The sequence below is a fragment of the Tursiops truncatus genome, chromosome 1, assembly GCF_011762595.2.
Source record: "Tursiops truncatus isolate mTurTru1 chromosome 1, mTurTru1.mat.Y, whole genome shotgun sequence".
Classification (NCBI taxonomy): Eukaryota; Metazoa; Chordata; class Mammalia; order Artiodactyla; family Delphinidae; genus Tursiops; species Tursiops truncatus.
The window spans coordinates 176,834,098-176,899,908 of record NC_047034.1 but is presented as its reverse complement, the minus strand read 5'-3'; the positions used below and the strand labels follow the sequence as shown (position 1 = coordinate 176,899,908).

The 65,811-nt window shown below is 52.4% G+C and overlaps 1 protein-coding gene across 2 annotated transcripts; it reads left to right on the top strand.

Annotated features, from left to right (window-relative positions):
• Positions 1–19,048: 19,048 nt before the first annotated feature.
• On the top strand, positions 19,049–54,656 carry H6PD (hexose-6-phosphate dehydrogenase/glucose 1-dehydrogenase). 2 transcript variants are annotated; one of them, XM_033843716.2, is made up of 5 exons: positions 19,049–19,384; positions 35,831–36,467; positions 37,631–37,748; positions 49,460–49,729; positions 51,440–54,656. In XM_033843716.2, the coding sequence occupies exons 1-5, from the start codon at positions 19,380–19,382 to the stop codon at positions 52,801–52,803; spliced, it is 2,394 nt and encodes a 797-aa protein (XP_033699607.1). In that variant the 5' UTR covers positions 19,049–19,379; the 3' UTR covers positions 52,804–54,656. The 2 variants fall into 2 exon arrangements, with proteins under 2 accessions (XP_033699607.1, XP_033699605.1); XM_033843714.2 differs by having other exon boundaries at positions 35,355–36,467.
• The last annotated feature ends 11,155 nt before the right edge of the window (positions 54,657–65,811 follow it).

Below are 65,811 nucleotides of genomic sequence, written 5' to 3'. Positions count from 1 at the left end.
CAACATTGAAAATCGACTATACTCTGATATAAAATAAAAATTAAATTAAAAAAAAAGAGAAGTTTGGAAGTCCAGTGGTTAGGACTCTGCACTTTCACTGCCGAGGGCCCAGATTCGATCCCTGGTTGGGGAACTAAGATCCCACAAGCCTTGCGGTGAGGCCAAAAAAAAAAAAAAAAAGGAGTTAAGAACTACGTGTGCGGAATGCTTGGCCTCTAAGTGCTCTATTTGTGTCGACTTAGTTAATTCTGTCAACAACCCTCTGTGGTAAGTACTGTCATCATCAACCCCATTTTACAGTCAAGGAAACTGAGGCACAAAGAGGTTTAGGCCACACAGCTACTGAGGAGCAGGATGGAGGCCATCTGGCTCCAGAACCCGTGCCCTTAACCACACTTCTGCTCAGTCGTGTTGGGGTTGCAGATCCTTCTCTCTCTCTCAACTTGACACCACTGATTTTCTATCCAACCCACATCTCTGCTTTGTTTCGTTTACGGGTATTTACTGGGCATGTTTGAATGTGTGCTCTGTGCTGATCTAAATTCTGGGCATTGTCCTTTGCCGTCCCTACCAGGGATGCCTCTTCAGCCTTTAGACACACGGGAGGGACTCAGGAAAGTAAACCACGCAGATAAGCCCACGAGGTTACCTTAAGAACGGAGGGGACATGTCACTGCACATCTTTGTCCCTCATGATCAACAAGACACCCGTCAGGTCAGTAATTAACATAAAACAAAAACAAGCATCCGGGCTTCCCTGGTGGCGCAGTGGTTGAGAGTCCGCCTGCCGATGCAGGGGACACGGGTTCGTGCCCCGGTCCAGGAAGATCCCACATGCTGCGGAGCGGCTGGGCCCGTGAGCCATGGCCGCTGAGCCTGCGCGTCCGGAGCCTGTGCTCCGCAACGGGAGAGGCCACAGCAGTGAGAGGCCCGCGTACCGAAAAAAACAAAAACAAAAACAAGCAACCATTTTCAAAACAACAAGAAAGAAGAAGCTTGGGAACAACGGTGGTCTTTGGGAGATGCCGACATCGTGGTTCTTGCATCGGATCCTCTTTCCCAGGCTGGTTTAGCAAACCTGGTGAGTCTTTCACTTTCTTCAAGAACAAGTTCTAGGGGACTTCCCTGGTGACTCAATGGTTAAGAATCCACCTGCCAAGGCAGGGGACACGTGTTTGAGCCCTGGTCCGGGAAAATCCCACATGCGGCAGAGCAACTAAGCCCATGCGCCACAACTACTGAGCCCCCGTGCCACAACTACTGAGCACGTGTGCCACAACTACTGAGCCCGCATGCCGCAACTACTGAAGCCCATGCGCCTAGAGCCCGTGCTCCGCAACAAGAGAAGCCACGGCAATGAGAAGCCCGCACCACAACCAAGCGTAGCCCCCGCTCTCTGCAACTAGAGAAAGCCGCACGCAGCAACGAAGACCCAATGCAGCCAAATAAATAAAGTAAATAAATTTTAAAAAAGAAAGAACAAGTTCTAATCCGTGTTAGATTTCTTCTTAGGCCTTGAGAAATAACTTGAGCACTTTGCACACAAACTGCTGGGTGGAAGGCAGATACAGCCCCAGTTTTTTTCATTGGCTGCCGTATGCAGGGTTAATATGCAACAATACCACTGTCTCTTATATTATATGTTCAGTAGCAGTAGTAGAAAACTAGGTTCAACCTAGGGAAAGTGTCCTATCTGGAAGTTGTTCTAAAATATTACTCTAGATCAGGGTCTTTCCCTTTTAAGGACAAGGCAGAACCCTTGAAGGCCCAGGAGAAGTGCTGCCTGGAGATAAGCTCGAGATGGCCATCTGACTCAGGAGATTCCCTGCCTCTTACATCATAGAAAGTCCCTCGACCTTTACATAGCAAAGCATCTGGGTTGGGCCTGGAGAACATCAGTTGAATGCATCACAGTGGCTTTTCTTTACGGATGAGTAAAGCTTTCTGTGATGACTTCCATGTGCTTGGCCTCTTCTCTATCAACACAAAATCACCATCACTAGGGAGGGGTCCAAGAGGGTGGCTTTCATCGTCTTCAACAGAAGATAAAGGCTTTGCCCGCCTTGAATCTCCTACGTTGTTTGACAGCTGCGCTGAGCAGAGTGCTTTCTGCTCCGAGAAATGCCATGTGAGGGCACAAGGATGGCAGAGTCAAATGCATTTTATCATTAGTGAGAACTCTTCCACCCCAAACAATCACACTGCTTCTTCCTCCTACTTCTTCATGGTCAGCTGGGGGACAGCAATCTCCTACCCTCCTGATCTGTCTCGTAGTCTGTTTAAACACAAAAACCATAAATGCTCAAATATTAGATCTGCCAGCTTACATATGCACTTTGTGAGTTTTCTCAGTTGTTCATTTAAAAAGTGTTAATTGAGGGACTGCCCTGGAGGTCCAGTGGTTAAGACTCCGAGCTTCCACTGCAGGGGGCACGGGTTCGATCCCTGGTCGGGGAACTAGGATCCCGCATGCTGTGTGGCAGGGCCAAAAAAAAAAAAAAAAAAAGTGTGGATTGAGCGCCTTCTATGTGCAGAGCAGTGGAGAGCCACACATTCCGTCCACACTGGGCTAGAGGTGAGCTTGCGCTCCATAGATTGCTAATGTATCTTTGCTGAGACACTGGAGGTTCACAGCTTAAGCTGAGATTCTTCCCCAGGATATCTGTGTTAACTGCCAAGGGATGATGGGGGCATCTTCAGGCCCTGGCTGCCTGATGAAAAATATTTTCAGTGCAAGGAAGCCTTCTTGGGGTCCTCGGCCATAAGCATCTTTCACTGTGCCCATGGAAGCTGCGTCTCTTGGCCTGTGCCCAAATGTTCCCTTATCAGAGTCACTCTCTTCTTCAAAACAGCACACCAGGACCACCTCCTCACTCTACTCCTTGCCTTCTGAGCGGGTATATCAGCACCTGACATTGTACACTTATTTGTTTATTCGTTAGCATTTGTGTCCCTACACCGGGGTGCCGCCTGCCCCAAAGCAGAGAGGTTGGCCGTTGCACTCACTGCTGTGTTCGCAGCACCAGGACAGTGCCTAGGAGGCAGTAGAAGCGCCACACGTTTTTGTCAATGAATGACTGAATGAATGAATGAATGAACAAACATATTCCCTTTCACGTTTTTGTCAATGAATGACTGAATGAATGAATGAACAAACGTATTCCCTTTCTTTTTGATCTGTGCCAGTGGAATTCTTCATTTCCAGGCAAACCTACGATCTCCGCCACTTGGGGACTTCTAATTTTCCCCCATAAGTGAAAGCTGGCTTCCCACAAGCCCACATGATGACTCTGCAGATCACATCCCACGGAAAGTCACTGCTGTCCTTCCCCGACACGTGGGCCGGGGGGAAGGGCGGGCCGAGCACGCCGTCCCTCTCCCATAGTGCACCCCTTTGGGGTTGCCCTTCATCTCCGAATAAAATGCAAACACCGTACCAAGGCCCAGGAGGCTGTGAGGCCCAGCCTTGACCCCTGCCTCCAGCCTCCCACCTCCTCTTGGCCGACCTCTCCCTCCTGCTCAGATTCAGCAGTTCCAGCAGCCCCTGGCCTCCTGCTGGTCTTCCTGAACAGCCCCTTCTCACCTTCAGGTGTCAGCCCGGCACCCTTCCTGGAAGAGCCTCTTTTGATGGGCTCCCTGGAGTGGCTCTTGGCTCCCTGCTCTTTCCCAATCAGTCCCCGCAGCCCGGCGTCTGTCACTGTCTGTGATTCTCTGGTTCATCTGTTCTCTCAGGAGAAGGACAGTGTTCATCCCTGGATACCCTGTGCAGGAGGAATACCTGGTATCAATGCCAGCCCCACCCTCCTCCAACATCAACGAGAATGTCTGTTGGATCAAGGGCCACATGACTGCTCCCGGGCAGCCTATGTCCGTGTTGCCACAGCCCTCTCTTTCGACACCTGTATTGACCTGTCGGGGCCACCGTAACAAAGCAGCACAGACTGGGCAGCTTACACGACAGAAATGTGTTCTCTCAGTGCTGGAGGCTGGAACTCCAAGACCCGAGGTTTCAGCAGGGTTGGCTTCTCCGGAGGCCTCTCTCCTCGGTTTGCAGACGGCCGTCTTCTCACCGTGTCCTCACATGTTCTTCCCTCTGTGTGTGTCTGCGTCCTAATCTCTTCTTCGTATAAGGATGCCAGTCAGACTGGATCATGGCCCCCTAAGGACCTCATGTTAAGGTAATCACCTCTTTAGAGACCTCATCTCCAAATACAGTCACACTCTGAGGTACCGGGGGTGGGGTTTCAGCATACGAATCTGGCAGGGGGCACCTCATAACACACCTGCTATCCACTCACCCCCACCATCACTGGCTGCCTTGCGTGAGCTCTCCCACTCTTCTCTGACTTTGGCCTTCGGCCCCCATTCTCCTTCCCACTCCTACTTATCTGAGTGTCCCCATTGCTCACGTTCTGCTTATAGAAGCTTTCTGCTCAGATCCTTGTTTCTCGGTCTTGGCCATCCGGTTGCTCAGCCCACTGCACAGCAATTACCCCGTCTGCTGAGCACTCACTAAGGGCTGGTGCTGCCCCCGCACTTCCCACATTTATACCTCACATAACCCAGGAGGGGGCTCTGATTGCCCCCATATTATGTAGGCAGGAACCAAGCTTGGACAGGTCGAATGACCTGCCCCAGGTCATAGAGTTGAAAGTGGGGGGACCTGGAGTGGAACCCAGACTTTCAGCTTCAGGGAATGTGCTCCAAACACCATGTTTGCTCACAGATTCCCAGGGCACATCATCGGTGGGGTGAGGGGCTAGGACAGGCAGGCTCACTTAGAGAGCAACAGACAGGGCAGTCGATAGATTGGCAACCAATGAAGAGATGGCAACATTAGAAAGAGCAGAATAGGAATAAAAAGCATGGCAACCTGGTCCATTTCCATAAGGGCTAAGAGTCCTCCAATCCTCTAAAGGTCCCCAAGGCATCACCATACACTGATCATAGAGAACAGCAGGAAAAGAGCCTGTGCCGTGAGGACTGGCAGAGTCAGCAAAGACAAATACAGGACTCTCAGTTAAATTTGAATTTCAGATGAACAACAAATTATTTTTTAGTCTAAGTATGGCCCATATATTATTTGGGACATGCTTTTACTCCAAAACTATTTGTTGCTTATCTGAAATTCAAGTTGACTGGACATCCTGTATTTTATCTAGCAACCCTAGGTTCACTACATGTTTGATTTTAAAAAGGAAGAGAATGTGCAATGTATTCTAGAGAGAGTTCCTTCCAAAATGGGTAAAATAAAATGATGAGTGCTTAAGTGATCCTTTGTAACAGATGTAACAGATAAGAACTGTGTAAATGGGGGCTTCCCTGGTAGTCCAGTGGTTAAGAATCTCCCTGCCAATGCAGGGGACACAGGTTCAATCCCTGGTCTGGGAAGATCCTACATGCCTTACGGAGCAAGTAAGTCTGTGCGCCACAACTGTTGAGCCTGCGCTCTAGAGCCCACGAGTCTCAACTACTGAGCCCATGCACTGCAACTACTAAAGCCCGTGTGCTGCAACTACTGAAGCCCATGCACCTAGAGCCTGTGCCCCGCAACAAGAGAAGCCACCTCAATGAGAAGCCCACGCCCCGCAACGAAGAGTAGCCCCTGCTACTCTTCTCTTCAACGAGAAGCCCACGCCCCGCAACGAAGAGTAGCCCCTGCTGCAACTAGAGAAAGCCCGCATGCAGCTACAAAGATCCAGCACGGCCAAAAAAAGTGAAGAACTGTGTAAATGACAGAAGCCATAAGTAGAGACTTAAACAAAATAGAGGTTTATTTCTCTTTCATATAAAAAAATTCCAGAGGTCAAAAGTCCACAGTGTCATCAGGGACCTGGGCTCCTCCTACCTTTTTCTTCTCTCATTCTTAGCCTGTGACTTCCAGACTCACTGTCACCTCATGAGCCAAGAGAGTTGCTGGAGCCCCAGCAATCACATCAGCATTCCAGGCAAGAAGCAAGGAGCAGGTGGAGGAAGAATATGAAAAAAGCACATGCCAGCTGTCTATCCCCCTTTTCATAAATTCTGTAATACTTGATAACTTCTGCTTACAACTCGCTGGCCAGAACTTTATCACGTGGCCCTATTTAGCGGCAAGAGAAGCTTGGAAATGTAGTGTTATAACTGTGTACATTGCCACACTGTAAAAAATCAAGGATTTGTTAGTAGAAGAAGGGGAGAATGGATATTAGGTAGGCAAGTAGACAATAAATCACTATGTCTTCTTTCCTTGCATATTAGAACACCTGGCCTTTCCGCAGGACGACTTTAAGGGCCCACTTTTGAAAAATATAGGCAATTTTAACACACCTGCTGTTTTGTTTTATAGACTTCACTTGTTACGACCCTAAGTCACCAAGGGTTACAGTTTAATATGACAGAAGAGTAATAAAATAAAGCAGCAGATTGATCTTTTTATATCTAAAATCTAATTTAAAAGAATTTTTTAAGAAGAGTAAACTCCTTGAAGAATAAATTTCAGGTCTCTGTGGCTCTCCCCTTAGATCGTAATTCAATTCAGGCTTTGCCCAGATCCTGCTATGTGCCCGACATGGTGTAGAAGCAGGGGATAAAAGGAGGGCTGCGTGGCGCCCACCCACGGGGTGCTTGCTCTCTGGGAGGTGATACATGGGTGTGAAATGGCCTGAGATAGTGCCTGCGTTCCTTCCTGATTAGGTTAGGTGAGGAAAGAGACTGGTTACATTGGGTGGGGAAATCACTCATATTCCTGACAGAACTCATCCAGTGGAGGAGAATTCCGGTCCTATGATGCTCCACGCGGGCTGTAAAGACCTTCATTAGCAGCTGCAGCTCTTCTCAGTGACAGGTTTTGGGGCAATTTTCTGCGTCTCCTGAAATCACTCAGTGATTTGCATAGGTCTCTTGAATTCTGCTGAGAATATTTCACCTTTTAGATTTCGTACGAAGCAAAACTCTTAAAAGGTGGAAAAAAAAAAAAGAAAGAAAGAAATCCTTGCTTTGCCCTCAATCTGGATCATTAAAAGCGTGTGTAATGAGATGTTCTAAAGGGACTCACCGGCTCCGTTTCAGTCATGGGTCCAGTCTTGGGAGGCCACCATTCCCAGCTCCACGGGGACAAACATGCGAAGGAGGGGTCAAGTGACTGCTTTGCATCCATCAGCTCAATGACTACTCTGAGAGAGAAAAAGATGCATCACATTTGAGACGAGGGAAGAATGCTTTTCAGGGGTCATTGTCCCGCGAGTATCGCCCCCACGTGGAGGATCGGGGACTTGCTTCCCCTTACCACCAGCGGGCTGAAGGGATCTTTACGTAAAGAGCTCAAGAGGGCAACACAGGTGCCCCAGGGCCCCGTGCAACTCCCGCCTGAGAAATCGAAAGGTGGAGAAGGGACGCCTGGCTAAAGCACCCCCTGGCAGTGACATTCTTTCCCTGAGAGCCGGTTCAAGGTGGGAGCTTCTGGGGACCAGGTGTGCGCCTGGGAGAGTCTTTGATCTTCCCAATAGATCGCCTGGAGGGGAAAAGAGACCTCAGAGGAAGAGGTCTGATCTCCAGGGACTGGGGATAGAATTACAAATAACAAAAAGCCAGCCAGAGAAGGCATTTTCACAGGAGTCAAAAGAACAGCAGGTGTCAGCTCTTCCCTATTGAAATTTCCAAAGACCCTTCAAAGTGCCTGGTGTGATAAGCTTTGAATATCTGCTGAGCCCAGGTAAACCTCATCTGTCGCTTTCTCGTGTCTTCTTCCTGCAGTTCGAGAGCAGGCAGAGGCCACGGCTAGCAACCGGAGAGCAGCCCAGGTAGAAAAACTGTACCCTAGCCCCTCCCCTCCAGGAGCTGGGGGCAGGGAAAAGCTGTAACTCTGGGGTTCTGACTATTATATGGGACTAGACATTTTAAATCCTGGCTGGAGAGAGAGGCTGAGAAAGTCACGTCTCATCCAAGATTTCAGTTTCAGATTTCATCCAGAGGTGGAGTAAGCGTCCCAGCAGGTTTGAACCAGCAGTGGGGCGAGATGAAGTTTCGTCTTTTGCACCCAATGAGTCCCACTTGTTCAAGGCACCAGCTACATGTGAAAACTTTAAAAACATCTCAGGGTTAATCTCCCAGTTGCAGCAAAGCACAATAAGGCATTAATTAGGGCTCCATTTACACTTCTTGCTTCACCTCTAAGCACCTGTTTATGGGGAGCTGGTTCTTCTAATGGCTGCACTCATTCCTGTTCTATTTGTAATTCGGATTTCTTTAAGTACCTGGGAGCCATGCTCTAATATTAGCCAACTTTCTGGAACTTAATACAGATAAACTCATTCTAGGAGAACGTCATTAGCCTGTTACCCAATTGCATGGGTTCTAAGAATGAAGTATTTCAGAGACCCTGGCACATGTTGGAGTTTCATATGCCTTTTACTTTGTAGTGGGGACTCACGTACTCAACATTCTCCTACACTGGACTGGTGTTGATATCAAGGCAAAGTGTCTGATTTTAGCTAACACATAATTACCTTTTACAATAAAATTGCAGCTGGGCAGTTGAGGAGGCGTTGAGAGGGATACAGAAGTAGAAGCGAGAACTGGGCCCTTGAAGAGGTTTTTGCTGTGTGGACATTGGCTGCTGTCCCAGGTCTGAAAAGTGTCAGTCTTGGGGATAAACTTCTGTGTGTCTAGCACTCCCCATACAAAGGTCAAAGGATGACTGACTTGTTCTAATCCCAGGGCATAGGGGAGACAGGTGGGCAGGGTATCCTGGGCTAAATGATACTGCACAAGCCAGACACCTCTCAGATCCTCATCTACGGGATGCTGCCCCAATGTGACTTTCTTTTTTCTTTTCAGTATTTTCTTTTATTGTGATAAAGCACACACAACATAAAGTTCACCACTTTAATCATTTTAAGTGCACGGTTCAGTGGCATTAAGTATTCACAGTGCCGAGTAACCATCACCACCATCCATTGCCACAACTTTTTTCATCTTCCCAAAGAGAAACTCTGTACCCAGTAAACACCGACTCCCATTTCTCCCCTCCCCCAGCCCCTGGCAACCACCATTCTACTTTCTGTCTCTATGAATGCGTCAGTTTTAGGCATCACAAATAAATGGAACCGTACAACGTTTGTCCTTTTGTGTCTGGCTTCTTTCACTTAGCATAATGTTTTCAAGGTTCATCCATGTTGTAGCATGTATCAGAATTTCGTTCCTTTTCGTGGCTGAATAATATCTCATGGTGTGGACGTACCACATTTTGTTTATCTGTTCATCTGTTCACTGATACTTGGGTTGTTTCCACCTTCTGACTATTGTGAATAATGCTTCTACGAATGTTGGTGAACAAGTATCTGGGTCCCAGCTTTCAGTTCTTTTGGGTATGTAACTAGGAATGGAATTGCTGGATCATAGAGTGATTCTGTGTCTAACTTTCTGAGGAACCTCTAACCTGTTTTCCCTATAAGCAGCTGCACCATTTTACATTCCGACAAGCAGTACATGAGCGTTCCGATTTCTTCACGTCCTCCCCAACACTTGTTATTTTCCCTTTTTCTGTTTGGTTAAGTACAGCCATCCTAGTGGGTGCGAAGTGGCGTCTCATCGTGGTTTGACTCGCGTTTCTCTAATGACTAATGACGTTGAGCATCTTCTTATGTGCTTTTTGGTCATTCCCACATCTTCTTTAGAAAAATGTCTGTTCAAATCCGTTGCCCATTTTTGAATTGGGTTGTTTGGTTTCGTTTGTTGCTGAATTGTGGCGGTTCTTTATATATTCTAAACACTACAAATATTTTCTCCTATTTTGTGGGTTATCTTTTCACTCTCTAGGGTCCTTCGATGCACAATCAAATGGGGCTTTTTGCATACGTTGAAAAAAAAGTTGATTTGACAAAGATCTGCCAGCTGACAGCTATGTCATGTCAATTAATTCATCTATTTAACCCACAAGTGTGTATTAAGGAGACCCTCGTTCTGGGGTTTATGTTCACAAGATATAGTCGCCACTAGACAGCTCCCCTTTGAAGCATTTATAGTCTAGTTAACAAGTCACTTCCTGTAAAACAGAGAGGCTGAAAAACACCCACAGTTGATGTTGGCAACTGACATGCGATCATTTCAAATGTGTGAATTCCAATCGGATGTGACAGGAAGTGCCCCCGCACCAAAGGAGGTTGGTCGGGGAAGCCACACAACTCCGCATCACCTGCCCCAAACCGCACGATCACATTTACCACCAGCAATCAATATTGCCATCCTCACAGTATAGCATCTGGACCGTAGGCCATACGCTGTATGGCATCTAAGCTAGCAAGAACTTGAGAACATTAACTTTAGGTGTTACAGCATTCCCAGCTCAGTTGGTCCCTAACCAGGTCAAGATTATTATTTTCTGGGGAAAGAGCTCCTTTGTAGCTTTGAAACATATAAATACATCAGCAGTCCCACCTTTCATGGAGGCTACATCATCAAAACTACAGGAACAGGGCTTCCCTGGTGGCGCCGTGGTTGAGAGTCCGCCTGCCGCTGCAGGGGACACGGGTTCGTGCCCCGGTCCGGGAAGATCCCACATGCTGTGGAGCGGCTGGGCCCGTGAGCCATGACCACTGAGCCTGCGCGTCCGGAGCCTGTGCTCTGCAACGGGAGAGGCCACAACAGTGAGAGGCCCGCGTACCGCAAAAAAAAAATAATAATAATAAATAAATAAAAATTACAGGAACATTTTTTATTGAGCGCCTAATTTATGTCATGGGTGCTCTGTTTTCTTAATCTTGATCTTAAAATAATAATAATAATAAAAGTTATTTACTGTTATATATCATTGAGTTTAACAGAAGTAGATCTTACAAAACCAAAAAGTTAAAAGGCAGTCATTTATATAATCAAAGGAGTCTGTAGCTTTGAAAGCCTTCATCTTAAATTCTTATGAAGAGGTTTTCTGGCACAGATAAGATGGTTTTATAGAAGCATTAAATCTCTGGACAGGGCTCCCCTGGTGGCTCAGTGGTTGAAAATCTGCCTGCCAACGCAGGGGACACGGGTTCGAGCACCGGTCTGGGAAGATCCCACATGCCACGGAGCAACTAAGCCCGTGTGCCACAGCTACTGAGCCTGCGCGTCTGGAGCCTGTGCTCTGCAACAAGAGAGGCCACGATAGTGAGAGGCCCGCGCACCGCGATGAAGAGTGGCCCCCGAGCGCGCAACTAGAGAAAGCCCTCGCACAGAAACGAAGACCCAACACCGCCAAAATTAAAAATAAATTAATTAAAAAAAACATCTCTGGACAATATCAGCAGAGACCCTCATCACGAGTCCTGGGCCCTGGACAAGTGAAAGCCAATCAGAAATCATGGCTGCTGAAATGGCGATACAAGTGCATGAGGGAAATATTGCATCTGAATTACATGTTGTTTTCCAGCAACATTTTTGTTGCTTAAGGCAAGGTACACTCATATTCCAGGGAGCCTAATGGCACTGACCTAACTTGCCAGCTCTCCCTACTTGAAACCTCGCTCCCCTACGAGAGTTTAAGCTCCTTGAGGGTAGCTGTGTCTCCTGGACCCTCAAAAACTTGCTTGAGAGGGACTTCCCTGGCGGTCCAGTAAGACTCCACACTTCCACTGCAGGGGGCACGGGTTCGATTCCTGGTCAGGGAACTGAGATCCCTCATGCCGTGCAGTGCGGCCAAAATAAATAAATAATAAAGTATTAAAAAAAAAAAAAAAAGACTTGCTTGAGAGTGGGGGGACCAATTACTTAAGCCAAAAGGCCAAGCAGCATCCTTGATTATTCCTCCTCCCCTGTCACCCACGTCTAACGCATCAGCAAATCCCATCAATTTCCTCTCCGGAAGCCTCTCTCCACAGAATACAGATGTCCCTTGTATGTCGACCATGTGTTTCTGATCCTTTGACATCCGGGCCTTGCTGACCCTGGAGGGACTGCCCCTCCCAGGGCTAGCCAATTCCTAGAAATAGTCTGTGATTCACTCTGGCGCAAAAAGTGCCTTTCATATGCAGACAAACCCGTCCGGAGCCCTAAGCTCCGACCTCCTTCTTTATCAGGCTCTCAGACTCAGGCCACTATCTACCTGTCCTACTCACCCGGGACCCGATACAGCCAACTAGGGGACAGCCCCTATGCCCCGGAGCCTGCTGAAACTCTTCAAACTGGCCAATCCTAAGCCTGCTGACCCTGCCTTGCCCATGCTTCCCTTGGAAACCACTATAAAGGCCCTTGTACACATTTTCCCTCACTCCCTCTGCCTCCTGGCTGACCCTGGTGCATCCCCACGTGGCCCTGCGTGGGCGGCAGGGCGTGCCCACTCTTCTTGGGAACTGGAACAAACTACCTTCTCAATGGCAGTCATCTCCTGATCTGTTGGCCTTGCCGTACCTGAATAGTAATAACATCTACATTTTAATACATCCTGGAGTTGTGCCCCTAGCCTGTCTGGACCCTACAATAACCCCCACCCACTCAATGTGCTTCTCCTCCAGGCCTGCAGCCCAGAAGCCCAGGGACTTTCCAAAATGAAAACGGATTGTGTCCTCTTCTTTAAAATTCCCTAGGGGCTTCCACTACAAATTAGAATGAAATCCACATTCCTTTCCGTAGCCTGGAAGGCACCACGTGTCCCAGCTTCTACAACCTGTTCTTAGGTCTCCCCTTGCTCAGTGCTCCAGCCACACTGGCCTCCTTTCAGCTCTGCAGAGATGCCAAACTATTTCCTGCCTTGGGGCCTTTGTACGTGCTGTTCTCTCTGCCCGGAACACTCTTTCCCTAGCTTTTGTGTGATTGGCCCTTTTCCCTCTAGTCTCAGTCAAATATCACCCCTGGAGAGGCCTTCCTTAACTGTACAGTCAGACACCCTGTTCCATTATTCTGTTTTATTTTCTTCATCACACTCGTCACTCTGTAATTATTCTTTTGCTGCTTTATGGTCCATCTCTCTACCCCACACCCCGACATGGAGTAGAACATAAGCTCCTTGAGAACGGGAGCCTTGTTCATGGCTGTGTTCCCTGAGCCTAGACAGCCTGGCATGTCGTACTGGATGAATGAATGAGGGGTACCTTACCTGTGTTTCCAGGACTGGAGAGGGGAGTAGAAGGGGCTGAGGAGTAAGGAGTTGTCCCCTGCTGTGACCCTGCAGCCACTTGGAAGCTGCTGGCTCACCAGAGGCTCCCCAGCTCCTGGCCTCTTATCAGGCTACTGCAGTGTCAGGGCTGAGAGAGACAGACAGTGCCTGCTTCCTGGAGAAGCCAACGGGAAGCCAGCCTCTGTCTCGTGAGGTTCTGCTGACCAGCACATTTTCCCTGCAAGGGTGCCTTCTCCTTCCACAGACCCCAGGTTCATCTGTCCCCTGCTCCAGAAGCTTGGCTGTCCCCAGGCTGCGTCTCCACTTGGCCCAAAGGATATGATGCAGCTTTTGCCGGTGCAGAGATGTCTGGGGTGGCTGCCAGCGCTTTTATCTTTTCATTTCATCTGCCAGCCAAGAGCTTTCCCCTGCTTTTGCCTCTTGAAGCTTAAGGCAAGAAATGTTGACCTTGAGTACAGGTGCTTCTTCATTTGTTACTCAAGGTCCCCTGTCCTGTTTCACATCCAAGCCAGCGGCTCCCCAATCTTCTCTCTTCCTTTCCCTTGACCCACCATGTTCCCTGGCAGCCTCAAAAAAAAATTTGGGATTTCTTTTCCTGAGATCTGGTTCAGGCAGTAGGAGCGCTGCTAGTTTGCCCCTTTACTCAAGGGTACCAAGGCACCTCTTTAGACTGTGGCCAAGTGGCCGCTTGGAGGAAACATTTCCAGAGTCATGCACAGAATGAAGGGGACTCCAACCCCTGAACTTGGGGGCATTCATCTGACAAACATTTTTTGAGGATCTGCTGCTTTCCAGGCATTGGTCTGCTGGGGTCTGTCTTACTGCACCAGGGAGGGACTTTGGTCATGTCAGTGTTGCATAGAAATCCAAGCATATGTGTTTGGGGCACATTATGCGACAGTTCAACAAAGCATTCTGGGACAACTGGATAGTCACATGCAAAAGAATAAAGTTGGGGGACTTCCCTGGTGGCACAGTGGTTGGGAATTTGCCTGCCAGTGCAGGGGACACGGGTCCGAGCCCTGGTCCGGGAAGATCCCACATGCCATGGAGCAACTAGACCCGTGCGCCACAACTGCTGGGCCTGTGCTCTAGAGCCCGCGAGCCACAACTACTGAAGCCCATGCGCCTAGAGCCCGTGCTCTGCAACAAAGACAAGCCACCCCAGTGAGAAGCCCATGCACCACAACGAAGAGTAGTCCCTCCTCGCCCCAACTGGAGAAAGCCTGTGTGCAGCAACGAGGACCCAATGCAGCCAAAAATAAATAAATAAATTTTTTTTAAAAAAGAATAAAGTTGGACCTCTTACCTCTCACATCATACACAAAAATTAACCAAAAATGAATCAAAAGCCTAAACATACGAGGTAAAACAAACTCTTAGAAGAAAATGCAAGCATAAATTTTCATGATATTGGATTAGGCAAAGCCTTCTTAGATATGATTCCAAAAGCACAAGCAACAAAAGAAAAAATAGATAAACTGGACATCAGAATAAAAAATTCTTATGCTACAAAAGACACCGTCAAGAAAGTGAAAAGACAACCCACAGAATGGGAGAAAATTTTTGCAAATCTGGTAAGGGGCCTGTATCTAGAATATATAAAGAATTCTAACAACTCAATAATAAAAAGATAACTCACTTGAAAAATGGGCAAATCATCTGACTAGATATTTCTCCAGAGAAGATATACAGTCAGCCAAGAAGCACCTGAAAAGATGCTCAATGCCATGAGCCATCAGGAAAATGCAAATCAAAAAAACACAATCAGATCCACTTCACACCCACAAGGATGGCTAGAATCAAAAAGTCAGATAATAACAAGTGTTGGCGAGGATGTGAGAAATAGGATCATCCATCGTTGGTGGGAATGCAGACTGGTGCAGCCACTGTGGAAAATAATCTGGCAGTTGCTCAAAAAGTTAAACACAGAGTTACCATATGACCCAGCAATTCCACTCCTAGGTATATACCCAAGAGAACGAAAACATTATGTCCACATAAAAACAGGTATACGTTCATAGCAGCATTATTCATCATAGCTCAAAAGTGAAAATAACCCAAATGTCCATGAACTGATGAATGGATAAACAAAATGTGGTATATCTGTACAATCAAATGCTACTTAGCAATAAAAAGGAATGAAACACTGATATATACTACAACATGGATGAACCTTGAAAACATGATGTAGATACACATTATATATATGTGTCTATCTAACATACTATATATACACAAAAGGCCACATATTATAGGATTCCATTTATATGAAACATACAGCATAGGCAAATCCACAGAGACAGAAAGTAGATTAGTGGTTCCCTAGGACTGGAAGTGCTCAGGGAAAATAGGGAACAAGTGCTAATAGGTACATGGTTTCTTGTTGGGGTGATTAAAATGTTTTTTTCTTTTGCGGTACATGGGACTCTCACTGTTGTGGCCTCTCCCGTTGCGGAGCACAGGCTCCGGACGCGCAGGCTCAGCAGTCATGGCTCACGGGCCTAGCTGCTCCGCGGTATGTGGGATCTTCCCAGACCAGGGCATGAACCCGTGTCCCCTGCATCGGCAGGCGGACTCTCAACCACTGCGCCACCAGGGAAGCCCAAATAAAATGTTTTTAATTGATTGTGGTGATGGTTGCACAACTCTGTGGCTATATTAAAAAACAATGAATTGTACACTTTAAATAGATGAACTGTGTATTATGTGAATTATATCTCAGTAAAGCTATTACCAAAAAAATCATGTGATAAAGATCCTGGACAATCAAGAGAGTCTGAGAGTCTGGAAATTTATAATCTGTGGTAGGCAGAATAATGACTCCCTGAAGATGTCCAGGCCCTAATGTCTGGAACCTGTGAGTATGTCACCTTATATGGCAAAAGGGACTTTGTAGCTGTGATTAAACACATGGAGTCTGAGATGGGGAGATGATCCTCGTTTGCATAAGTGTGCCCAGTCTAATCATGAGTCCTTAAAAGCAGAGGTCCTTTCCCAGATGCATCAGAGAGATGAACCTAAAAATAATGACGAGAGATACAAAGCACTTGACCTGCCATTGCTGGCTATGAAGATTGAGGAAGGAGGCCACAAGCCAGGGAAGGTGCTAGCTTCTAGAAGCTGGGAATGGCCCTCAGCTGATAGCCAGCAAGGAAACAGGGATCTCAGTCCTAAAACCACAAGGATCTGAATTCTGCCAACACCCAGATGAGCAAGAAAAGGGCTCCCCTTGAGAGGAACACAGCAGCCCTGCCACCCCTTGGTTTTAGTTCGGTGAGACCCACATCAGACTTCTGACCTAAAGGGCTGTAAGATAATATATTTGCTTTGTTTGAGCCACTAAATGGTAGTCAACTGTTACGGCCACCATAGAAACCAATATGTCGCTACTTTATGTAGAATTTATGAAGCTAATTTTAAAAGAGAGAGAGAGAGAGAGAGAGAGAGAGAGAGGGAGAGAGAGAGAGTGTGCTGGGCTTTCTCATGCCTGGGGATGAAAAGATGTACTGGTGGTTGAAAATCCATGACACCTGTTCTTTCCTCCCCACCCTGTAAAAGAGCAGAGTGAAGAAGTAGAACTGACTTAGTGACTGCTTCCCCAAAATAGAAACTGCAACATGATTTTATTTCTAACTCCACTGCCCTCTCTTGTGAGTCATTCGTCTCTCCAGGTCTCACTTTCCACATCTGGGAAGCAGGCTCAATTAACCCTGACTTCTGCCTACCCCACAGTTTAGGAAGACAAAAAAAGTCAGCTTCAAACAGAGCTCCAGGGCGCTCCTTGCAGACACAGTTCAGGTCACGGGACACCCTCCATCACCACCACAGGGCATCACTCCTTTCTTCCGGCTTCCTTCAGAGGGTTTTGGGCATACCTGGTCCGATGGGATATGGAGTACCTTGTGATGTGGCATAACCTGTGATGTGGCATATCTTGTGATGTGGCCTTGTAGCTGCTGTTAGCAAAGAAATGAGAAAAGCTTTAGGTATGCAAAGGTGCTAAAGCTCATCATAAAGCCCCGTGGACAAGCTTTGAGATTTTTGGTTTTAGGGGGCAACGCTCTCACACCTGGATGAAACCAAATTGTTTTCATGATGGAAAGAAAGCAAAGTAATGGTCCAGATCAGACTAGAAGGTACAGAGTCAGGAGGAGACTGAGATAAGGACTAAGAGTGAGAGAGGGTAGAGAAATGAAAACATCTCAGCTATGTGTGGGCATGGAAGTACTGGCAGGGAGAACAGCTGTGACACCCTAGGCTCATTTCATGTCACTCCCCAGTCCCCACCCCACTGACACCTAAGTGGACACATGCATGTTCTTAATAAGCTGGTTACTGCTGACTTGGCTTTGGGATGTTTTGAGAGGTGCCCTCGAGGTAACGGACGTTGGCTGTACAAGGATCTGGGAAACGTCCCCACCGCTCATATCAGTCTCTGAGCACTGCCTTCTCCCATCTGTGCCTCCTTTGGCCCCAGTTTACATGCTATGCGAGTGCACAGTGCACCCAGGGTTACGAACATGGGAAGGGCTCTTGGCCAAGTCCTGGCATCGTCCAGCATGGTTTGGCTGGCCGCTGCCCTAGACCCTCCCACCCACTTCCAGCTATGGAGGCAGCCGGGCAGGGACCCGGCTCCTTGACTCTCCTCTCAGGTCCCACCCAGTATGGCCAAATCCTTGCTGAGGCCCAGCAGCTCCGTGCAGGCCCCCAGATGGCCCCTAGCTTTGATGACAGTGGAGCCCAGCCCCCCTTGGCTCCCCAGCCTTCCTGGAACCCTCTTGCTTAATATCCTGTGTGGTAATCACGCCGGTTGGCCCTACTTAGTCTGCTGGCCACTGCCAAGTTCCTTCTGCTAGTTCCTGACATTCCTACCTCTAATGGAACCTTCATGGAATCAAAAGCTGCTAAAAGTCTTCTTTCTCTGGTCAGAATGCCCTCTGTTGGGTGGTCAAGCGCTCTGCAGCACAGGTGACCAGGCATTCTCCTGTCTCTGGGATGGGAGGAAGGTGGGTCTGAAGAAGGGAAAGAGCTAAGATGCTCAGGAGTAGGGATGAGACCATCCAAGAGGTGGTCCTGGGTGGTCTGGCTGGTCAAGGTAGCTGCAGCCCTGCCTTATTTAACTCAAGGTCACCCAGGGTCTGCTAAGAAGCAGGAAGGAGCAGCAGCTTCTCTGATGGCTGCGGCCCCACAGGGGGCACTGACCACGCTGTAGGGCTGGGAGGAAAGTGGGCATGAAGGTGAGAGTGAGGGTCAGGTACTGTGTGATAATGGTTAAGGGTGGGGCAGAGGACCGGCATACCACCCACTGAGTGCTCAGAGAGGTAGCTCACCCTGTCATCTCTTTATAACCTCACCATCACCCCGCAGAGGCCTTTTGCCCATCCACGATCTTGCTACTAAAGCCACACAGGTGCCAGCTACCACTTCCTGGGCACTTATCACAGGTTAGTGTCTTCAAGGTCACACGAGTGTAGTCAGAGAGCTGAAGCTGTCTGGTGGAGACACGGCCCACAGCCTGCTCTCCCAACCGTAAACCACTACTTCCGGATATTAAAAATGGGATGCGCCAAGCCGCTCGTTCCATAGATGGAGAAAAGCGAGGTCAAGTGACCTGTTCTAGGTCCCACAGCTTGTGCCAGATCATGGGCAACCCGGCTCCTCGACACAACCACTTCCCTCGGCCCTCCTGTGGCCCAGAAGGCGGCCTCTACGATGCACAAGAGAACCCAAGGCGACAGAGAAGGGTCCGCTCACTTCGTTCTTAAGTCCAGCCCATCCACGGGAACCCAGGAATCATGTGGGAGGGCCCAGACCCCGACCCCTACCCGCGGCGACCGGAGCTAGGGGGCGTGGTCTCGCCTGCGCCTCTGCCGCCCGCCCCTGGTTCGGCCCCACTGCGCGCGCCCCTCGCCTGGTCCCACTGCGCGTGCGCGTCCCTGACCCGGAGGGGCCCCTTCTGCGCGCGCGCGCGCCGAGGCCGCAGGGGTCTGAGGCCGCAGGGGTCTAAGGCCGAGGTCCCGCGGCTGCAGCGCCCTCGCGGACAGTGACGAGTCTCGGGTTGGGCCGGGAAGGGTCGGTCGGGCCGGACCTGGCCTCGCGCCCTCCCCGTTCGCCGCCCCCGGCGTCGCTGGCGAAACCCGAGCGCGCGTCAGGCTCGGGGCCGCGTGACGCGCCCCTGTTAGGGTGGGCCCGGCGGGCGGAAGAGGATGCGTGGGGCCCCCGCTTGGCCTGAGCTCGGCCCGCAGCACCGGGCGCCCTGCGCAGCCCCCGACGTTTCCCGGAGAAGCGGCCGGCTCTGACGGGCGAGATGAAGTAAGCTGCATCCCCCGCTTTCTCTCCGGCTCCTTTGGCCGCAGGAATTATTTACAGCCCGAGGGTGACCGCGTGCTCGCGCCCAGCCGAACCCGCAGGCCCGGGACGCCGGCCCCTCGTGGCTGTGAAATCCTTGGGCGTTCAATTGGGAAGAGTCACCCCAGCCACCACCCACCGGCATTCCCTTCTCTGCCTTCCTTCCGCGAAATAAATTATTGTTCGCTTCTGCCTCCGTATATCCCCTGACGCGGCAGTTGTGTTTGGTGGCGGGTGGGCAGGAGGCAGCCAGGCGCGGTCGAGGCTGGTCCGGAGGGGCCGGCGGCATCCCCTTTCCTAGGCTTTCTGCAGTTCAGTTCAGTGAGAGGAGGAACTTGCGGCTTCCCCACTCCCCCACCCCGGAATCTGCTTAATCTTTGGCATTAGCGCTCAGGTTTCGATCAGCGTTTCAAACACATCCATCCAGTGAATGGTTTTGCAGAAGTAAACCTATCTGGGTCTCTGAAAATCAGCTCACTCAAACTTGAATGTGTAGCTGGAAGTGAGAACTTCTGGAAAAATCATAAGCCGAAATTGCTTGTCCCCCAACCCTCTGTCCCCTCCCCCCACCAGGCCCGTAGCTTGTGGAAGGTAGCCAATGAGGGAAACCTGGGTAGACCAGGTGTATTTTTTTTTCCATATATATATTTTTTATTTTTATAGATCTTTATTGGAGTATAATTGCTTCACAATACTGTGTTAGTTTCTGCAGTTTCTCCTGTACAACAAAGTGAATCAGCCATATGTATACATATATCCCCATATCCCCTCCCTCTTGAGCCTCCCTCCCACCCTCCCTATCCCACCCCTCTAGGTCCTTGCAGAGCACAGAGCTGATCTCCCTGTCTATGCTGCTGCTTCCCACTAGCCATCTATTTTACATTTGTGTCAATGCCACTCTCACTTCACCCCAGCTTCCCCCCCCCCACCCCGTGTCCTCAAGTCCACTCCCTATGTCTACATCTTTATTCCTACCCTAGGTTCATCAGTACCATTTTTTTCTTTTTTTAGATTCCATATATATGCGTTAACATACGGTATTTGTTTTTCCCTTTCTGACTTACTTCACTCTGTATGACAGACTCCAGGTCCATCCACCTCACTACAAATAACTCAATTTCGTTCCTTTTTATGGCTGGGTGATATTCCATTGTATATATGTGCCACATCTTCTTTATCCATTCATCTGTCAATGGACATTTAGGTTGCTTCCATGTCCTGGCTATTGTAAATAGAGCTGCAGTGAACATTGGGGTGCATGTGTCTTTTTTTTTTTTTTTTTTTTTTTGGGTACGCGGGCCTCTCACCGCTGCGGCCCCTCCCGCTGCGGAGCACAGGCTGCGGACGCGCAGGCCCAGTGGCCACGGCTCACGGGCCCAGCCGCTCCGCGGCACGCGGGATCCTCCCGGACCGGGGCACGAACCCGCACCCCCTGCATCGGCAGGCGGACTCTCAACCACTGCGCCACCAGGGAAGCCCGCATGTGTCTTTTTGAATTATGGTTTTCTCAGGGTATATGCCCAGTAGTGGGATTGCTGGGTCATATGGTAGTTCTATTTTTAGTTTTTTAAGGAACCGCCATACTGTTCTCCATAGTGGCTGTATCAATTTACATTCCCACCAACAGTACAAGAGGGTTCCCTTTTCTCCACACCCTTTCCAGCATTTATTGTTTCTAGATTTTTTGATAATGGCCATTCTGACCGTTTTGAGGTGATACCTCATTGTGGTTTTGATTTGCATTTCTCTAATAATTAGTGACGTTGAGCATCTTTTCATGTGCCTCTTGACCATCTGTATGTCTTCTTTGGTGAAGTGTCTATTTAGGTCTCCGCACATTTTTTAATTGGACTGTTTGTTTTTTTGATATTGAGCTCCATGAGCTGTTTGTTTATTTTGGAGATTAATCCTTTGTCCGTTGTTTCATTTGCAAATATTTTCTCCCATTCTGAGGGTTGTCTTTTCGTCTTGTTTATGGTTTCCTTTGCTGTGCAATACCTTTTAAGTTTAATTAGGTCCCATTTGTTTATTTTTGTTTTTATTTTCATTACTCTAGGAGGCGGGCCAAAAAAGATCTTGCTGTGGTTTATGTCAAAGAGTGTTTTTCCTATGTTTTCCTATAAGAGTTTTTTTTTTAAGTATATTTACTTATTTATTTATTTTTGGCCGCATTGGGTCTTCGTTGCTGTGCATGGGCTTTCTCTAGTCATGGCGAGCGGGGGCTACTATTCGTTGCAGTGCGTGGGCTTGTCATTATGATGGCTTCTCTTGTTGCGGAGCACAGGCTCTAGGTGCGATGTCTTCAGTAGTTGTGGCACGCGGGCTCAGTAGTTGTGGCTCATGGGCTCTAGCATGCAGGCTCAGTAGTTGTGGCACAAGGGCTTAGTTGCTCCTCAGCATGTGGGATCTTCCCGGACCAGGGCTCGAACTGTGTCTCCTGCATTGGCAGGCAGGTTCTTAACCACTGTGCCACCAGGGAAGTCGTCTTCTAAGAGTTTTGTAGTGTCTGGTCTTACATTTAGGTCTTTAATCCATTTGGAGTTTATTTTTGTGTATGGTGTTAGGTAGTGTTCTAATTTCATTCTTTTACATGTAGCTGTCCAGTTTTCCCAGCACCACTTATTGAAGAGGCTGTCTTTTCTCCGTTGTATGTTCTTGCCTCTTTTGTTGTAAATTAGGTGACCATATGTGCGTGGGTCTATCTCTGGGCTTTCTATCTTGTACCATTGATCTATATTTCTGTTTTCGTGCCAGTACCATACTGTCTTGATTACTGTAGCTTTGTAGTATAGTTTGAAGTCGGGGCACCTGATTCCTCCCTCTCTGTTTTTCTTCCTCAAGATTGCTTTGGCTATTTGCGGACTTTTGTGTTTCCATATGAATTGTAAACTTTTTTGTTCTAATTCTGTGAAGAATGCCATTGGTAGTTTGATAGGGATTGCATTGAATCTGTAGATTGCTTGGGTAGTATAGTCATTTTCACAATATTGATTCTTCCAATCCAAGAATATGGTATATTTCTCCATCTGTTTATGTCATCTTTGATTTCTTTCATCAGTGTTTTATAGTTTTCTAAGTGCACATCTTTCGCCTTCTTAGATAGGTTTATTCCTAGGTATTTTATTCTTTCTGTTGTGATGGCAAATGGGATTGTTTCCTTAATTTCTCTTTCTGATTTTTCGTTGTTAGTGTATAGGAATGTCAGAGATTTCTGTGCATTAATTTTGTATCCTGCAACCTTACCAAATTCATTGATTAGTTCTAGTAGTTTTCTGGTGGCATCTTTAGGATTTTCTATGTATAGTATCATGTCATCTGCAAACAGTGACAGTTTTACTTCTTTTCCAGTTTCTATTCCTTTTATTTCTTTTTCTTCTCTGATTGCCATGGCTAGGACTTCCAAAACTATGTTGAATAAGAGTGGCAAGAGTGAAATCCTTGTCTTGTTCCTGATCATGTGGAAATGCTTTCAGTTTTTCACCATTGAGTATGATGTTTGCTGTGGGTTTGTCATATATGGCCTTTATTGTGTGGAGGTAGGTTCCCTTTATGCCTATTTTCTGGAGAGTTTTTATCATAAATGGGTGTTGAATTTTACCAAAAGCTTTTTCTGCATATATTGAGATGATCATTGATTTGTTAATGTGCTGTATCACATTGATTGATTTGTGTATATTGAAGAATCCTTGCATCCCTGGGATAAATGCCACTTGATCATGGTGTATGATCCTTTTAATATGTTGTTGGATTCTGTTTGCTAGTATTTTGTTCAGGATTTTTACATGTATGTTCATCAGTAATATTGGTGTATAATTTTCTTTTTTTGTGATATCTTCTTTTGGTTTTTGGTATCAGGGAGATGGTGGCTTCATAGAATGAATTAGGGAGTGTTCCTCCCTCTGCAATTTTTTGGAAGAGTTTGAGAAGGATGGGTGTTAGCTCTTCTCTAAATGGTTGGTAGAATTCGCCTGTGAAGCCATCTGGTCCTGGACTTTTGTTTCTTGGAAGATTTTTAGTTACAGTTTCAATTTCATTACTACTGATAGGTCTGTTTATATTTTCTAATTCTTCCTGGTTCAGTATTGGAAAATTGTCCCTTTCCAAGAATTTGTCCATTTCTTCGTGGTTGTGCATTTTATTGGCATATACTTGTTTGTAGTAGTCCCTTATAATCCTTTGTATTTCTGCAGTGTCAGTTGTGATTTCTCCTTTTTCATTTCTAATTTTATTGATTTGCGTCCTCTTCCTCTTTTTCTTGATGAGGCTGGCTAAGGGTTTATCAATTTTTGTTTATCTTCTCAGAGAACCAGCTTTTAGTTTTATGATCTTTGCTATTGTTTTCTTCGTTTCTATTTCATTTGTTTCTGCTCTGATCTTTATGATTTCTTTCCTTCTACTAACTTTGGGTTTTCTTTGTTCTTCTTTCTCTAGTTGCTTTAGGTGTAGGGTTGGATTGTTTATTTGAGATTTTTCTTGTTTCTTGAGGTGAGATTGAATTGCTATAAACTTCTCTCTTAGAATTGTTTTTGCTGTGTCCCATAAGTTTTGGGTTTTCGTGTTTTTGTTGTCATTTGTTTCTATGTATTTTTTTATTTCTTCTTCAATTTCTTCAGTGATCTCTTGGTTATTTAGTAGTGCACTGTTTAGCCTCCATGTATTTATGTTTTTTTCAGTTTTTTTTTCTGTAATTGGTTTCCAATCTCATAGCGTTGTGGTGAAAAAAGATGCTTGATACGATTTCAATTTTCTTAAATTTTCCGAGGCTTGATTTGTGACCTAAGATGTGATCTATCCTGAAGAATGTTCCATGTGCACTTGAGAAGAAAGTGTATTTTGCCACTTTTGGATGGAATGTTCTATAAATATCAATTAAATCTGTCTGGTGTATTGTGTCATTTAAAGCTTGTGTTTCCTTATTTATTTTTTGTTTGGATGATCTGTCCATTTGTGTAAGTGGGGTGTTAAAGTCCCCTACTGTTACTGTGTTATTGTCGATTTCTCCTTTCATGGTTGTTAGCATTTGCCTTATGTATTGAGGTGCTCCTATGTTGGGTGCCTAAACATTTGTAATTGTTAATATCTTCTTTTTGGATTGATCCCTTGATCATTATGTAGTGTCCTTCCTTATCTATTGTAAGTGTTTTAAAGTCTATTTAATCTGATACAAGTATTGCTACTCCAGCTTTTTTCTGATTTCCATTTGCATGGAATATCTCCCCCCCCTCCCCCTTCACTTTCAGTCTGTATGTTTCCCTAGGTCTGAAGTTGGTCTCTTGTAGACAGCATATATATGGGTATTGTTTTTGTATCTATTCAGCCAGTCTGTATCTTTTGGTTGGGGCATTTAATCCATTTACATTCAAGGTTATTATTGATATGTATGTTCCTATTACCATTTTCTTAATTGTTTTTGGATTGTTTTTGTGGGTCTTTTTCTTCTCTTGTGCTTCCCGCCTAGAGAAGTTCCTTTAGCATTTGTTGCAAAGCTGGTTTGGTGGTGCTGAAGTCTCTTAGCTTTTGCTTGTCTGAAAAGCTTTTGATTCCTCCGTTGAATCTGAATGAGATCCTTGCTGGGTAGAGTAATCTTGGTTTTAGGTTTTTCTCTTTCATCACTTTAAGTATATCCTGCCACTCCCTTCTGGCCTGCAGAGTTTCCACTGAAAAATCAGCCGATAACCTTATGGGATTCCTTTGTATGTTATTTTGTGTTTTTCCCTTGCTGCTTTTAATATTTTTTCTTTGACGTTAATTTTCGTTAGTTTGATTAATGTGTCTTGGTGTGTTTCTCCTAGGGATTATCCTGTATGGGACTCTCTGTGCTTCCTGGACTTGGGTGACTATTTCCTTTCCCATGTTAGGGAACTTTTCCATTATAATCTCTTCAAATATTTTCTCAGACCCTTTCTTTTTCTCTTCTTCTTCTGGGACCCCTGTAATTCGAATGTTGGTGTGTTTAGTGTTGTCCCAGAGGTCTCTGAGATTGTCTTCAATTCTTTTCATTCTTTTTTCTTTATTCTGCTCCTCAGCAGTTATTTCTGCCATTTTGTCTTCCAGCTCACTTGTTCGTTCTTCTCCCGCTGTTATTCTGTTATGGATTCCTTCTAGGGTATTTTTCATTTCAGTTATTGTGTTGTTCATCTCTGTTTGTTTGTTCTTTAGTTCTTCTAGGTCTTTGTTAAACATTTCTTGTATTTTCTCAATCTGTGCCTCCATTCTGTTTCTGAGATTCTGGATCATCTTTACTATCATTACTCTGAATTCTTTTTCAGGTAGATTGCCTATTTCCTTTTCATTTATTTGATCTTGTAGGATTTTACCTTGCTCCTTCATCTGGGACATATTTTTTTGCCATCTCATTTCTTTTTTTTTATGAGTTGGATTGTGTTGTGTTCCTGTCGTACTGGTTGTTTGGCCTGAGGCTTCCAACACTGGAGCCTGTAGGCTGTTGTGTAGAGCTGGTCTTTGTGCTGAGATGAGGACCTCCGGGAGACCTCACTCTGATGAATATTCCCTGGGGTCTGAGGTTCTCTGTTTGTCCAGTGGTTCATATTTGGAGCTCCCATTTCAGGAGCTTTGGCCCAACACCCGGCTCGTGAACCAAGGTCCGGCACTCTGTGTCGGGTGGCAAAAAAAAAAAAAAAAGAGAGAACAATAACAAAGTAAAAAAAATTAGACTAGGAAATGAACAGACATGTTAGAAAGAATATAAAAATAAAAATATAGATGAAACAACAACCGGAAGGTAAAACAGAACCGCAGTAGTAAAAAAGAGGAGGAAAAAAAAAAAAGGTGGAAAAGACCTTGGCTGTGGAGGGCAGGGCCTAAGCAGGGGCGGGGTTTGGGTGGTGGGCGGGGCCTATGCTTAGGCCCACAAGGCTGGAAAAGGCCCCGGGAGGTGTGGGGGGTGGGGCTTAGGCTCAGTGGAACAGAAGGGACCCAGGCGTGCCTCCCGCCTCTAGTCTCAGGGGGCGGGGGAACCCCACCTGGGAGCCCAGAATGCTTCCCAGGGTCGAGTGGGTGGAGCCAACACCCTCTGCTCCTCTCCCTCTCCCGCTCCTCTGGTCATGGAGGGCCCCTTCCGCCTGCCTTTCCTGTTCTCCCCCACCCCCACCCCCGCCCCGGCCTCCCTCCTACGCCCCCAGGACAAACGGGGCCCTGAGGGGGCCTCTGAGGGCGGGCGTAGGACCCAGCCCAATAACTGGGCGGGCTTCCCTAGCCGACTGGGCAGAGGAAATGCTGGGCGTACTCCCCCCCCCCCCCGATCCGAGCCCCCAAGGGTCCCTCCAGGCGTGGGGACCCCTCCCCCCTCTCAGCCACCCCCCCCAGGGGTGCCCTCCAGCCTCCAATTCTCCTCCCCGCTCAGTCCCCCCACGTCCTACCGGTTCGTTTGGGGGTTCCTCCTGTCTCCTTGGGCGTCGAGGTCCCCCACCAGCATCCAGCAGGCTGGGTGTATTTTAAGTTATGTTGTGCATTTTCTACAGTGATCAGCTTATGAGGCTAATCTTCTGGCGAGTTTTAGGGGCCCCTGAGATAAAAAGGCTCAGTGCTTGGCACGCACAGAGCTCATTTTTAGTATTTCGTGTACATGTTTCTTTGAGGTACATAACTGCTCAGCAAATAACCACTGCAGGCAAACATTCAAAGTTATTTTTATCCAAAGACTAGAATTTACTAAGTGACTCTTATTGTCAGATGGTTTTAGGCTGTTTAAAAGGGAAACAGTCAAATCTGTGGGCACAGGGAAACCAGGAGGCACCTTTGGTCATCTGTGGCCCACCCACTTCTCACTTTATTGATGGAACGAGGCAGAATGTCACTGCTTCTTGCCAGATTCCACCATGGACTCTGCCAGGCCCTAACCCCCGGACAGAGCAGGATGTCTGGTTTTGCTTTTTGTTGCCCTGAGCTGGGAGCTGGGTGGCCCTCTGTCTAGGAGACCTCTTACCACCATTACCTTTCAAAGTATTTTCACCGTCATGATATGGGGGGTTTTCCCCCAGACATTAAAATGAGGTGGACGATCCCCATTTTCCACCTGGAGAAAAGGCCCTGAGTAGTTAAGTGAAAGGCCCAGGGCTGCAGAGTTAGAGGTTTACTCTACTCCTGTATTCTTTGGGCCAGATTATAAACCCCTCATGGGCTGGGGTGGGGACTTTTTTTTAACCATCTCAGCATTATATCCCTTTGATTTTTCATCGGTATGACTGGAAGGGCACAAAGTTGTCGATGTGCTGTTCCTTGGCACTTTTTTCTGTTGTGGGAAGTTAACTGGTTCTGCAGCAGTTCCAGGAGACGAGCGGGAGAAGTCGCCTTACTCATGATGTTCTTGGTTTAATAGTGACAGAGGCTAACATTTCTCGGGTGCTTACGGCGTGCCGAGCACCGTGCCAAGTGCTTTATATGGACCGTCTCCTTTCGTGCTTCTCATCGACTTGTTTTCCCACTCTGTGGTCAAGGTTGGGAGAGGTTTAATAACTTGTGTAAGCTCACACAGCTACTAAGTAGCTAAGGAGTGCAGAAACGAGCCCTTCCCTGACAAAGGGCCTTCCAGGTTTAAAGAAAGCAGCTCAGGCTTAAATACACTGTTTTCGTGACGTTAGAACGAAGGTGAGCGAATCACTGTTGGAGTGGACATGGGAGGCCACGGCCATTCACAGCAGGGAAGCAGAGCTGCCGACCAGCTTGGGTCGCTTATGTGAGTGTTTAGACCACTGTCATTCCAGTCTTGGAGGGGAGCAGAATCAGTGTCCATACTAAAACAGTGGGTTTTTTTTTTGTGATTTACGTACTTATTTTTGGCTGCATTGGGTCTTCACTGCTGTGCGCGGGCTTTCTCTAGTTGCGGCGAGCGGGGGCTGCTCTTCATTGCGGTGCGCAGGCTTCTCACTGCGGTGGCTTCTGTTGTTGCAGAGCATGGGCTCTAGGCGCACGGGCTTCAGTAGTTGTGGCGTGTGGGATTCAGTAGTTGTGGCTCAAGGGCTCTAGAGTGCAGGCTCTGTAGTTGTGGCGCACGGGCCTAGTTGCTCCGTGGCATGTGGGCTCTTCCCGGAGCATGCAGGGCTCGAACCCGTGTCCCCTGCATTGGCAGGCGGATTTTCAACCACTGCCCCACCAGGAACGCCCCTAAAACAGTGTTTTAAATTTGCTATTTGGGGTTGTAGTCACACGTTTTACAGGTAGGTGGGAAGTAAGTGCTGGAACCAGGCTGCCTGTATTCAAATCCTCTCACCTCTGAGCTGCCTGACCTTCAGTAAGTTATTTTATCTTTCTGCACCTTAGTTTTCTCTCTACTCATTCTAAAAATGGGGACAATAATAGTACCTGTCTCATAAGCTGTGGCAAGAATTAAATGGCATGGTGCCTGTGAAGCTCTTAGCCCAGTATTTGGCATTTAGTTAAATGCTCTATATTCTCTTTTATTGTTCATAGTATCATTTCAGGTAGTGAGCTGCTGCCATTGTGTGCTGTGTCACAGTGCGTGAAGTCACCATTAGAGATTTATTCCTTCATGCCATCATTCACACGCAGGTGCTCATACACAGGTGATGGTGGTCTTGGGCAATGGGAATTCTTTTGTTCATTCAGCACATATTTACAGTGTACCTTCTGTGTGCCAGGCCCTGTTTTGCCAGGCCCTGGAGGTGGGCAGTGAACAAAACACAAAAACCCTTGTCCTCATTGGCACTTACGTTTTTGAGTGGGGGGGGGGGTGACAGACAATAAACAAAATAAATATACTTATCACATACAGATATGTACTGCGGGGAGAAATAAAGCAGGGGATGAGATGAGGGTTGGAGGTTTACGATTTTACTCAGAGTCGGCTGAGAAAGCCTCCCTGAGAAGGTGACATTTCAGCAAAGAATTGCAGTTAGTGAGGGCGTGGGCCACGTGGACACCTGCAGGGAAAAGTAGGTCAGGCAGCGGGAACAGCAAGTACAAAGGCCCTGAGGCAGGAGGATGGGTGGCTGGAGCCCAGAGAGGGGCAGATCAAAGAGGTAATAGATGGGGGGCCAGAATGTGTAGACCCCGCAGGCCACCGAACAGAAGAATGACACGATCTGACTGATGCTATAAACAGATCACTCTGCTGGGTTCGGGCGAAGATAGAAACGGGAGGCCAGTGAGCTGGTTCCTACAGTGGTCCAGACAGAGGTGATGGAGGCTGGGACCAGAGTGCAGAGGTGGAAGCAGGTGAGAATGGTGGGAAGTAGTTGTATGCTAGATAAGTGTTGGTCGCAGAAACTATAGGACTTGCTGACAGATCGGATGACCCCAAGGTTTCTGGCCTGACACCTGGAAGGTTTGAGGTGCCATTTGCCAGGGATGGGGAAGATCTGCATTTGGAGCATTTGGGGGATAAGGCAGTTCAGCTTTGAACGTGGTTAAGTCTTGCGGGCACCCAGCTGTTGGTGTCAGAGTAGTAGTTGATTGTACGAAAAGGGAGTTTAGGGGGAGAAAGTCCAGACTGGAAATAACCACTTGGTGTATGGGCATTTGTGTGCTGGTGAATGTTTAACAACCTCTGAAAGGGTGGCGGTTGGTGGTGGGGAGGCAGGTTGATGGCATTTGCCGACAGACACCTGCTGTGTAAATGTTCCCACGCTGGCCAGCCTCCAGCACACGTTACAGAGTATCTGTCTTCACCTTACGGACACAATAGGTTAAATAATGTCAAGAGCATAGATAATAGTAAAATGAAGTAAATCAATTAGGGAGTGTTGAGTTTTGAGTATTTAATACCTTTGTTTGTTTTGTTTTAAGAGTTTTATTTATTTATTTTTTTCTTTGGCTGTGCCACACTGGCTTGTGGGATCTTAGTTCCCTGACCAGGGATTGAACCCGGGCCCTTGGCAGTGAAAGCTTGGAGTCCTAACCACTGGACCACCAGAGAATTCCCCTAATCCCTTTGTTTTTAGTATAACTTCTTTGGTTATAAATTTGTGTAATTCGGTTTTCAATAATGGCTGTGTTTAACAACTGACTTGACAAATGCCTGAAGATTTAGCCGTGGCATCTTGTGTGCAGGTATGCAGTGGCTCCAGCACGCCATTTGGGCCACAGGGACCCAGGATTGATACCTAACGAGGTGATGGGAATAAGGATTCTCTGAGATTAGGGAGGAAAAAGCCTCAGAGCTGATCTTATGGATTCTGTCCCCTGTCCAGCCTCGAGGGGGACGCATGCAGGTCACAGTTCATCGTGAAGGGTCCGGCTGGCATCTGCTTGGGGATGTACGGAGGACCCAGAACGCAAAGGAGAGAGTGCAGGAAACACATTGGAGTTGGCGAGTGTAGAAGGGACGGGGCACTTCCCCTTGTACTTTAGCTAAAAGTCACCTTCACTTTGAACTCTTGTTTTACTCCCATGCATTCTTCTAAACATTCCGAGCTCCTGAGCTGTGATTTGAAGGAAATCCCCCTTCCTCCTGCTGGGCAAACAGAAGGTAGAGGTCAAAGGTGTCCACGTGGCATTGGGAAAGGGATCAAAGCGGCAGCAGACACTGGCGTTCACCTCCCAGCTCCTTTCTCCTGCCGCTTGTCTGCTGGGACCAGAGGATCAGAGGTGCTTCGTCCTGTGGCTTCCCAGAAACGGCTCTGCCGCTGGAGCACCCGCTCAGGCCGGGGCTGTGCCGGGACTGGTCCTGGGTGCACCCCACATCTGCCTCTTTCACTTTGGGCAGAACAGACGGGAACCCCGCTTCTGGTCCATACCCTCGGGCTGGCCACGTCAGTGCTCACAGCTTTGGGGATGTTAGCAGAGCCGCACTTTACAAGGTGAGTCTCCCAGGTTGCCCGGTAGGAACCCCTCACCCTGGAGCTGGGGGCAGCGAGAGGTGCCCTGGACTCTGGACGTGGGCCCGGTCAGTCCCGACTCTGGGATGAGCTTTGTCACCCCCAGAGGATGCCTCCGCGGCACCGCACTTGGTAGCGTAGTGTGTTTCTGGCAAGTATCTTGAATAATAATTGTTGTAAATGAAATCGCATCCTCCACACACTGAAGTTATAGCTTCGAAGAGTTTGGCCTTAACTTCTGGGTGACACTCAGTTATCAGCTCCATACCTCCTATTTCAGTCCTTTATTTCCCGGCCTAAGGCTGTAGGCGCTAAAGTGCCCTTACAGAAAGGCTGTGGCCGTCTCCCTGATAATAGAGATGTTATCTCCTTTCCTTGGAAAACAGAGTTTAGGAGCAGGAAAGTGCTGTAGAGGTCCTTTAGCTCCATCTCTTCACAGATGGGGAAACTGAGGCCCACCAGGGTACATGCATGTTCAAGGTTACGTGGTGTTTAGATTCTTCTGGGGAAGGATCATCATGTGTTCCAATCCACAGTCTAATACACTGTCCTCCTGTCCTGGAGCGGCTCAAACTCTGCACTAATAGTTTTCTTATTTATTAATTAAAAATAGAAGCGATGCATAGCAGGATCAGCCGTTGGAATGCCGCTTCCGTGTCTTTTCTAAGTTCACGTATGTAATCTTAGTAGGGGTTGTATTTCACAGCCCGTTCCTCTCAGAGCAGGCAAGGAGGCAGGAGGAAGTGCTTCAGAAAATCCTGCAAAAGCAGAGCCTTGCAGCCCAAGAGCAGTTTAGGCCACAGGTGGGTGTAGAGCCGTCTGGTTCCCTGTTACCTCCCCTCTGCTCCAGAGTGGGGACCCTGACCTCGACTTTGACGTAATTGGGCTTCTCTGAGCCTGTGTATTCTGTGTCGGGGCAGCAGGGAGGACACCTGCGCACCCGTCTTCCTCCTCTCCGGGTGTAAGGACCAGCAGATGCTGGGGTGTGTCCTGTGCTGCCTGCAGGGCGGGGCTCTGTAGACCCTGAGAGGAGGAAGTGGCAAGGCTTTCACCGTCTCAGCTCGTCTGTGCAAGCCTCCATTGGTTTGGGGGTGTTAGCCCACTTGTCAGGTGAGGACTGCCTGGGTGACTTAATTGGGTTACACAGCTCAGAGGTGGCCTTGAGCCCATCCTCTTACCCAAAGGCCCCCTTCCTCCACTCGACTAAGGGAGCTGTTTAACATAGTGACTGGGGCCTCAGGCTCTGGGACTCAACAGCTGACTTCACCTACTGTTTCCTCATCCGTAAAATGGGCATCCTTGCAGAACTCCTTCCCAACAGTGTTTTTTTTATTTTTTTATTATTTTTTTTTGCGGTACGCGGGCCTCTCACTGCTGTGGCCTCTCCCGTTGCGGAGCACAGGCTCCGGACGTGCAGGCTCGGCGGCCATGGCTCACGGGCCCAGCTGCTCTGCGGCATGTGGGCTCTTCCGGGACCGGGGGCACGAACCCGTGTCCCCTGCATCGGCAGGCGGACTCTCAACCACTGCGCCACCAGGGAAGCCCCCCAACAGTGTTTTGAGGGAAGGTTGAGATAGTGCATTTACGTCGTCTGGCACACGCTGACTGCTCGGTAAATGTCAGGTGTTAGGCTCGAGGTCGTTAGCAACCAGGTTTTGCAGGGGGATGGGCAAGTCTCAGCCGTTGGAGGCTGCTTTGAAATACCCGTGCTTGCACCTGCCCTGGGCCTGCTGGATCAGAGGTTCATTGCCTTGGTGAAGGGAGTAGGAGGCAGGTTGAAAACCTTCCAGGTCGTCTGATGCTCCGCTGACAACAGCCCTGGCTCTGGGCTTCACCGCTCAGTGTCCCAGAGTCCTTCTCCTCGCAGTGGGCTCTGTGGACCAGCTTTCAGCACCTTGGGCCCCATCCCCGGATCCTTTGCATCAGAATCTGCATTTTAAAAAGCTCCGCAAGAGATTCATAAGCACATAGAAGTTTGAGAAACACTGTTAAGGTTAAAAAACATGGTGATAAGAAAACCAAACACACAGAGCCACACCCCCTGACTTGTTTAGGAAAGGGTGGTTCCCTGGTTGTTGTTTAGCAACCACAGAGTAAGCAACCATGTTGCAGTAACTGATATTTCTGATCTGTGTTTGTTTAAAGGAGGCCAGGGGGACGTAAGCAGGAGATAAGGGCGGCTAACCTGGGAACTGGGAGCCGGGACAGGGCTGGGCAGGGAAGACTGCAGCCGACTTCAGAGTCAGAACAGGGTTAAATAGAGGCCCGGGGGTCGGCTCAGGCCGAGTGGCCAAGCGTCACGGCTTTCTGCAGTTTTCTGGGCTGGGGTAGACGTGCTGGCCCTCGGGGCTCCCTCGCCTGCCCATCCAGGCGCATCCAGACCTCTGGCTACCAGTATCCGGGCAGGAGCTCTGAGACGCGGCTGCCAGCTGGCCGCTCCTCCTTCTCCAGGCTGTTCTCTGGGCTTCAGATTTCTCGCTGCCTCTTTCCTGCACTGACCTTGCAGCTTTCCCTTCCCTCCAGACAGGGGCGGCTGCCAGGTGAGAAAGAAATGCTTGCAAGGCCAAGGACAGGACAGCAGGAGGAGAAAGCGGAATGGTTCTCCGGGCCGTCTGTGGATTTGGGCGTGAGCGCACATAAAGGGACAGCGGAAGAGGAAGCTGAGGGCTGCTCATGTGGTCCCTTGGTCCTTCAGTTAAAGTTCCAATGATGGGAATGTCTGGTGTCCTATAGAACTGGTGCAGACACTGTTGCTGGAACCTCATCTTGGTTTGGCCACTAACCAGGGCCATCTTGGAGATGGATCTCAAGAGAGATGGGGAAGGGGCAAAGGGCAAAGTGAGAGGAGGGGGTCGATGTCAGAGTCAGGGGCAGGTCTGGCCCCTTGATATAGGGGATGGTAAAGGGATGTGGGAAGGTCTGCAGGGCCTTTGCAGAAGCCCTCCTGTTTCTTTAAACCTCAGTGTCCCTATCTGTATAACTAGACTGTAGCCTCATTGTTGAGGATTTTGTTAATCCTTTATCGGTAGAATACTTGCTATATAATAAGTGCCGTATAATAATTATTACTGTTCCTTCGTCAGTCTTCCCACACCCCAGACTGGGCCCCGGTCCCCCCACCTATGTCTGAGAACCCGTGTTGCTTTCCTCCCGCTTCCTCTGCCTTTCCTTCAAAGCATTGGCCTTGGCAGGAAACTGGAGAATGGGAGAGCCATGGAGTAGGAGTCGAGCGTATCAAGCCCTACAGCCTTGGTCAGAGCAGAAGGCCAGAGAAATTAAACCCTCTGGTGCATTTGTGACAGGTCCAAGGCCTCTCGCCTTTCCTGCATGTCAGCTGCTTCAAATTTGAGGCTGAAACCTAGCCAAGAAGTTAGGCTAACCTTGGCGAGGCTGCGGTGTGTAATTGCTACCCGTCAGCCCTGGAGCCAGGGAGCCTGGTGCCTGCCCGGCTCCCCGCTTTCCCACCACGGGACCTTCACCTTCCTGAGCCTCAGCTTGTCTATCTGCAAAATGAGGGGGGGTGCTATGATAGTACCCCCTCCACTGGTTCTTTTCAGGGCTCTTGTCCGGATTCAGTGAGAGCCAATGCACAGAAGCGCTTAGCTCCGTGCTGGGCACCTGCTAGCATTCAGCGTTTGCTGCCATTAGCAATATTCCATAATGATAGCTGCACTTATGTAGTGCATTATAGGAGATAGGCATTTTCCTAAACATGTTTTCAATGTTAACTCATTTTATCCTTTTAACAGCCCTATGATGTAGGTACCACTAATACCCCCATTTCCGATGAGGAAACTGAGGTACAGAGAGGTTAAATAATTTTTTTTGAAAATGTTTGTTTATTTATTTTATTTTGGCTGCACTGGGTTTTAGTTGCGGCACACGGGATCTTTTAGTTGTGGCATGCCTGCGGCATCTAGTTCCCTGATCTAGTTCCCTGGGGATCAAACCCAGGCCCCCTGCATTGGGAGCATGGAGTCTTACCCACTGGACCTCCAGGGAAGTCCCAGAGAGGTTAAATCATTGTTCAGAGTAAGGGTTGAGCTGGGATTCAAACTCAGCCAGTTGGTTCCAGAGTCTGTGTTTTTGATCACTGTGCTGTAGCAGTGATTAGTGATCATTTTGTGCTTGGAGCCCAGTTGACAAGGGAAGAGCAGAGGAAGAAGTGAGGGGGCAGTGATGTCTCCTTCCAAAGTTCCAGCCATCATGCAAGACCAAGGCCTGCTGCTCCGACGGTCCCGGCCACCCGTGCTTTGCGGACGAGACTGGCCTCGGTCATGGAGTGGGCAGCTCCAAGCGCACGGCTGCACTGGGACCTCCCTGGAGGCTGGTGCCACCTTGCCCTGCTCCTGCAGCAGAATGGCCCACCTCTAGCAAGTGGCGTCGTCCTTGCGTACGGGGCAGGCTCCTGACCCACTGAGGCAGAAAAGCCAAGCTGCTCAGGAGGGAGAGGGAAGCTGCGGGACTGTAACATTTTCCTGAGAACAAGGTGGCTGTTTCTTGCCAGGCAGGAAGCGTTTGATAACCTAGAAGTGTGTTTCCCTCCTGCATCGCAGCCGCCTGAGCCGTGTCTGATCCTTCCTTGTTCCTTGTCTGTCTTCCCCATGTGCCCCAGGCACGCAGGCGCTTGGAATATGCTCACGGCGGCTGTGTGCATGGCCCTGCTGGGCTGCCTGCAGGCCCAGGAGCTCCAGGGACACGTCTCCGTAATCCTGCTGGGAGCCACCGGGGACCTGGCCAGAAAATACCTATGGCAGGGGCTGTTCCAGCTGTACCTGGAGGAGGCGGGGAAGGGCCACAGTTTTCGCTTCCACGGGACTGCTCTGACGAGCACCAAGCAGGGCCAGGAGGTCATAGCCAAGGTCCTGGAGTCCCTCTCCTGCCCCAGGGACACAGCTCCCGGTCGCTGTGCTGAACTCAAGGCTCAGTTCCAGCAGCTGAGCGAGTACCGCCGCCTGAAGACACCTGAGGACTATCTGGCCCTGAGCAAGGACATTGAGGCCCGGGTCCAGCACGAAGGCCTCCAGGAGGTCGGCAGGATTTTCTACTTCTCGGTGCCCCCCTTCGCCTATGCAGAGATTGCCCGCAGCATCAGCAGCAGCTGCCGCCCAGGCCCAGGTGCCTGGCTGCGTGTTGTCCTTGAGAAACCCTTCGGCCATGACCACCGCTCAGCCCAGCAGCTGGCCGCAGAACTTGGGAGCTTTTTCCAAGAGGAGGAGATGTACCGGGTGGACCATTACCTGGGCAAGCAGGTGAGCCTGCAGCTAGGAGCCTGCTGGGGTGGAGGGAGCTGGTGCAGGTACACCCTGTCCACAGGGCCACACCGATGGCGGAATTGGTCCTGAAGGCGTCGTGAAATCTGGGCTCCCATGGTCATCTTGTCTGTGGGCAGGAGGTAAGAGGCCGGAGGAAAGGCGGTGAGTGGCAAGGGCAGGACTGCTTGGCCCATGTCCACTTGTCCAGCCACCTGTTCTTTAGTGTATCCTGTCCTCTTTGTTTCCCAGCCAGGGTTCGGGCTCTGACGTCTCCGCGTTGCCCTGCGTTCTCTGCAGAGGGGGCCCTGAGACTCTGGGGTGTGGACCTGGCTTCCAGCTGGGCGTGCTGCGGGAATTAGAAGTAACCACCTTACTCCACACCCATTGGCTCTTTCTCAGTACCTTTTTCTTCCTGAGTTCTGTTTTGAACCAGAAGGCTGGTAATGAGATCTTAAAATGTAATAGGGACCCTAAGTCCATGCTTCTCATCCAGGGCCTGTGGTGGAGCGAGGGGCTGGCCTCCTGGGTGATGCTAGTCAGCTGGCCAGTTCTCTCTGAACATACCTTCAGGGCCCCTTCGGGACGCCTCTTCCCGGAAGCCGCAGCAGAGAATACACGAGCACCTGTGTTCTCTGGTGCCGACCAGGACGTGGGCCCAGGGCCACGGGGGCGGGGGGGGGGGGGCGTGCATCACGTAGTCATCTGGGGCAGAGGCATCGCCTCCGTCCAGCCCTATTTGGAGTTGCAGTATTCCAAAGACAGGTCCTCAGGCCACTTGCCCATCCTGGTAGGTTTTTTCACTTGTTTATGGGAAAAATTAGAAAAACAAAACCAAAAACTGGATGGTATTCAATTTGAAGCTTTTCTTGCTCCATTTTTAGTGTTAAAATATCTCTTTTATTAAAAATTGATGATAATAGAAGATAGAGAATCCTTAAATATTTTCTTTCTTTGCAAACTAAAAAGCTGGTAACCCTGTATAGTGACGGAGAGGCTTCTGGAGTCCTTACTGGGCTGTGAAGCCCTGGCGTCCAGGGACCGCTGCTCCCGAGAGCGTCTCTTCTGAGCAGGGGGCAGAGAGGCTGGGGGCCCTTCCTTGGGTCAGGATTCCCTCTTCGTCCTGAGAGGAGCCACAGCACCACAGTCTCCTTCCCTGGCAGGTGGTGGCCCAGATCCTGCCTTTCCGAGACCAGAACCGCAAGGCCCTGGACGGCCTCTGGAACCGGCACCACGTGGAGCGGGTGGAGATCATCATGAAGGAGACCGTGGACGCAGAAGGTGCGTGAGTGGTCGCCGCCCCGCGTCTGCTGCGAGGCGTCGGCCCGCAGGACTGGAGGGTCTGCCAGGCCCCCGCGCCTTGGCCAGTGCTCAGAGGGGAGCTTTTGCCGGTGTGTGGTCTCCCTCCAGGGCCTGCCGTGTGCCCAGCTCTGGGTCATGCTATACCCCGGGGTGCCTGCAGGCAAAGCCCACATGGTCATCGCTGCCCTAAGGGAGCGTGCAGTCCTGTTAAGCAGCCTTGGCCCAGGTGCTGAAACACTGGCCGGCAGTGAACCCTGGGAGGTAAGCTGGCTTTCCTGTGAGTGTGGTGGAGACCGGCAGCTCGCACGAGGGCTCCCGGGCTCGTACGCAGTGCTTGTACCAGCGGCCCCCTCTGCCTTCTCCTCCCCCCTGCTCGCCTCCTGTCCCTCCTGTGCATTCGCTCTCAGCTCACTGGTCACTTGGTTGGGGAGCCCTCTGCTGACCGTCCCGACAAGGTCCGCTTCTGCCGCACACTCAGAGCGCACGTGCCTCCCTTCCCTGCCCCTCTGCGCTCTTGGCCTCGTCTCATCCCCGCCCCATCTGTCTTTCCCAGCTCCTCGCTGGTACCTGGCACACACCTGGGAAGTGCTGACCAAACACCACAGGAATGAGCGGTGTTGACCTGGGAGTAGGGACACCTGAGTGTCAGGCCTGTCTCTGCATCCGAGTGACCTCAGCACGCCCATTCCTGTCCCTCATCTGTGAGGCCAGTGGCTCGTGTCAACAACAGCAGCTGAGGCCCCTTTGAGCTCCAGCGTTCCGTGATTCCATCACGTCTTGTGAGCATTGACTGTGTGTGTTCAAAGCATCGGTTCTAACCCCAAATCATTAAAGCTAATTCTTACTGTTTGCTGATGCCCCCAGTAGCCATATGAGATGGGCACTGTTATTAGCTTCCACCTACAGACGAGGTTTGGTGACGAGCCCAAGGTCACGGCCGGAAGTGGTGGAGCCGGGTCCTGGTCCAGGCAGTCTGGCCCCGGCACCAGGCTCTGCACCACTGCAGTCAGCTCGTCCCCACCACTGTGTTCCGCAGCCTGGGCGGCAGTGCTGGAGGCCACCGTCCCCACCCCACAGTGTGTGCCTGGGTGGAGGGGAGGGCCCCTCGGGCCTGGATGGGGGACCAGGAGGTCTGTCTCTTTCTCTTTCCCTTGGTGACTCTCTTCAGCTTTCTCCCCTTTGTCTTTGAACGTGTGTTTAGTGCTATAGAAGCTCTCTGGGGGCTGCAGTGATAGAGAGGTGTGAAACCCAGCCGCAGTCCCCTGCTACCTCAGGGGTTCACTGGGGGAGGGAATATATCAGGACAGGCTCCACAGTGATGATGCAGGTGGTGCTTTGGGGCCGGGGCGCTGGGCTGGGGTGTCAGGCAGGAGGCAGCCCTCGAAGGGCTTTGCTGTCCTTTAGGGGAGCTGGGTTTCTCCATCTGGAACCCATATGAGAAAAGAGGTGCTCTCCCCACTGCCGTGAGCCTTCGTGGGTCTCGGGGATCCTTCCCAAGCCTCCCACGTTTCCCCTCCTGTCCTCAGCAAGGGCTCAGGCCGTGGGTTTCCTCCTTGTGCCTGTGTGTGTTGGGTGTCCTGGCAGGACTGAGGGCTGGGCTGTGCCCTGGCTTCATCTGCAGAGAGATGAGCTATAGATCCGGCACTGAGAGTGTGGGGCGGGACGGGAGGAGGCCTCTGTCACCCCAGCTGTGGGCCAGGGGCAGGGGCCAGCACCTCTCTGCCTGGGCTTGACACGGGGTCTTCTCTCCTAGCCCATTTCTGGTAACTCCTTCCCGGGCCCACCCTGGGCTGGGGAAGAGCCGTGATGTCTGGAGTTACCAGTTGGCGCTGTTGCCTCTTATTTCTTCCAACCCTGCCACCCCATCCTTCTTGCTATCTGATGTCATTTGCAGGATCCCTGCGGAGCCAGGGGCTAGGCAAACTGCAGGCCTGCTTATCCTTGCGAAGGTACCTTTGGATGTTGGAGAAAGGAAAACAGAAGGCAAAACAGAAAGGCAGGGAGAGGCCTGGGCAGGTCTGTTTGCCACGGCAGGCCTACGGCAGGGAGAGTCTCGGGTTTGAAGGCAATGTAACAGCTGAGGTCCAGGAAGGAGGGTGACGCCGCGCCTCTGCCTTCAGGGCTGCTGTGTGTGACCGAAGCTCAGGCCCTGTCGCCTTCGGGGTGTGGGCTCCGACAGTGGATCTCACGGCTGCTAACCCCAGAGCACGTGCTGCTCCACTTGGCCCAGAGGCAGAGAGAGACAGAGCAGGGCAGGCGGCGGGGACCCACCAGCCCTGAGGGGCTTGCAGCCAGAGGGGGATAGTTCAGCCCACTGTCCTTGTCAGAGGTGGCCAGCAGGACTGCAGCTGTCCTGGGTGCTGGGTCTCCCTGGTTGGCCCATTTATCTGCTGGTTGGATACACAGGCATTGGTAGTGATGGTGGGATGACTTCCTGCCTCTGTGCTCATCCCCGCAGGGTGGCGCTGTGGACCTGGGTCCTCGGTAACAGTGAGAACAGAGGGTCTCTTCTCCTCTGTGTCTGTGTCTGTCTCTTTCCCTCCCTGCCCCCCACCTTCTGTCTGCCTGTCTCTCTTTCCGCTGGGGCTCGGGGACCCGGGATGCCAGGCTTCTCTGCATCCCGAGGAGGCGGCCTGGTACAGCCCTGTGGCCCCAGCACGGATCCTTGCTCTCCCCTCTGCGTCCTGTTTTGGAGCCCATCCCCCAGGGAGGTCCTGCAGGAGCTGGGGACCCTGCAGCCGCCCCACCATGGCCAGTAGGCCCCGTCCCAGCACATCAGGGCCTCGGCTGTGCCTCCTCGTGGGGTTGGGGGCAGGAGGCTGTAGGAGGAGAGACTGCCCTCCCCGCCAGAGGTCACAGTGTCTTGATGTCATTTGATGAGCTCAGCAGGCCAGCTGCCGCAGCAGGACTGAGCATGGCCAGCAGGCGTCCAGGCAGGATTCCGAGCCGCGTGGTCTGGCCGTTAAGCAGAAGGACAGAGTGTGGCGGCACTCCCCCTCCCCCGTCCCCCTCGCTGACTCCTGCGCCAGGAGGCCCGGGATGGCCCAGCTCCTGGTGGCAGCCTAGACTGCGGCCTGAGTGCTCAAAGGGAGGGGCTGTGGGCGCTGGCACGGGGGCTTCTGAGCTGCACGGTGGTTTGGATGTCTCCCCGGCCCCCAGCCCCACCATCCAGGCCTCCGGCTCCCCGGCTCCGTGGCCGTGGGAGAGGGTTTTCCTCCTTTTCTGCCGTAGCCCCTGGCCCAGAGGAGTTTGCTGCAGTCAAGGCTGCTGCATAGGCAGGAGGCGGAGAGAGCAAAGGGGAGGCGGGAGGAGAAGTGGTCCTTCTGCAGCCCCAGCGCTCAGCCTCATCTGGGGTACCCCTCTGGGGAGTCCCCGTCCAGTGAGCCCCTGAGCGTCACAGAAACCCTGGGTACCTGCCGGGGTCTCCTGAAGCAGCACTCCGGGCCGTCCAAAGCGTGACCTTATCTGGGCCACTAGCCTGTGTGTGGAGGTGACCCCTGCCGGCCCTCATCGCGGCCACTGGGAAGGGCTCTGCTGAAAGGGGGGCTGGTCGCTCATGGACTGAGGTGCAGCTGTGCAGACCAGGCTGCCCTTTCTTCCGGGGGTGCTGGGATGTGGTCCCAGGTCGGTGGCCCCTCAGAACCCAAGCTCCTAACCACTGCGCCTGCAGCCCCTCTGTCCAGGCCGTCGGCAGTTGGCCTTCCTGTCAGGGTGTGCTCGGGCTGTCTCTCTGCTGCCCTAGATTCCCCTCTGGCTGGAAGGCTCTGTTTTTTTTGCAGGGGAAAGGAGGGAGACTTCTTGAGGACAGTGTAGCTGTCACTGCTTTGGGAGGGTCCCTGTTCTGACATTGGCATGATGCCCGTTGACCTCTGAGGGTTGGAATGATCATTCCGTACCCCTCACTGAGGGACCAAGGCAGCCAGCATCCTCCCAGGTACGGACCAGCTGTCTTGCCTCCCAGCCTGGTGTGTGAGGAGGGGCTGAGAGGTCGCTCAGCTCCCCTACCCGCCGTCTGTAGGGCTGTCTGCAAGGTGAGCCCAGGGCAGCTGCCGGGCCTCCGGCCCGTGGACCCTCACTCTCCTTGGCCCTCCACCTTTTTATTTTTAGCCGTCCCAGAAGCTACTGGTAGAGATGGCAGCTGGCTTTTAGTTTTTTTTTTTTTGTTTTGCTGGGAAAATCCGGATCTCCCACAGTGTGGAGGCAATGAGGAGGGGGTTTCTGGTCCCAGATCTGAAGGCTGCATCTTCAGCACAATCTCTATGTAATGATGGTAACCCCTGTTACCTCTCTCTTGGGATTGTTTTAAGGATTAAAGCAGATAATGTGCATGGAAATACTCTACAAAAGGAGATGCTGTTCTCCTTCCAGGTTGGCAGGGAGGGGAAGCAGCAGTGTTCTCCGTCTCTCTGGGCTCCACGTGGCTTGTAGGTGACTTGTGTTGGGTTATATAAAGACCTGTAATGGATCTGCAATTCTCTCTTATTCCCAATTTTTTTTTTTTTTTTTTTTTTTTTCGGTGCGCGGGCCTCTCACCGTTGTGGCCTCTCCCGTTGCGGAGCACAGGCTCCGGACGCGCAGGCTCAGCGGCCATGGCTCACGGACCCAGCCACTCCGTGGCATGTGGGATCTCCCCGGACCGGGGCACGAACCCGTGTCCCCTGCATCGGCAGGCGGACTCTCAACCACTGCGCCACCAGGGAAGCCCTCTTATGTCCATTTTTCACATAATATTATCCTCTCTCTCACTTACATATGTATTTAAATTTCCATGTATTGACAATTTGCATAATATATACCTTTCAGTAGCTCTGTGTTTCTGTTCAATTCTGTTTATATCACAGAATATGAATTATTCTATTATTAGGCATCTCAGTTTCCACTTTTTGCTATTTTAAATAGTACTTTGCACGCTTAAAAAAAATTAAGATACGATTGACACACCGTAAAATTTACCCTTTTTTAAAGCGTACAATTCAGTAGTTTTTAATATATTCACACAGTCACGCAGCCATTATCTAATTCTAGAACATTTATGAGTGTTCTAAAAAGTATTTCTTCTTAAAGTATACTTCTGAAGTGGAATGACTAGGCCTGAAGGGTGAAAATGACTTCATGGCGGTCATTACCTTATCGGACTGTTTTCCAGAAAATTCTCAACAGCAGTGTCCATCACTAGTGGTATTCCTACAGCTTTGCCCGCATCGGGCGCCCCCGTCTCCCCTGTTCCTGCCGGTTTGGTAGGTTTGCAGCAGCTCTTCTCAGGCGTGTGGGACACAGCTGCTTCTGCCTCATGTGGGGTGCCGCCCCGTGAGGTTTCGGAGGGCAGCACGACCAAGGGGCAAAGTGACGGGTCTCCTGTGCTTGTGATCCTGTGACTTGGACGAGCTCTGGGTTTCAACAGTTTGGGAGCCAAGTTCATAGGGGTCTTTGTTCCTGTCGTCCCACCTGGTCATGCTTTATTCTGTCCTTGTTCACGTATTGATGGGTTTTTACCCCTCAGCTTTCAACCTAGGAAGGATGCTAGGAGTCATTATGGATCATTTTCAGGAAAAATCAGTCCACGGTAACTGGTGGTAACCAGAAGAAATCACATTGTTGGGTGCCGTCAGGAGGACCAGCCCCTACCTTCCTCTCCCTGCCTGTCCCCTCCGCCATGAGGTGCGAGCGCTGGGCCTCATCACTCCACGTTAACTGGAAGTACAGCTAAGCAGGAAGGGATCAAAGTCCACAAACGTATGGGCGGTGCTAAACACAGGCGCACCTCCACCCCATCCCGAAGCTTGAGATTAAGGAATGAAGGAAGCTCTCTTTTACACAGCGGGTAGTAAACCTATGAATGCGTTCTCCCCAGGAGTGAGAGAGGATAAAAATAGGAAGGGGGCCTTTTAGGGATTTGCTGAACTAATGACTAGTAAGCAGATGACAGGGCTTTTTAAGACTTTGCTGTATTCTCTCCATAAAGCATTCGTCTGTTCTCAAAGCTTTAATTATCCTCTTTACACTCTTTAATCTCCTGTATTTCATTGATTCTAAGACACACATTTTTACATATTTGAACCTCTCTAAAGCTGGGTTTACCATTGATGGGGTGATATCGTTGAATTGGCAGCCTGTTTCTTAGTGGTGACAAAATAATGATGGTTTCACCATCATTGGCATCTTTGATGTGATGAGATTTAGTCTATCTCCAGCATTCATTGCCTTCCCAAGCCCTAGTATCATACCTCCAGCTGCCCTTGAGATATTTTCACCGGGTGTGTATCACCACGTCAGACCCAGCAGATTTAGAACTTAAACCACCATTGCATTTTTCTCATGAGATACCGTCTGCTTTTTTTAACTTCTTTATTTTCAAATGGTGAGCATTCTCTGAGTTGCCCAGCTGGTAGCCTTTCTCTCACAGCCCCTGTAATAATAATGCTGGCCAATGTTCATTAGTGTTCCCTGCGTGCCAGGCACTGTTCCAAGCCCCATTAATCCTCACAGCAGCCCTACAAGGCAGGTACTGTGACCAGTCCTCTTTCATATGTGACGTGGAGCCACTCGCCCGGGGTCACAGGGCTGAAAGGTGGCAGAGTGGGTCCTCGAACCCGAGCAGCCTGGTTCCAGAGACTCCGGATCACGACTCCTGCACTGCCTTTCATGGATCCAGCCCGTGACCGTGCGGTCTTCACTCACACACTGAATAATGTCTCTGTGTTTCACTGTTTGCTCTGGCCCCTGTTGCTTCCTTTGATTGCAGCAAAAGCTGCCCCGTTGATTTCGTTTCCACCAGTCCCTTCTCTGTTCATCTTGCCAATCAGAGATGGCTTAATCTTCCCACAGCGCCTCCTTCAGGGGTCCACTTCCCTACTCTTCACACCGTTTTTTAAAAAGTTTTATTGATATACAACCCACATATCATACAGTTCACTTATTTAAAGTTTACAATTCAGTGGGTTTCGGTGTATTCACAGAGCTGGGCATCCGTCACCACGATCAATTTTAGAACATTTTCATCACCCCGCAAAAGAAGCTCCGTACCTCTGATTTCCCCCTGCCCCCAGCCCCTGGCAACTGTGAACTTACTCTCTGTCTCTGTGGATTTGCCTATTCTGGACATTTCATGTAAATAGAACGTACAGTATGTGACTTTCTGTGTCTGGCTTCTCTCACTAAGCGTAATGTTTTCAAGGTTCTCTGTGTCAGTGCTTCATTTCTTTTTCTTGCTGAATAACATTGTCATGTGGATGGATGTACCACATCTTATCCGTTTATCAGTTGGTGGACATTTGGGTTGTTTCTACTTTTTGGCTATTGTGAAGGGAACTTTATTTTTATTTATTTATTTATTTATGGCTGCGTTGGGTCTTTGTTGCTGCGCGCGGGGTTTCTCTAGTTGCGGCGAGCGGGGGCTACTTTTCGTTGCGGTGAGCAGGCTTCTCACTGCAGTGGCTTCTGTTGTTGCGGAGCACGGGCTGTAGGCGTGCGGACTTCAGTAGTTGTGGCTCGCGGGCTCTAGAGTGCAGGCTCAGTAGTTGTGGCGCATGGGCTTAGTTGCTCTGTGGCATGTGGGATCTTCCCGGGCCGGGGCTCCAACCCGTGTCCCCTGCATTGGCAGGCGGATTCTTAACCACTGCGCCACCAGGGAAGCCCTTGGCTATTGTGAATAACGCTGCTCTGAACATTCATGTACAAGTTTTTCCGTGGACATATGTTTTCATTTCTCTTGGGTGTGCACCGAGGAGTGGAATTGCTACAGTAACTGTTTGACTGGTGAGGTCAAGAACTTTTAATAGCTCCTCAAAGCCCTCCGTCTAGTTTCCAAAGCCCTTTCCATCTGCTCTTGGTATCTGCTATTCCGAGTCACAGCCTGGCCGCTTCTGCCAGACCAGGCTCACCCTCGCTGTCAGACCCGCGTGTCGGGGCCTCTGATCTGCGGCTCATGCTTCTCCCCCCAACTAGGACATGGTCCAGGGGCAGAGTCAGCCCACACATGTATTTCTTTGAGACACACAACGGCTTAAAAAATCGGAATTATTTGTGCAAGTGAGACTATACTTGATGATCCAGATTTTCATGTTCTCTAAAAATTGCAAGATTTGGTCACCGTGGGCCCACATACCTGTGAGGTACCCCCCGCCTGACTGCAGCTGAGGGACACAGCCCTACCTTGTCCTTCTCACACCTTTCCTGGCCTGCTAGGTGCTGGGGTCCCTGACCTCTGACCTAGACCCATCCCTCCAAGGCCCAGCTCGGCTTGCTGCCCATCGCGCTCCACTTCCGAAAGCCGCTGGAGCTCGCGCGGCTCAGCTCCACACAGGAGGCTGTTCAGATGGGAGTGCTGGGTGGCTACAGGGGGGCTGTGACAGCACGAAGAACTGCAGGCTCTGGGGCCAGCTGCCTGGGTGCAGATCTCATGTTTACCCCCTTCTACCAGCTGTGTGACCTTGGGCCAGTTACCTGACTTCTCTGAACCTCAGTTTCCTTACAGTTTAAAATGGGGGTAGCAGTAGGACCCCTTTATCTGTTGTTACTGTGCGGGGTAAATGGACTGATATACATCTGTTATTATCAATATTATCGTTACTGTCTTTTTCCTGATGTCTTCTCAGTGATAGTGTGCGAACTTTGGAGACCAGACCGCGCCGGGGCTGGGAGCTCAGCCATGGCTTCTCAGCGGCGGGCACGCCGGGCTGGTTGTCCTGTGCGTCTGGGGTTCTGCCTCCTCGGCCAGAGCTGCAGCCTCACGCTCCACCCCGGAGGACGAGGGCACCTTCCCACGAGCCGGCTGTGGGCCTCACTTCCTGCCCCGCAGCGCTGGCGCCGCCACCAGGCCCGGCCTGTGGGGCTGAACTCAGGGCAGGTGGTCCCTGCTCCCCGTCCAGCTGGCTCGAGAGAGATGGCGAGCTGGGTCAGGGCAGGTGGGCCGGGCAGGTCTGAACCGGGAGCCACTTCTTTTTGTTTGTTTGAATTAAATATTGACCAGATAAAAAAGAATGCTTACACAATCTAGGGAAGATACGCAGAACTGTGTGTGACGAATGCCAGGGTACCTGCCAACCTTGTGTCCCTCCCCCAGTCCCTGTCCTTTGCGTTCCAAGTTCCAGGTGGACTTTCCCCTTGCTTCTCTTTATTGGTTCTATGTGTGTCCGGTTCCCTAAACAACGTGCCGTTTCATTTCGAAGAGCCGTCACACTGTGTGTGTGTGAGAGTCGAGTCTTTCTGTCCCTTTAACCTGCATTCACCATAATCTCTCCAGACCTGTCTTCTAATAACTGACTTTATTTCCAGCTGTTCCTAATCCATAAAACCCATCTATGGAATTTCTGATTCCCCTTGTATTTTCCATTGATTGAAATTCTGTTTATTCTGGTCATTTTATGTCATAGTTAGTTTTTAGCAAAGCAGTCAGGTTTCTTTCCTCGGCACTGTGCCTTTGAGGTGGATTCCTGACCACGTGTGTGTGTTCACTTTCTCGGCCGTGCAGTGTTCTGCGATGTGACTGCAGCAGCGCCTCTGGTGCTCGGGGTGCAGCAGGGAGCAGACAGATGCAGTCCTACTCTGATGGAGCTTCAAGGGTTCCAGGGAAGACAGATAAACAGGCACCGAGTTAGTCAGGTGAACTGGCCAAAGACAGGACCCCCAGGAGGGGAGGCCCGGAGGTCGGTAAACATCTCCTAGAAGCTGAGACCCGAAGGAAGAGTAGGAGTTGCTGGGTGGGAGAGCGGGTCCCATCTTACAGGTGGCGCCCGTGAACGCCGGGTAAAGACTGCTCTTCCTACTGTGGTGGTACCTTTTCTGTACGTAAGGCTGTGATTGGCCCAGATTTTGGCAAGTCAGCTGAATGTGAACATGTCGTCTGAGCTGCTGTGCCTTTGAACCCTAAGCCTTTAGACCACCGCGTTGTATGTACTTGAGACACTGATAATCAGAGTTCATGCCAAGGTCTGGAGGAGGGAGAGTAACGTGTGTGGTTAACCAGCTCCTGACTCTGCTTGTCCTAGCCCTGGGCCTCTGATTCTTTCTTCTCGCATAGAGCCAGGACAGTCCTGGTACCCTCTGCGCAGGATCTCTTGGGTGTGACGGGGACAGTTGTGGTACCTCCAGGATCTCGTGGGTGTGACGGGGAAAGTCGTGGTACCCGCCGTGCAGGATCTCTTGGGTGTGACGGGGACAGTCATGGTACCCACTGTGCAGGATCTTGTGGGTGTGACGGGGACAGTCGTGGTACCCTCCAGCATCTCGTGGGTGTGACGGGGAAAGTCGTGGTACCCGCCGTGCAGGATCTCTTGGGTGTGACGGGGACAGTCATGGTACCCACTGTGCAGGATCTTGTGGGTGTGACGGGGACAGTCGTGGTACCCTACAGCATCTCGTGGGTGTGACGGGGACAGTCGTGGTACCCGCCGTGCAGGATCTCGTGGGTGTGACCGGGGGGCGGGTGCCTAGCATCTCCGCACTGTCCCAGGCACAGCAGGCGTCAGTGTTGTCACTGCCGGGCTCTGTGATCAGTGTTCTGTGTGTCACCCTCTTTTAGCCTCTCAGTAACTGTCCACCGGGCAACTTGCCGTCTCCACCTGTATGTCTAAAGCTTAAAACGAGCTCCTGGTTTCCCCTCTACCAGACCATCCCTCTCCTAGTCTCCTCATCTCAGTAGATGCCGCCGCTGCCCGTCTTTGCTCAGGCCCGAGTCCTAGGAGTTGTCTCTGGTCCCTCCCTTGCTCGTGCTTCCCCGCATCGGTCAGCGGGCCCAGTCAGTTCTGACCCCAGAAAGGATCGTCCGCTCCGTCCAGCTGCCCTTTCGATGCCGCTTTAGCCCAGGCCCCACCGTCTCCCGCTGGGCAACCGCACAGCCTCCTCCTCGGTCTCCTCTTTCTGTAGCCACTCTCCCCGCAGCAGGCCGGGCGTCCGTGAATGTACGGAAGAGCTTGTTGTGTGCTGCTTCCGACCCTCCAGTGGCTTCCCCTGAGCTTAGAAACAAGTCCAGCCTCGTCTCCAGGTGCTCCGAGCCCTGCCCTCCTGCCTGCTCTCTCCCGCTCACCTCCTTCTGGGCGCCTGGCGGCCGAGCTTGTTCCTGCCTCAAGGCTTTTCCTCTCGAAGCTCCCCTCCATCCGGAATGTTCTCCCCAGCTTCTTGCAGGGCTGCCTCTTCAGGTCTCAGAGGGGCCCGGCCGTTCCCCTCTGTCATGAGCTCTGTCTGTAATGTCTTTGTTGGATTTTCTCCCTCCCATCTTCCCTCCCTCCCTCCCTCCCTCCCACTCACTGTAAGCTGCCGGCAAGGACCTGTCTGTTGCCCGGCGACTCCTGCGCTTGGTAGGGGGTGGCAGTGAGCCCCATTTGATGGCAGCATGCAGAGCAGAGACTCAGAAGTCAGGTAACTCGTCAGGGTCACGTGCTAGCAGGCCGCCCAGGCCCTCGCTGTAACGCGCAGGGCCAGACCTGATGGCCAGGGCCCAGGATCCGCGCATGCAGTCTGGCCTCAGCAGGGACCAGAGCCTTCCCCAGGCAGGTGCCCGGAGACGCCCAAGGGGCCTGACACATCCTGGCGGAACGGTTCTCGTTGAAGGGAGGTGGCTCAGAGACGCTGCGCTCCTTCCTCCCCCTGTGCTGCCCTGTGGCCCACTCTCCGCACTGGGGACCCGAAGCACAGGTGGGGCTCCTGGCGCTCGTCGGGGAGCTGCTTACGACCTTCGCCCTCCTCCCATTCAGGTCGCACCAGCTTCTACGAGGAGTACGGCGTCATCGGTGATGTCTTGCAGAACCACCTGACCGAGATCCTCATGCTGGTGGCCATGGAGCTGCCCCTCAACCTCAGCAGCTCGGAGGCGGTGCTGGAGCACAAGCTCCAGGCCTTCCGGGCCCTGCGGGGCCTGCAGAGGGGCAGTGCTGTCGTGGGCCAGTACCAGGCTTACCGCGGGCAGGTGCGCAGAGAGCTGCAGAAGCCAGACAGCTTCCACAGCCTGACGCCGACCTTTGCAGGTGGGCTCTGGGGCTGGGCACGGGCTGCGGGCCGCCCCCACCCCTATCCCCCAGACGGAAGCACTGCTCCCAACCCGGACGCCCTTCAGGTTGGGTTGGAAGGGACTTGAAGTGGGGTTTTCACAAGGGTGCTCCGTGGCGAGTAAGAAGTACCCCTGCCTCTCTGACCTCCCGCCAGCTCAGAGCCGCGGGTCACCTGCTGGCTCCCTCTGGGCGGAGGACACCTCAGTGGCGGTCTCCATTCAGTCCACGTCCATGGATCCTGCCCGGGCTCGCCGGTCTGGGCTCAGACCTCGCTTTGCCCTCGTGGAGCTTACATCAGCCCCCAGAGAGGCTGCAGGCCTGCCCGCTGCAGCCGGGGGCACCCCCAGTGGGCAGGTGCCCAGCGGGGCCGTCCTCTGGACGCTTCCACAGGCTCAGAGCTTTCTGGGGTAGCAGCCGCCACAGCCAGAGCAGCAGCTGCCTGTCGGGCACTGACCACGTGCCGGACTTTATGTACATTATCTCATTTAATCCTCACTGACCACGTGCTGGGCTTTATGTACATTATCTCATTTAATCCTCACGTGGACAGACGCATCAGGCAGGTGTGATCATCACGCCCCGCTAGAGGTGAGGAACCATGAGGCTCAGTCAAGTTGCCAAACCTTGCCCAAGGTCACGCAGAGATAGTACGTGGGAACTTGAGTCTGGAGGGCACTCGGCGTCCGGCTCTTACCGCCGTGGTCCCCGCTGCAGTCCTCCTCACCTGCACGGCAGTTCCCCACTGGCCTGTGGCTGCGAGCCCTGTCCACCCTCCCCTTCTCCCTGTATGTGACGGCCTCAGCACGTCCTGTGTGCTCTGCAAACAGGAAGGAAGTCCGTGTCCCTAGGAACCCACAGCCCCTCAGTCAGGATCGCTGCTGCCTTGCCCACCCTCCTTGAGACTCCTCTCAGAGCCTCTGGGTTGGAGCCTCTCAGTCCAGTTCCCCTTTGCTTGGGGACGATGACTCTGAGAGGTGCCTCAGGGAGCTGGGTGTCCGAGGTGGCCCCAGAGGCTGCTTTTCAGCACCGACTGGGCAGAGATGGTAACAGAAGAGGTGAAAGATGGGGGTGAGGCCAGCGAGGCCAGGGGTGCCCAGAGGAGGGCTCGCAGAGGGGAAGGCTTGCTGGCAGGAAGGAAAGGAGAGGAAGGCAGGTGGGCTGAGAGGACCTGGTTCTTATGCTGGAGCATCACCTCCACTGCCCCCCGTCGCCCCAGGCGTCCTCGTGCACATCACCTCCACTGTCCCCTGTCACCCCAGGCGTCCTCGTACACATCACCTCCACTGCCCCCCGTCACCCCAGGCGTCCTCGTGCACATCACCTCCACTGCCCCCCGTCACCCCAGGCGTCCTCGTGCACATCACCTCCACTGCCCCCCGTCACCCCAGGCGTCCTCGTGCACATCACCTCCACTGCCCCCCGTCACCCCAGGCGCCCTCGTGCACATCACCTCCACTGCCCCCCGTCACCCCAGGCGTCCTCGTGCACATCACCTCCACTGTCCCCTGTCACCCCAGGCGTCCTCGTGCACATCACCTCCACTGCCCTGTCACCCAGGTGTCCTCGTACACATCACCTCCACTGTCCCCTGTCGCCCCAGGCATCCCCGTGCACATCACCTCCACTGTCCCCTGTCACCCCAGGCATCCCCGTGCACATCACCTCCACTGTCCCCTGTCACCCCAGGCGTCCTCGTGCACATAGACAACCTTCGCTGGGAGGGTGTCCCTTTCATCCTGATGTCTGGCAAAGCCTTGGATGAGAGAGTGGGCTACGTTCGGATCTTGTTCAAGGACCAGGCGTACTGTGCCCAGAGCGAGAAGCGCTGGGTCCCGGCCCAGAGCCACTGCCTTCCTCAGCAGATCATCTTCTACATTGGCCATGGTGAGCTGGGCGGCCCAGCCGTGCTGGTCAGCAGAAACCTGTTCAGGCCCTCCCTGCCCTCCGCCAGCTGGAAGGAAGTGGAGGGCCAGCCTGGGCTTCGCCTCTTTGGCCGCCCTCTGTCTGATTACTACGCCTACAGCCCTGTGAGAGAGCAGGACGCCTACTCCATCCTCATCTCTCGTATCTTCCACCGCCGGAAGGACTCCTTCATCACCATGGAGAACTTGCTGGCTTCCTGGGTCTTCTGGACGCCCTTGCTGGACAGCCTGGCCCACGAGGTCCCACGCCTCTACCCAGGAGGAGCAGAGAATGGACACCTGTTGGACTTTGAGTTCAGTGGCAGCCACTTGTCCTTCTCCCAGCCACCACTGGAGCAGCTGGTGCTGGGGCCGGATTCCGCTCCGATGCCCAGCGACTTCCAGGTTCTCAGGGCCAAGTACCGAGGCAGCCCGCTGATATCGGCCTGGCCGGAGGAGCTGATCGCCAGGCTGGCCGGCGACATCGAGGCTGCAGCTGTGCAGGCTGTGAAGCGCTTTGGCAAGTTCCACCTGGCACTCTCAGGTGGCTCGAGCCCCGTGGCCCTGTTCCAGCAGCTGGCCATGGGGCACTATGGCTTCCCCTGGGCCCACACACACCTATGGCTGGTGGACGAGCGCTGCGTCCCGCTCTGGGACCCTGAGTCCAACTTCCAGGGCCTGCAGGCTCACCTGCTGCAGCACGTGCGTGTCCCCTACTACAACGTCCACCCCATGCCCGTGCACCGGCGCCAGCGGCTCTGCGCCGAGGAGGACCAGGGCGCCCAGGCCTATGCCGAGGAGATCTCCACCCTGGTGACCAACAGCAGCTTCGACCTGGTGCTGCTGGGCATGGGCACCGACGGGCACACGGCCTCCCTCTTCCCTCAGTCCCCCGTCGGCCTGGATGGCAAGCAGCTGGTGGTGCTGACCACGAGCCCCTCCAGCCCGCACCGGCGCATGAGCCTCAGCCTGCCCGTCATCAACCGCGCCCACAAGGTGGCGGTGCTGGTCATGGGCCGGATGAAGCGCGAGATCGCCATGCTGGTGAGCCGCGTGGGCCGCGAGCCCCGGAAGTGGCCCATCTCGGGTGTCCTGCCTGACTCTGGGCAGCTGGTGTGGTACATGGACTATGACGCGTTTCTGGGGTGACGGTTGCCTCTGCCCTTCGCTCACCCCCGCGCCTTCCTTCACCCGCCCTCTCTCTGCCCTCTCAGTCCTGCCCCAGCCCGCGTGCCCTGCTGTCTGGAATCTGATGCCTCGTGGTCAGGCTCCCGGAGACGAAGGACAAAGGCCTTCCCCAGCCCCCGTGACCGTCCCTGCCTAGGGTACACACCGGAACAAGGAAGAAATGGAATCTCTGCCCTTGAGAAGCTTCAAATCCAAGTCAGGAGAGAAATGTCCACCTTAAGAAAAGACCTGCAGCAGCTACATGCGAACACCAACCAGCGCAAAATAGGACGGTCTGAAAGCTCCCCGCGTGAGCAGGAATGTGGTGGGCCGAGGTTAATGGGGGGTTTCCTGCGGGCCGGGCCCCTTCGACCAGCTCTGGTGGAAAAGCAGAACGTGAACGGTAGAGAGCAGGAGCCCAGGCGCCAGTGGCCCTGTGCCCCCCACACAGCAGGCTGCCGGGAGCCCTCAGCTCTGCTCCATCCCCTTCCTCCTGAGCCTCTGACTCAGCTGCTGTCCTGTCTCCTCCGGGGCCACCTCCACCTGCTCTGCATCTCGGGTCTCTTTCTTTTCAGTCCCGACCATGGAGATCTTCCCACCCCCTCTCTGTTTCTTTGCTGTCCCTCAGACGCCCCATTTATGGACAGATGATGATGACAGTAACACGGTGACAAACAAGGTGTTAAAATGGATCCAGAAATCGTGCGACTGGTTTGCAGCTCCTTTCCTCAGTAGATGGATTTCTCTGATGGCAGGAGGCTCTGGTTCCCCAGCTCTGTCGGGGAAGACCACTGCCCCCATGCTTGCGCTCCTGTCCCCAGCCAACTCTGCGTGAAACACACTGGAGATAGACGATCAGGCCATTCCAGGGATCCCACGTTTAGGAGGGTCCTTTGTGTCTCAGGGGACTTCCCAGTGAGTGTTTCCACTCTCGGTGTCCCCTCTTGTTTTACCTGGGAAGATCCAGTTGAATCTTTCTCTGACGGTGACATCTCATTTGGGGGGAGAGCTGTGACATCAGGTGATCGCGACCATCCAGGTGCTCTGATCTGACCAGGCTGAGCCAGGCCTCCCTGGTGGGGCCCTGCAGCTCATGTCAGCACTGGCTGCCCACGACCGTCTCAAGGACTTGACTGATGGTCAGTGCCGAGGGCGGCTGCCGCCTGCCCTTCTCATACTACCTCGTGGCGGCATCGGCCTCCTGTCTGCCGGTCCCTCCTGCCAGCGCTCACCTCACCACTAACGCGTTGCTGAAGATCTGGGGGACACCAGCAAGCTTCTCGTTAAGAGCAGGTGGGTAGTCCGCTCCTGAGAAGCCATGGGTCAGTAATACCTGTTTTTCTGAAACCCCCAAGGCAGGGGCGTCTCCAAGATTCTTTTTTAAAAATCAAGCTTCTCAGGACACTTCTTCTTTTTCTTTTTTTTTTTTGGCTGCGTTGGGTCTTCATTGCTGCTCGGGCTTTCTCTAGTTGGGGCGAATGGGGACTACTCTTCGTTGTGGTGCACTGGCTTCTCTTGTTGCGGAGCAGGGGCTCTAGGTGCACGGGCTTCAGTAGTTGCAGCACGTGGGCTCAGTAGTTGCAGCACGTGGGCTCAGTAGTTGTGGCTCACAGGCTCTAGAGCGCAGGCTCAGTAGTTGTGGCACACGGGCTTCATTGCTCCGCGGCATGTGGGATCTTCCCGGACCAGGACTTGAACCTGTGTCCCCTGCATTGGCAGGCGGATTCTTAACCACTGCAGCACCAGGGAAGCCCTCTCAGGACACATTTAATTTTTATTTCAATTTCCCACATAGCCATGTCCCCAAGATATGTCAATAAAGGATAAGACAGGTGTTTCGGTGTAACTGTTTCCCCATCTTACAGTCACATTTTGTATCAGGCAGATACATCTGATCAGGCAGATACAAAGTGTCAAGGTCACAACAAGGGCTTTCCTGGGTGAGGAGGAGCATCATGAAATCTGTTTCTCTACATTTGATTGTTTACACTTTCTTCAAGGCAATTTACACTTCTTCAAGGATTTAAAAGAGTTCTTGCTGTGATTTGAGATGTGTGCCTGTGAGGTGGGCGCTGGCAGGGGGCCCTGCACCTGTTGATATTTGGCTTCCCCTGGTCTCCAACGACCCGGTCCAGACAGGACATCTCTCTTTAGGCCAAGAGAGCTCACCTTGGCCAAAAAGAGCACAGTGCCGGGGTCAGGAAGTCTCCTCTCTTTCTGAAGAGTCAACATTTTTTTTTTTTGCTTGCGGTACGCGGGCCTCTCACTGTTGTGGCCTTTCCCGTTGTGGAGCACAGGCTCTGGACGCGCAGGCTCAGCGGCCATGGCTCACGGGCCCAGCCGCTCCGCGGCATGTGGGATCTTCCCGGACTTTAGCTTTGATGCACCTGGTGGGCCGGCCTGCAGGAGCGGACACGTGGTTGTCGCCCGAGTGCCGCCTCTGGCCACGTGGGGGCGCCCTCGCACCATCCCTGCTGTCTGGAGCGCGGGGGCGTTTCCCCTACGCGCAGGTTCCTGCGCTTCCCGGGCCCCTTAGCTCTGAGCAACGCCCCCACCCCCACTCCCCACGCCCCCCGCCCCCGCCCCCGCCGTCGTTCTTTAGGAACTTCCTCTGCGAGAAAGAAGGGGCCCTCCACATACCTGAGTGTTACTGCAAGACCATTTCTGAATAATAGTGAGTCACTGCGAGCCTGAGCCTGGCACGTCCTATTTTCAGAGGAGCGTGTTGCCTCAAAATGTACTTTCATCTGTGGAGAGCGCCTCTAGGGGCAGGGGCAGGTTTCCTTTCCGGAATCAAGTGCTGTCTTAAAGTCACACCAGAAAGATCCACTGGGAGACACTGTCGTATTCCTGCTTCCACCTGCTCCCTTTCCCCTTTCCCTCCCTTGCCCCGCGATGGTGGTTTTCAAACTGTTTGGATCATGACGCACAGCAGAAAACACACTTTAGGGCATGAGCGAGGGCTCACGTTCATGCATGAATCTACGTCTCAGGCAAAAGTTTCATAAAGGAATTCTCACTCTGAGAATTCAGGATACCTTCTCTAATTTTTACTTTTAAAAATGCTGCTTGTAATTTGCTAAAATGAGTTGATCTATAGTTTGAAAAGTGCTGCTCTAATCTGACTTTACCCTGTGGTATAAGCCGAGGCCCCAGGGTTTGGAAGGGAGCACATGAGTCCAGCTCACACAGGGAATGCTCATGACTGCACTGGGACTGGTACCCACGCCTCGGACCAGTCCCAGGGGATGCTGCGCCAGCCTCTGTGGTGGGATGCTTGCTTCCTCCATCACGAGGGAGGGGAGGAGTAGGTGTTGAAGGCAAGGTGACCAGAACCCTGGGGCTTGTGGGAGTGATGATGATGTGCCTTTTACAGAAGGGTGATACGTTCCAGGCTCAGTACTAAACGCTTTGCACTGTGTGGCCTCATTTAATCTTTACAACAATCCTGTGAGGAGGTGGAGGAATCCTGATTTACCAATGATTTTGAAATTGAAACTGGAGTTGTCTAATGACAACAGGCCGGTTGTTCTAAGCCAGACGTGGACCCCAAGCCTTCAGGGTTCTAGACGTGCGCTGCCACCACCTCCCCAGGGAGCTCGGTGCAGCCGCGGTTCCCAGAACCCAGGCTCTCGGAGCAGACCCCACGTCAGAGGCCGTGTGGGCCTGTGAAAGGCAGCAGGGCCCCTCCTCCCGGAAGCCGGGTCAAATCCCCATCTCTAGAGCAGGCGTTACTACCATTAGCTGTAGGGAAAGAATTTGGGACTTTCCGGGTTGCTGTAAGCTAGATTCTGATTTTGCTCCGGGAGCAAAGTTTTCTGTTAACCACAAGTTTGAACAGTCCTGTTGACCTGCCCGGCTTCTCATTCCTCTGCAGACAGTGCTTTCTTCCCAGTCCTGGGCCTCCCGCGGAGCAGCACAACCCAAGCTGTCTGCCAGCGGGCGCTGTTTCACAATGCTCCCTGGAGGGCCGCTGTTCCGGAACACAGGGCTTGGTCTCCCCGGTCTGGGGGCTTTCTCCTCCCCATTTGTACAGAGAGCTGGGGACGGTGTGACTGAGAAAGGGAGGGAGACGCCTCTGCAGAACCTCAAGGGGCAGCTTCCTACAAGTTAGTTTTCAGAAACGAGTTTTTTTTCCCTCCACAGAAATACGTGCCACCTGCAGGAGCAGCTTCTGCGTCAGCTTTACCAGCTCTGTTCTTATCCTTAGGAGACGGGCCCTGCGGACCTCAGCCCATTGGTAGAGAAGTTGCCGGGCAGCGTGTCCGTGTCAGAGAATGAGCAGGTCACAGGAAAGGCCAGTGGTGACACGAGGGGGAGCTGGCCGTGGCGGCAGGCCCACGTGATCAGCGCCTGCCTGCCCCGCAGACATAGACTCCGGGGAGTGGGGAGGCCCTGGGAGGCTGCCCGTGTGGCCCACGTGGCCCACCAGGGGCCGTGCCTGCTGAGCGGAAGAGCAGCCCCATGCCCTCAGCCCTCCCACGGCGCTGCTCTGGGCACCGCAGACCTCGGGGCTGCAGCTGAGCACGTGGTGCTCGAGGCGCTCACTTTGTTCAGGGCGATTTCCACGAGGAGGAGGGTGGTTCCTCCAGCCTCCTCCACATTTGGTAGCTGCTCAGAGCCTGGGACGAAGAGCTCTCGGAGGCCCCGAGCATCTTGGTCGCAGTCATGGATTCGATCCTCTAATAACCCACCCCTCTGCCCCCGTGGACTGGCCAGTGTCGGCCCAGGTGCCAGCCTGCCGTCCGAGGTCCATCTTCCGTTGGTCACTTGAAGTTTCAGGTTGGGCGCCAGTGTGTGCTTTGTGGTTCTTTGCTAGGTAGTGTCCACATGAGATGAAAATCCCACTTCCCACCCTTCCTGCTCTAGAGCAGGCTGCTGCCTCCTGTGTAGATCAGCCTTCGCCGGAGGAAGCCAGCCACACACAGGCCAGCCTGTGTTCCCGGAGGACATGCGTCTTCCAGGACATCCCGGGACCCTCTTCTAGGGGCGCGCACTCCCGGCCTCGCACCGTCAGCAGCTCGAGGTGGGGCCGGAGTGAGAAACTCCCAGGATTCCGAGGCTCATTGCGAAGCAAGGCGCAGGCTTAACTGAAGCTGTTGTCAGCACCAGAGAGGAGTAGCCAGAGATTTGAGGAGGTGCTTCTGATAGCACAGCCAGCCAGGGAAAATGATCCCTTTGATGAAACTTCCTCTCCAGCCAACTTTCGGGAGAGCCCATCTGTTTGCAAAGCGGGTCCCCAGCGCTGTGTGTGTGTGTGTGTGTGTGTGACCCACAGAAGGGGAAGGGCGGGGATCTAGATGAAGTACACTGCTTTTATTCTTGATTCCCAGGATGGTCTTTGTTTAAAACTCTTACCTTCCTCTCAGGTGTTTTAAAAGCAGTCTCTGCATCTTTTCTGTCCCTCCAGCGTGGGAAGGGATAAACACGTTTTCAGTCACTGAAAGCTGCATGGGGTATGTTTGAACGGCGAGTAGCTTTGAAAGTGGAAGTGTAAACAGAACTACATATATTTGTCAGTTTGGGTCTTTAGCTGTACCCCCACAGAAGTCTAGACTTGAGTACAAGAGGAAAGGACCCTGGAGGAGCTGGTAGTCAAGGGCCCAGTTGCATCCACTTCTCCGAGATGTGGCCTGTACACTCTGCCCCTCCTGGCCCTTCATGTGGGAGAACGGGCTGAGAACAGACACCGTGGGCCCTCTGCTGGGTCCAAGAGCCGTCGCTGCCCATGGCTGAGTGAAGGGCCTCGTCTCCAGCACGTTGGCGCCGTGCTTAGCAGCAAGTGCCAGAATGAGACCTAGATTAGGGCGGGGGGTGGGCGTGTGGGCACTGAAATCAGGGCATGTTGCAATCTGGGTCGTGTCCGTGCGTGCTGTCCCGAGCTGGGAGAGCCAGCACAGCGCGAACTTTTGCCGGGAGAGAAGAGAGACAGGAAGACTCTTTTCTCAGAGGGCCTGTCTGTTCCCTCGTGTGCTGGGAGACCGTGGACGTGAACACCTCCACCCCCGCCCGCCGCCAGTGGCAAGAACATGCCATGCCTTTCTGCAGAGACAGAAACCGCCCCTGGTTTTTATGGAAATACTGCACACTTTTAACGATGCCTCTGACAATGAGACATATTCAGAACAGAGTTTTTAAAATGCCTTTTTGTATGTCAAATGTACCATGTATTCTTTTAAACAATGAAATCGTTTTGCCAAAATTCATGCTTTCATTTTCTCTGGGAGATGGAGTGTGACGGCTGTGTGTGTGCTTGGAGCAGGGGGTGGCGGGGGAGACCCAGTTACCCCCGTGCCCATCACAGGTGGGACGTCTGAGCAGCCAGCTGGTCTCCACTTGCTTGAGGGCCCCTGGGCTCCTGGGAGAGACAGTGGGAGGGCAAGACGACTGGGTCTCATAGGTTCCCAAGCAGTCTGAGGAAAGCTGTCCCCTTACCCCCCGTCAGCCTAGCTGGCAGCCCACCAGCGGACAGAGCCTCACCCGGAGGGCGCTCGCCGTGCTGTCTGACGGGGAGGTCAGGACGGAGCACCTTTGGAAGCGGCAGCGCCTGATGCCATCATTGTCTTCTCTTGCGTTCTCTGCCATCACTCCAGCCTGTGTCATGATCCCAGGAACACAGGGTCCCGGGGGAGTCGAGTGAAGCTGCAGGACCACTGGGGATGCACACGCCAGGGATTTGTTGGTTGTCGTCCGTGGTGTGCAGGACCCGAGCGGGCCTGGAGGCCTCATAAGGCGGGGACGGGAGCAGCGTGCACGTCCAGAGGGGGTGGGATCCCGAGGGACCGAGAGGCACAGATGACAGACACACCCAGAGCCCCGCCCCCACCCCCTCGCCCCCGGGAAGAAGGGAAGGCCCGTGGGCAGTAGTGAAGGCTGCAGTCACATCCTTGATGGAGCCTTGGCCTGGGAACACACGGAGCACGCATGCCCTCGGGGAGGGCACCCAGAGCTGGGGAGCGTGCCCGGGTCTCTGCTGGTGGCCTCTGGCTGTGCCAGCCGGTGTCAGCCTGCCTGCCCCAGCTCCCGACACAAGGGGACAGCGCGGCTCCGGCTCCCCCCACTCCACACCGTCCACCCCTCACCTGTCCGGCTGAGGACCAAGCCTGCAGACTCCAGCGTCTCTTGCATTTCGGGTACTTAGTGCCCTGCGGTAAATGTGTGAGTGAATGAAGGGCAGTCATGAAAGCAGGAGAGGAAGCATCAGCTGCAGCTGGCAGAGCTCTTGGATGGCCCAGGTGTCGTGGTCCAGGCCGCCTGGACACTTGCTGTGGCCCCTTCTCCTGAAGGAGACGCTCAGCAGGACCGTCTGCCTGGAAACGCACAGAGGTGGCCCCAGCGGCCAGGGCTTGGGACCGGGGCTGAGTCACCAAGAGAGGCTCAGGAGGGTCCACCAGCAGGACGCAAGATGGGTGTGCGGGCCCCAGGCCCGCTGTCTGTGGCTAAGGAGAGGAGAATGGGAGCCGGCACCTTGGACAGGAGCTTCTCAGCCGGGGCGGCCAGCGGAGAGGCGGGACAGGACGGGCGGAGGATGAGGCAGGGGTGGCAGCCAGAGGGGGAACCCGGCCTTGGGTGGTCATCTCTAGAGGAGACTGGACCTCTTGCCTTCACAGGGGGCTGAGGCAGAGGGGGCAATGAAAGGTGGTCCATCCATGTCGGGGACCAGCGCTTGTCGGCACTAGAGGGATGGGGTGGGAGGCATGACAAAAGCAAGGCAAGCTCTGAGCCCCACGCGTGGCGATTTTCCCACTTGCTGCAGGTGGAGAGCAGGGCTGGGAGATTGGGGCCAGCTGCCAGGCACTGGAGGTGAGGGCCTCGAAGCCCCGGCTCTGCTCGTCCGTCCGCTGCCCTGCCTCACCCTCTGCTCTGCCGTCCTCTTTCCTGTCCCTGGCTTGTGGGAACCCATCATCACATTATTTGCTTGAAGAAGCATTCTTGGAAATAAAAACCGTAAAACTAAGCTCAGTGCCCCCTGCCCACACACACCTGTTCCATAAACCTTTACTTTTCAATTACAGAAAAAAAAAAGGAAAAATACGGAAAAAAACGCAAAGGCACAACTACAAATCCATGCAGATTACTTCCAGTCAGCATTAAACACTGTAAGATCTTTGCCTGCTGTCTTTTTTTAAGGAAAAACATCACAAATATTTTGGTAAAATAAGGCTTACTTATTATAAGTGAATTCATAGAGTGCCAAAAAGTACACAAATGAATGTTCAAAAAAAAAAAAAATCACTGCAGCCCAGTCCCCTCCACTGCAGAAATGAGCAATATTAGCAAAAGGTGAACCAAAGCTCGTGTCCTCCTGGAGCCTCTCCTCCTCGTTCTCTTGATCCCTCCATCTGCCCTTTATTTTGGGTGGTCCGTCCGTCCGTCCATCCCTCTTCGAGTTCCTCTTTCTCCTCCGCACCCTCTTCACCAGCAGATGGCTCAGTGACCTCCTCAGCGGCGGCCGACGCAGTCCAAGCGAGAGACCTCGTTTCGCTGATGGTCATCAAGAGATGACCGTCGTCAAGACCTGCCGGCTGACACTGAATCTGGGGGACCAGGTCAGTGTCCGCCGACCCTGAGAGTGAAGCCCTGGCGGGGGTCGGGGGACTGCTGCTTTCACTGCTGTCTTGTCCTCTTCCTTGGTTGCCTTTGTGAATTTCATTACGTGGCCCCCAAAGCTGAGGTCTGTCCCCCTTCTCACTTCCAATCAAGAGGGGAGGCAGTTTGGAAAAGGTGAATTGTCTCCCGTTTGGATTTCTGTTTACGTATAAAAAAGACACCACTAAAAACATGAAATAGAGGAGAGTTGTTCACAGCGCCTGCCACCCTGCCTAGTAATCGTTGTCGTGTCCAGCCACCTCCCTCGCCCACGAGACTCTCATCTCAGCGGTCTCTGTCGTCACACTTTTGTGTCCTGCTTTATTTCATGTTTATCTCATCGTGAGCATTCTCCACGCGTCCTCATGGCCTTCATACTTTGTTTCCACGCAAGCATGAGATCCATCAGCTGATAGCATCCTGTTAACAGGTCCTGTCCTCTGTGGTGGAACGCGTAGATTATGTCTAGCTTTTACCTGTTGGAAGACAGTGCTGCAGCAAAGCGTACTTAGAAGGCAAAAACCCTTTTTATTCTTTTAAAATTACGGAAATGTGAGGTTTAAAAGGACCCGGTACACGTGAACGACTTTGTAGTCGAGAAACAAACCCTGATATGACAGTAATTATAGCCACAAGAATAATCAGTGGCCTAGGAAGGAAAGGAGGGGAGAATCTGAAGACACAGGAGGAGGCTGGAAACCTCTAGGTCAGAAGAGAGAGGAGGGAACCATGGGGCTGGCACAGTCACAGGCTGTGTCGGGAGCACGACCCCTGAAAAGAGAAGTGAGAAGAGGCTGCAGGCCAGGGCGCCAGGCCCAGAAATCCTCCTTCAAGAGTTCTTGAGCCCCTGGTGCTACACTTCGGGTTTCCAAGCCCCTGGATCCCCAGGCCACTTGCTACTTTATTGCTGAATGGTGGCCATCACTTGCTACTTTAACCCAGACTCCTTTGGTCGCAAATGACAGAAACCCATCTCAAACTAGATCTGAAAGAAGAAGGAAGTGGCCGGCTCCTCTTCTTGGAAGGCCCAGGGTGGGAGCAGCTTCAGCCGGGCTGGGCTCAGGGAAGTCAGCCAGTGTCACCAGGAAGCTGTTAGGCTCTCCTTTCATTAGGGCTGCCAGATTTAGCAAATAAATCTACAGGACGCCCAGTTAAGGTTGAGTTTCAGGTAAAGAACAAATACGATTTTAGTAGCGGTATGTCCGAGGCAACATACGGGACAGACTTAGACTGAAACATTATTTGTTGTTCATTCGAAATGCAAATTTACCGGGGTGGCCTGTGTTTAATCTGGCGATCCTACTGTGCACGCTGGCTTCACTCCTGCCTCACGTACCTGGCCTTCCCTGGGAGGGATGGTGGTTGCCGGCAGCTCACAGCATCTCGATGGCCCCGGGACGCCCAAGGGAGAGAGGGCCTCGGGCTCACGGCTCTGCCTGGGACACCCTGGGGAGGACTTGGTTGGGTCCAGCAAGGGTCACTGTGGTGGCGGCACCGGGAGGTGCCTGGAGAGCCCTCTCGCTTCCCTCCCCACCCCATCAGAGCACCCCGAAAATTCTTGGATATGAACAGTTGAGGTTTTCTCAATGTTTGTCAAGTTCTGGGCAATCAGTGCAGCCCGAAGGCAAGTACTGGGCTCCCCTTTTTGATCAGATTCCTGCCCCAAAGCCCCTCCTCGTGGGAATTCGGGTGGCACCCATCTCTGAATTGATCACTGGATGGGGATGGGAGGCAGTTGCCCATCTCTGGGGTGTTGCGATCAACGGGTGGGTCGCTCCCAAAGGAGAAGCAGATGCGCCCAGACCCACGTGGACCCACCACGCAGGCTGAACGCACGCTGGAGAGCTTCAAACTTTTCACTCGGTGCCTTCCGGTCCTTAGAAATCAGGGCCGTCCTGTGAACAGAAGTGACCACTTCAGCAGCTGTTGCTCCGTGTTCCGGAGAACGGAACATCCACCCAAAAGTTTTCTAGTCATAAAGCTGTTTCAGAAGCAAGTCATCCTCCAAGAAGCCCAAGCTGAGAATCGTGTTTACAACCAGTTTTCAGGTCATCTGCTCCGACGCCCACCCGTGTCCGGGAGCAAAGTGAGAAGGGGAGGCGGGAGGGAGTGTCCACAGGGGTCCCCGTGCTCCTCAAGGTCAGCACAACCATGGTACTTTCCGTGCCTTCTCCTCAGCAAACGCTAAAATTACTCCCAGTGCCTCAAAAAGTCCAGGGCAACAACGACCTCTCCCATTGCAGCCGTGGTTTGATTCTTTGCAAATATTATGACTTCTTGTGCTTCTGTGGCGGGTTGTCACAAAATCATAAAAGGCGGGGTAGACGGCCAGGGACGGCAGAGGCGCAGGTGCCCGTATCTTGAATTTGAGCGACGTTCCAAGCTGGTTGAACCCAACAGACGGGCTGCGAGGGGCTGCAGGTGCTGTGCACCGGCCATCTGAGGCGGGAAGGTCCCTGGGCTGGACCTCAGGTGACCCGGAAGCAGTTTGGGGCCGGGGTCCCGCTGCAGCCTCCCCTGTGAGGTTTGTGTCTATGTGTCCCCAACCTGGGGCGGCCACCCTGGCGACTCCATCACAAACAGGCTCGGTTTTTCCTAGAAAGGGACTCTCGTAGCCCGTGCCTCTCTCCTTGCTCTCCAGGTCTCCCTCTCCCCACACCCCAGCGCCCCAGAATCCACCCAGCAGCTCTGCTCAGGGATACCTGCTGTACCCGCTCAGCCTGGCCCAGCAGGGAGGCCGCCCCTCTGGGCCTCTTCCCAGGCCTGATCTTGAGATCACCCGGCCTGCCCGCACGCCCTGGAGAAGCCATTTGCGTGGTGTGAGCGTGGCAGGGAAGGAGCCCAAAGCCCGTCTTCCCGCTGTCCCTGCAGCGTGAACCCCAGGCTGGAACCAAAGGCCTCGCTCACTGCCCAGGAGGCGGCTGAACACGTCTGTGCCCAGCAGCCCCTGAGCACCAGGCTTGGGGACAGCCTCTTTCATGTTTCAACATTTATTGATTGGTGTTGAGCCCCGGAGAGAGGAGGAGGTCCATCCCAGGCCCTGACCCCTGGGGCCCGGTGTGCTGCGTGGGTGTCAAGACTGTGGGGTTCACCTTCCCACACGCTTCCCTCCCTCTGCCCGCCCCCCGCCCCCCCGAGGAGGGCTCCCTCCCCGGCCGCAGAGAGGTCCACGGAGAGAGGGTGATGCACAGGTGTCTTCCGTGTGCCCCACTCTGCCTCCTGCCACCCCTCACCCCCGTCTGGGTCCCAGCAGGTTGGTCTGTATGGGCTACATCTCAGGCTCCCTTGGCCCCCGGTTCCAGTCGGATCCATCGATGGGACAAGAGTGAGGAGGGTAATTTATTACCCCAGCTGTGAAGGGTCCCCTGGGCTGGCCATGTCCTTGAAGGAAGGTCACAGCGCTGTGCAGCCAGACCCCCCGTGTGTCTCTCCCTTGGGGTCCCAGTGCTTGTTCCCTCGCACGGGCCCTTCAGACCTGGGGGTGGAAATAGCCCTCCCACCCCATCCCGAGGGCTGTGCTGTCCCCCTGGGTTCCCTAATGGGCCCAGGCCTCTGTAAAGAGTCCCCTTTGCAGCGCTCCTCAAATTAGCCTAATTTGTGTGAGCCAGCAGGCTGGGGTCCGGACTGATACAGCTTCCCTGGAATTTTCTACCTGGAACTGGTGGAAAAGAGTGTTTTTCCCGTGACTCAGACCTGTCTATGTGTTTGCCTGAGCAGGCAGCCAGGCCTCCTGTCCCAGAGAAAGAAGCCACTTAGACAAGAGGCACAGAGGGTTCCAACCATCCCCGTGGCTCCCAGGTGTGCCCCGCCCACGCCATCCCAGTTTTGTGAATCAATCCATCCCACCTCTTTTTCCAACTTCAAATAATTTGGATTAGATTTTTGTCATCCGCTGGATTTTACAGTGGACAGATGTGGAGCACTATTCTAACACTACATTGGAAGTGTGATCAACAAGGGGGTGATGGAGGACACGGCAGAGCACTGAGCCCCACCTGGGGGCCAGGAGGGCTTCCTGGAGGAGACGGTGCTGAGTCAAGTCCTGAAGGGTGAGTAGACATCAGCCAGAAGAGGAGGGTGGGGGCCTGAAGCAGCCTGTGTTGGTTGAGGGGGGCCACACACAGTCCTGTGCTGCTGGGGGGAACAGTCCAAGGGGCCGTTGTGGGCAGCAGAGGCGACAAGAGGCCAGACCTCAGGGCCTTGAAGGCCAGCCAAGGAGTGTGGACATTAACCCAGGTCGGTCCCAGCTTCTCAAACTTCTCAAAAACTTCACTACACAGAGCTGGGGGGACTTGAAGCCACAGGACAAGCAAAGCACCACATCCTAGGACAAAGTCTGTGCCCCAGGAGTTGAAGGCAAACATTTTTATGCTGAAACAAAGCTGGAGCAGAAAGTAAAAT

Bases quoted from the DNA above. Each gene is read 5' to 3' on its own strand.
- H6PD (XM_033843714.2), top strand. From the start codon at position 35,820: ATGTGCCCCAGGCACGCAGGCGCTTGGAATATGCTCACGGCGGCTGTG. The intron at 37,749-49,459 runs GTGCGTGAGTGG...CCTCCCATTCAG, and splicing joins GGAGACCGTGGACGCAGAAG to GTCGCACCAGCTTCTACGAG. The intron at 49,730-51,439 runs GTGGGCTCTGGG...CTGTCACCCCAG, and splicing joins CCTGACGCCGACCTTTGCAG to GCGTCCTCGTGCACATAGAC.